Genomic DNA, 60,948 nt, shown 5'->3' on the forward strand with positions numbered 1-60,948 from the left:
ACAAGGGTCCCTGCGTCCCAAGCTTGACTTCAGCAATTCCCATCCGACTTTTCCTGATGTGGGATGCCGAGTTACAGGGTCACAATTCCCCCATATTCCCACTGGCCCTGGACTAGAGGACAGTAAGTACCAGAGGGATCACACTCCCAATCATCCCCTACCCTGAGGAGTAAGATGATGGGGAGGGAAGTAGGCTATACAGCGCCAGGGGAGAGGCCTCAGAAAGCAGTTCCCCTCCGACTCCACGTTGTACGGAGAACACCGGGGCCCAGGGACGGAAATGCCCTTTCCTAAGTCACCCAGTGCTTTCATGGCACACCAGAAAATCTGGTCTTGATCTCTTCCCACACCGCGAAGCCCCTCCTTCCTGTCCCGGCCCTAAGCAAGCCCTTCCTCTGCACTTGGGTAGAACCTGTTTATAGCACTGATTTTGCATAGAGCATATGCTACCCTGCCTGCTTATTTATCTTGTGTCATGTCCCATCCTGCCATTTAGACTCGGATCCTAAGTCTCTAAGGGAAAGCGTCATATCTCAAACCCTTTATGATGCCGGGACAGAAAGCCTTACCCACAGCCAGGCTCAATAAATGTTTGTGTTATCACTGTTGCTGCCAGTGCACATATAAGAGATGTTCTAGCCTCAGCCTAATTTGCTGTGTGACCTTGGGCAAGCCACTCTCTCCTCTGGGCTACTGTTTCCTCATCTCTCAAAAAGAGACCACATGCGTTAACTCTGAGGGTTTTATTATATGGTCCTTCAAAGAAACAAAATCCTACTGACTAAGGTGGGATGTTGGTACAGGACACCAGGGTCTGGATGGAAACATTTACTGTCAGGATGGGCCTTTGGGAGCAGTGACCTAACTGTGGGAACATAAAAGGCAAACCCTTCACCCAGAGCAGCTGGGGAAGAGACTGCAGCGGAGAGGAAAGCCTTCCATGTTGAGGGATGAGGTGCCACGACAGGTAGCCAGACTGGGGTGGGACCATCAGTTATCCAACTTCCCACATGGGTCGGGGGAAGAGAAGGTGCGGGGGGAGGCAGGGGTGAGAGCAGCCTGGAGCAGAGGAGTGGGGCCGAGATGTTAGGATCTGCGGCCCTAACAGGCTGCTGGCCAGTCCCATGTGGTCCCCAGACACCAGAGGTCCTTGGTGAGGAGCCAGACCACGGTCCTGGGCAGGAGGCCCCAGTGAGTCACCTGGGGGTCTGTGCACTTCCATGGCCACCTGCCTCCCCAATAACCGTGGAGAGTCCAGTTCTGAGGTCTGTATTTGGGGCTGGGTCGGGAGGTGAGGTGGGGGTAGCATGGAAGGCAGACACAAGCTGGTACCGGGGCTTCTTCCCAAGGCAGAGAGGGGAGTACATCTGTAGCCGCCTTTCCTGCCCACCCCACCCCCTGGATTCTGCTTCCCTGCTCACCCCCCTCACTGGTAGCCAGCCACTTCTCTGCCTCCTGAAGCTGCCAGCAGCATGAGGGAGCTTACTGCTCAGTCCGCTGGGAGACCTGTTGGCCGAGGGAGGCGTGGAGTCGGCCCAGTCGATGGTGGCAGCTGTGCTCGGCTCCCGCCAGCACAGCACACGCTGCTCCAGCTCAAACTGGGAGGCATGCGGTGGAGGGAAGCAGCAGGGTGTATTTCCATGCCCCAGAACCCCAAACATGCCCCCTGAGGAAACTTGAGAGAAACGTGGAGAAAAATCACCTCCTCTCAGCAGGACTTGGATAGGTAAATAGCCCAATGAGGACTAAGAGGGGCGCTTGGGACTGTGAAAATGGCCAGCTCTGTTCCATCGCCACTGTCGTCGGGCACATCGGAACAGCCTCTTGGCCAGCGGTGAGGGGAGAAGGCAGGCTGCAGGTGCCACGCCTGCCGGTCCGCTCCCGGCTCAGCCGACTCGGCCACCCCCCCACCCCTTAGCCGTGCTGGCCTCCAGGATTTATTAGTGTCTCCAAAGAAGCAAGGCTCTTTCTAGAAGAGCCCCAAACCGCTCTTGCTTTGGCCTACAAAATGCCCACCGCCAGCAGAACGCCCAAACTCCTTAGCATGGCATCCAAGGGCCTTCATGACCCGGCCCCCGCCTCACCCGCTGCTGATCTTTATGGCTCGGGCACACTGAGGAGCTGTCATTCCCAAACCTGGCCCGTGCCTCACCACGGCTCTGCAGCATGCACGGTGAACTGCCAGCGAATCCCAACGCCGCCTCCCCCGTGCGGCCTTTCTCACACCACCCCCAATGCCCAGAACCCGTGTGCTAGCACAGCACCTGGGTGTACTGCAGTTACCCCACCTGCCACACTGGGTTACAACTGTGCAGGTTGCGGCCACAGGCTAGAGGGTATCTGTTTCTCCTCCCACCCCAGCTGGGAGCCACGTGAGGGTCAGGGCTGCACCCTCCATCTCCAAACCCTAGCCAGTGTCCCAGAGCGAGGGAAGTCTGTCCAATACAAAGTGGGAAGAAACTATGTGTGTACATCGTTCTTACAGGATGGAAACCGTGGCTCTGAGGCTCCCCGAGGAGAACCTCTTTCAGAACCTCGACTGCGTCTCACAGAGCCTCACGCCTGGGCCCACTGGGGACCCAGAGAGAGAGCACAGGAGGCGTGACTTCATGACTTCCAGCCGGGCGTTGCTGAACAAGGGGTCTGGGGATGAGTCCAGGTAATGGTACGTACGGTTCCGGTGGGAATCTGTTTTAATGAAACTATTTATATATTTACACACACAAAAAAAAAAAGAAAAAAGAAGACAACAAAAATAGATATTACAGCTTAATAAAAATTACAACTGCAGTGTGGGCTACAGCGCCCCCCAGCACACCCACCCTGACGTGCCATTGCCTGGAGGTGGGACTGCAGCCTCAGCCCAAAGATGGCCCCGTCCTCCTTCTCAGGGCTTAGTTAGGTCCCGGCGTCCAACCGTGCATTTCCTTCTCCCTGGTCAGGAAGGTGGCTGGGTCCAGGTGGTGTGGGTGGGGAGCAGAGGGAGGCACAGGGCAGGACAGAAAGAGCAGAGGAGGGATTCCGAAGAAGGCAAGTCAGGGTGGGTGACCAGGAGTCAAACAGGAGCAAGAGGCCTCTACTTGGCATCCCTGAATCTGGCAGGGGAAGGGGAGCCTGGTGGGAGAAGGGACTTGTTTATCTCTCGCTGTCTTTTTTTGGCCAGTTCTGCTTCTTTATGTTAGTCCCAGTCTAAGCCAGGCCCAGAAAGGTTCCAGTGACAAACAAGTGGTATATGTCCAGTGGAATAAATGACCTAAGAAGTGAACTGCAGAGCTGTCGGAGAAGCTGGGGTCCGCTTCAGTAAGACACCGACCCCGGCTCCCGGGGAGCAATGAAAAGGACGCTGGCTTTGGCGTTGATGCCGTAGGTGACGATGAGAGAGAAGACGAGGACAGCGAAGCCCACCATCAGGGTGATGAGCTGCAGCAGGTGGGCAGGGAGGAGAAAGGCGCTCTCAGAACCCGAGGCGGTTTTGGACTGCTGCTCGGGGCTGGGGGCCGGGACCCTGGTCTTCCACAGCCAGCAGCAAGCACCGAGTACTGAACAGCCAGAGGTAACAGCTCCCCAACTGGAGATTTAGTCTCCCCGTCTGACAGAAGTAAAGTATCTCTATTCTTGCTTCTAATCTGTGTTACTTAGATTTTAAGCATCTTGAAATTAGGACCCATGACTCTGAGCCTCTCCTGGCAATCCCATAGCTGACTTACTCGTGACAGGGGTTCAATAAGTATGAGACCAACGATTCCCTGCTACACCAGGTGGCAATGCCTGGTGGAAGCAGAGCTGAGGAAGGGCTACCTAGGACGCAGCAGGTAAGGAGCATCTCCCCGGACCCCCACAGGAACCCAGATCCAGAACGAACACCATCTCCAACTACCAGGGAAGACAAGCTCCCTACTGGGGTATGCTGGCTGACAACGGACACACGGGAAGTAGTTTTTCGTACCAAATCTGGGGCAAATGGGAGATGGAAGGGGGGCGTAAGACAAGGGGCAACAGGAAGAGAAAAATAAATTAGAAATCAGATCTCAACCATGTCCCCTCTCCCCAGCTCACCTCAAGCTCTCTGCTGGCTATCAGAAATATGCGGGCACGGATGTCTTTCCAGCGGCTCTCAGTCCACGTAGAGTACTCAGTGGAGCTCCACTGCCTCAGTTCAAAGGCAGGGGACAAGGCCCTGGCCAGTCGAGCCGTGGAACGCACGCACCGGGGTAGCCGGTCCGTCTTGTTGGAATCCAGAGGGCCCTGAACCCACACGTACTCATACAGCTGCACAGGAAGACGGACCACAGCACGCGCTGAGAGGGCTCCTCACGCCCTCCCTCCGCCCTTCACCTGGCCCGCGTTCACCCAGGCTAGTGCCTCTTCAACCCTCAAGCAAAGGGCGGTATCCCAACAATCCCTTGGGTCCAGCTGGGCCTAGGAGATCCCCCGGCACCTCCACACCCACTACCACTCACATCCTTGTTTTCACTGGGGACTTTACTTGGATCCTGGCACTGCTCTCGGGTGAGGTCCAGCACCTTGCCAGTCAGGTTTGCCAAAGCATACTGGACAACGTAAGTGGTGTTGGTGGGGCTGGAGACAGCGATGTAGTGCTGGGGAGGCCCGTCACCTGGTTGGAGCCCACAGGGGGAGGGAGGATTTGGTGGGTACAAGGTAGGGTGCAGATGGGCAGAGACAGGAAGAGCCCAAGATGGGTAGGAGCCACACACAAGAACATCAGGAGAAAGGAAGGAAAAGGGAGGAAAAGCAGAGAGGAAAAAGGGGAGAAAGGACTGGTTCAACGCCTCCTGGGCCGTCCCTTGGCGAAGGGCCCCATCCCCCCAGGCACTCACCCAAGTAGGCCCGCAGGTCCTGCCTGAGGATGGACTGGAACCAGGAGTTGTTGGCTCTGACCAGGAAGCCGTAGAGCAGGCGCGTAACCTAGGGCGGGCAGCAAGAAGCAAGAGCCCTGTGATGGGGGGCTCAGGGGAAGGCTTGCCAGTGGAGATTCAGTCCTGGGGTAGGAACTGGCCTGGCCAAACCCCTGGGGCTGAGGAGACAGGCCGGCTTACAAGACCGCAGATAAGGTCCCCCACCCCGCCCCAGACCTCTCTGGGGCCCAGGGATCCTCGCTGGCACGTATGGGCAGGCTGAATTCCAAGGTCTGGGAGACTAGGCAAGGGACATAAGGACGGGCAGCCTGCTGTGTGCACAGGGACAGGGGAGCCAGGGCCCATTTGCTCTTACCGTTTGGGGATCGGCCTGAACGGTGTCACTGAAGTTGAGACCCCCTGCAAGCTGGTAAAGGGTGCGTCCCAGCACTGTGGCCACATCTGCCAGGGCCTGTGGTTGTAAGAACGGGGCTGAGCGGCCCCTCCCTCCTAACCTCCAACGCTGACATTCTAACCGTCTTCACTGTGTGCCCCAGGCCCCACCCAGCCCGGGGCAGGGCTACCTTGGCTGTGTCGGTCACAAAGTTCAGGTCCTCTTCGGGGCTCTGCCATTCAGGGTAGCTCACATTAATGTTCTCAGCAGTGTCGTAAATGCTCTGGTAATAGCTGCCGGGAGAGCCGCACTCAGCCAGGGCCCTGTCCCTTTCCTCCCTCAATGTCCCTTATGCAGATGCTTGGTCTTTTCATCATTTGGGGGAAGGGAGAGAGAAAATCAGGATCCACACTGAAGGTGTGGAGGATGGTGGGAGTGTTTGTTAGATACAAAGACTTTCCTGACAGACAAGGTCAAAAAGGCCAGTGGGATCAGGATGCAGGAAACTCTCCTTCCCAGGAGATCTTTAAACCTAAGAGCCCCTTCTAAGTCTTCTGGACTAGAGATACAGGAGGATGGCTAGGATGACTTTCAGAGAACTCCGCCAGGCGTTAACAGAGCAATTGTACGACTGTCCCAATGACCACTTACACTAAGCGAGGAAGAGTAGAGTGGGATTAACAGGCGTGTTCACAGATACACATACTGCACCGGTCAAACCACCCCGACGCTCCCTGGGGAGCTCTGAGGGGACAGATCTTAGAAGAGTGGCTAAGAGGAGAGTGTACCCAGCCTGCCTATCAATAATCTGCCCCATATAGAATCAAGTCATCTACATTTAATCAAGCCCAAATGTGTTCAAAGGAATCATCCCTGAGCTTGAAGTACCAAGGACAGATGTGGAGAAGAGAGCTAACTGTGTGTACAGAATGGCTACTGCCCCAAATGAATGAGAAGATGCTGCCTGGCTGGGGTCAGAGAGCCAGAGATGAAGCATTTTTACTCAGAAACTCATGTTTGCCTACTGCAGGAGGGTCAGGCAGGCCGGTGGTTTAGCAATCCAGCCTGAGTAAGAAATTCCTTCTTAGCACAGGGCTCAGTCTATGGGGCAATTCAGGGGTCCTGAGGACCTGGAGAGAGGTGACCAACAGGCTCTCACCCCTGATCTCTGTAGCTCCCTCCACTGCAGACTTTTACCCGCACACTCAATCTTGTGCACTTACACCACATGGCCCGAGCGTTTCACAGAGTATGAGGACTGTCTGTGGTACCCTCAGGTGGGCCCCAGACAGGGGCAGCTAGTTCTGTCAAGAACCTTCATCACCCTGGCCTCTTGTCTGAGATGATGCCCTCTGCTGGCAGCCCTGGGGAGCTCAGGCCCCGGGAGAGCTCAGAGAGGTGGAACCACCATGAGGACAATTGTGCTGAGAGGGCTCAGGGTGGGGACCGCTTTCTGAGATGAATGTCAAGTCAAATGAGGGGACCAGGTTAGCATGACTAGGCCACCGAGCAGAGAACAGACTGCCCTGAGGTTTTGGAGAGGGAGGTATGTGGAGAGTGGGGGGTGGTGATGTGCCTTGACACAGACATCTGGATGCATTTCCCTCAGTGGGTCCCAGACTGCAGGCTAGAGTCCCTTCGAGAAGGAAGAGGATACAGGGAAGGTGAGTCTTACAGGTTACGGAAGACAGTGGAGTGGTCAGCAAGAACAACGCCAGAGATGTTTCGAGCTCGAAGAAAGCGCTGTAGAGAAGATGGTGGCAGGGGCTGGGATTGATTGAGCCTCCGGAGGACTACAGCAGGGACACCGGTGCCGCTCTTCTCCAGCGTGGTCAGCAGCGCCTCCACCTGGGGGATGAGGGAGGTGAGCTCAGGGCAGGCTGGGGAGCGGGAAGTGCTCTCCACTTCAGGTCCTCAGCTTAGGGAGTCGTCCTAAGCCCTCTTAGACCCCAAATGCCTCCAGCCTGTTGGGACCAAGACTCTCTGGATTTCCTGCAGCTCTCACGATCCTTTGTAAAGTGGGAAATTAGGGCACAAAGAGGAAGAAACCTGTTTTTTTTAAAAATATTCATAGGTAAACCCCACTGTCTTCAGGACAGTCTCATCCTCAGTAGATGCTGTACTTACTTTTGTCGCACAGAACTGGGTGGGTAAGTAGTAGCAGAGGCCATGCTGGATGCCCCACAGGGTACTCACTCCACCCAGCAACCCCTACAGGAGTGCAAAGCACGGAAGGCACTGAAGCTGGAGTGGAGGAAGAGGCTCTCATGGAAAAAACAGACCAAAAGCTGGTACTTGAAGGGAGGGAGGGCCTTGAACAAGTAGTAGGAAAGCAGAGAGCAATTTGGGTAGGGGGTCTGACAGGGCCAGGCATCTGGCAGGAAGCCTGGCAACTGGCTCCATGGGCCGCAGGGAGAGAAGGGGGCCAGCCACGGCCCTGTCCTTAAGGGGCAGTGATCACCTGCCAGGAGGAGTGGTCAGAGAACTCCCTCCCTCAGCGGTAAGGGCTAAGCTTGGGATTCTCCTTAGGGAGCTGTAAGAGCCCACGTGTTCATCCTTTAGCCAGCACCTGACCTGAGGTCCTAGCCCACAGACCCCGGGGGCTCAGGGGTAGACCAGAGCGGGTCACAGGGCGGGTCACAGGGTGGACGGTAGGGGTGGGGGTGGTGCATATTCTCAGTTGTTGAAACAGGAAATGAGGAGGGGGGATGCTCAGATTTACCTGGCTCCGTACGGACTCATTTTTCTGAGACACGGGGTCCGTGTGCATCCAAAGCTCTAGTGAATTTCGTAAGGCCACCTGGGGGGGTGAAGAGGCAGTGCTTTTAAGCAGTCTCCTGTCCCGGCCCGGGCCCGAGAGAAAGGAGTGCGCTCAGAAGAGGGGTCAAGGGAAAAGGTGGTGAGGCGTACCTGTAGCGAGGACAACAGAACAGAGGAGGAAGCTTTGAGCAGGAAGGAAGGGGTGGGGGACACATGCTGCACACCTGGCCCAGCTCCACGAACGAGTCGATGTTCTCCAACGGCACAGGGAACTTCCCCTTCTCCATATCGTAGACCATTCTGGAACTGCCAATGTAGTCAAAAGTTTCCTGAGGGATGGAGGTGGGTGGGAAAAGGAACGGATTCCAAAGGTTTACGGCGGCCTCTGTTCCTGGAGGCCAGGCCGCCAAAGCTCTAGGCACGGAGGCTACTGTCTCACACCATCACAGCCGCCAGCCGGCTTACCGTTATGTGACCTCGCCCTCCCTCCTCCCCTGCCTCCCAGCTGTGACTACCCCTCACGTGCAGGTATAACAGGGCCTCTCGAGCCCAGGAATGGGAAGAGCGGCCTCAGTAAAAGCCTGAGGCGAACATCGGCTGCTCTGTGCCTCTTCTTGCCTCTCCCCCACCTCCGCTGACTCAGCCACGGCTGCTCCTCCCTTACTCCAGGGCTGCGCTGTGAGCTGGCATAAAGGGGTCCAGAAAATCAAAGTCAGAGGACGCCTCAAGTAGTGCACAGCAGTGGGACAGGGCTGGCAGGGCATCAACTGAAGTCAGGATGCAAAGGCTCCCAAAATGGGGGCCCCTGCAGGGGAGACACTCACAGACACATCCAGAAGCTCTCTGCTGAATCACAACTTAGATCGAGTGCTGTGATCACCCATGAACGACAGCACCCCCACCTTTACCACTCTGCCCTCCTTCCTGCCATTCCGCTCCGGCCAGAGAGCCCTCACCCCTTGGAAGAAGACGAACATGACATTACGGGGCAGGCTGGTCACGTCGGGGGCCTTCTGCAGGGCTTCAGCTGCTGCCAGCTGGGTGACGAAGGAGGCGACGGCACTTTCAGCCCCTGGGGCCACATTCCAGAAAAAGGACCGACTGTCCAGCTGGGTGCAGCGGAAAAGGCAGGGGAGGTGCACTTTCAAAATGGAAATGAGGACCAGGCCGCAGGCCTCCCCTCCTGTTCCAGCTAAGAAAACATTCGTGCCCTGGGGTAATGACGAGAGCCTGGGAGTCCCACAGGGCACATCCCTCTCCCTCTGAGGCTCCTGAAACCTGACAGGCCTGAGAGAGGCCTGCCCACCCCGTCAGCGGAGACACTCACCCGGGTGGCAGCGATCACCACCCTGTCCTCAGGCTCTAGTGTCCCAGATGTATTGACAGGCTTAAGCACGCTCCACACATTGTAGTCGGACAGAGGGTCACAGACGATTTCTGGGCAGCAGACAAAATAGGAGATGAACAGGAGGGAGGGAGGAGGTGCGGAGCCTTCCCGGACCGGAACCCATGGGCTCCGTCTCCTCTGCTCCGGGCTGGTTTCTCTATCACCGTCCACTTCAGGGTCCGCCCGCCATAATGGTCCAGACTGTTTCCACCTCTCCCAGCCCGCGCGCCCTTCCCGCGCTGTCCTTCCACACAGCGCTCTCCCCAACATTCCCTGCCCCCACCCCCTTATCCCCACCCCAGCACACCCAGCAGGCCTCGGAATCCGCACTACCTGGGTTGATGCTGAAGGTGCTCTGGATGGAGCTGCGCCGCATGCAGGTGACCGTGCTAATGACAGCATGCATGTGTGAGCAGAGCTGCATGGCACACAGCGGGAAGGCAGGCGCTGAGCCGTTCTCACTCAGGTTGTGGTCCCGATAGCACTAGAAGGGGGATGGACCCACTGAGGCAGCCAGCTGGAGTCCCGCCCACACCATCCGGAAAGAGGTGGGTCCAGCTCCAGCCTGAAGCCACGCCCACAAGCGTCCCTGAGCTACAGTTGTCCTGGTGCAACCACAGGATCTTACAGGTCAAAGAGAAAAGCTCAGCAACAGGTATGAAGGGCCGCAGACTCAATGACTTGGCTGGGGCAGATGAAATGAGCCTAAAGGCCTGGCCCAGTCTGGAGCTTCACCCCCGTACCTGATGCAGTTTGATGTCAAGAGCATTAAACTGGAGATCAAAAATCAAATTCAAGATAGTTTGGACATCAACTTGCCATGTAACCTCAGGAAAATCTCTTAACTGCTCTAGGGGTAAAAATGGAGAAGCTAGACTAGGATTAGAGAATATCAGAGCTGCAAATAACTTCAGAAATACTAAGCTGAATCTCTCAATTCCTAATCCAAATTTTTTCTTTTTAAACCATACTCAGGGTTCTTAGCCAGGGCTCTACACCTTGTTTCATGTTAAATTGTTTTCTTTCAGTTTAAATGGTTTCAATGCTGTGGAATCAGGCAGGAGAGGAAAATGTGCAAATAATAAATGTCTTGGCTCTTCATAGAGCAACTAACTTTCAGAGGATGCACTGGCAGACATGACTCCGTCCCGATAGGAGGCGAGCCTAAAAAATAACTCCTTTTCCAACTGGAATTGCCAGGAACGGGCTGTCATTACCTGCTTGATGACCTTGGTTTCGTTTTCATCTTCGAGAAGAAAGATGGGGAAACTAAAGTCTTCATAAGCCAAGCCATTGCCCAGGGAGTTCCACTGTATTGTGCTGCAGTTGGAGTAAACACCTGAGGGGGAGGATGGCGGACAGGCTGTTGGGACAGCAAGCCCTAGGGACCAGGTGAGGGAGGAAGGCTAGCATGTCACAGGGGTGGGACCAAGAGTTCCAAAGGAGGGGTGGCTCAAAAGACGCAAGCACCAACCCATCACCACCTACAGGAAAGCAGACATGGGCATCAGGAAGCCCTAGGCTGGCCGGTCAGGGACCTGAACACCTGACACAAAGGGGGGAAGAAGGGGAAGCAGGGGAGGGAAGGGAAGAGCAGCAAAGTCAAACACTATCTTCTGCTTGAGAGTCAGCTGGTCACGCTACACACAGACACACAGACAGACACAATCGCCTACCCCACCCCCCACCCAAGACATGGGACTGAAACAACAGTGAGCTTCCCTGATCCTTTGGGACTCTTACCAAACCCATCATTGGGACACTGCACACTGGGAGAGAAGCCCTTGGCAGGACTGGGCTTGGCCAAGGACACTGCAAGGCCAGCAATCCGGCTGGTTGTCCCCTTCAGCTTCTCCATCACATCCCTGGAATCAGAAGGAAAGGGCATGAAGGAGGAAAGCTATCAGGCAGCCCAATATCCTGCCCTCAGGGATGGAAACAAACAGGAAACTAGGGGAATCAAAAGTTGACTCCTTTTCCACCTTTTGGTCTCCAGCTTCTAAGTGCAGCCTCGGACCCAACCTGAACTCAGAGCTTAATGTGTCTATTGTGTCGCTGAGTGACCCTGTGCACCCTTCTTCCCTGAGGTCCTTACTCACAAGAGCTCTACTTAGAAGATCACCAAGATAATACCTTTTGAGGGCACATCTGTCCTTCTTGGGTCCTCCCCCACCCTACCCACTGCCCTGACTAGACCGGGGCGCCCAAGGCAAGTTTCCACTCACAAGTGTGAGGACTGTTCACAGCCTTTCCCCTTCTCCAACTTGCAGTCTCCCAGCAGGCACACACGGTTCTTACCTGGTAAAGAGCGTGCCCTCCAGCAGAACCACGTAAGGGGGGTTGGGGCCATCGGTCAACACCCACTGCAGGTCCTCCTCCTTCTCCACTACGTGGATAACGCCCGTGTCCCCACTAATGGAAGCTGCCAGGACAGAACGGGTCAAATCAAAGCTCCCACAGTTGAGAATTCTGACTTAGCCTCAGTGCAGATCATTTATGCCCCAAACATGTCATAAGACACCTGGGTTAGTGCAGCCACCTCTCGGCTTGAACTGAAGCGCTGATTTGCCCCACCTCCACCGGAGGGCTACCAGGAGGGAACGGACAGCCAAAGAGCCCAAGAAGTCCACGTACTGCAGGCCTTGTTCATCACCTGCCAGAAAGGCTCCGTGATCTTTATTCTCCTGCCTTTTTCCCTCAGCCTCATTTAGCCATATATACAGATTCTAAAACAGCAGACATCAAAGTCTGCAAACCTATATTTTCTCCAGGAATTAGCAGGCTCTAGATCTCTAGCTCAGAGTTCTAGCTCTGAATCTTCCCTTGTGAAAATGTACGTGTATGTTCCCTTGGCTTCAGTGCCATTCCTGGATCTCCATTCCTCTGCCCTATTTGGGAATGACTTTACTTGCTTTTGGACAGTTTTAGGTAAAGTTAATCAAGAACTTCAAGGTCTCCAGAACAGAGCTTCCCAACTGAGGGACCTTGAATGGATTAGAGATGTGCTAATTAATTCCCCTCACTCCTGGGGACCTAGGGTTTCAATAAAACACCCTGGGCTGATTACCCCCAGACAGGAGCAGACTTGTCTGTTACCCCAGGATAGATAACGAATATCATCTAACTCTGTATGTACCAGGATGCTATACAAATAACATTTACTTTCTTTTTTATGTTTGCAATTAAAGTATCACTGATAAACAATCTTATGAAGGTTTCACATGAACAACATTGTGGTTTCATCATTCACCCATATTATTAAGTCCCCACCCCCACCAGTGCAGTCACTGGCCATCAGCACAGTAAGATGCTACAGAGTCATTACTTGTCTTCTCCTTGCTGTACTACCTTCCCTGTGACCTACCTATACTGTGGGTGCTAATTATAATGCCCTAATCCCCTTCTCCCTCCCTCCCCACTCACCCTCCCCAACCCCTTCCCTTTGGTAACCGCTAGTCCCTTCTTGGATCTGTGCGTCTGCTGCTGTTTTGTTCCTTCAGTTCTGCTTTGCTGTTATACTCCACAATGAGTGAAATCAACAAATAACACTTTCTAAGTGTCTCAAACATGACAGAGAATGGGAAGCACGACACTGGAGGACGGGTGATGCATGGCCCAGAAGGCCTTGAATTCTGTGTCGCAATACTGGTTAAGTCCCTAGTGAGCCATGCAGAGACAGCACAGGGTCTCCTCATAAGTCTTCTTCCAGAGGAAACTGGATGTGTTATTCATAAATTGTTTTATTATAGCAGTAGTTCCCAACCTGGGTTGTGTGTATCAGAATCACTTTGGAATTTAAAAAAATATGAATACTTGGGTCTTGCCTCAGATCTACTAAATTAAAATCTCTAAAAGGTATGTGTACTTCCAAAACATGCCACTTACAATTCTTTATTATACACAGTACACAGCCAGGCACGAGAATTATGGCTCTAGATTCAGGCACTAAAGTACTTAAAACTTGCATGAGGCAAAACTGTAAGTACTTTCAGACTGCCAGCCAAGCAGAATTCTTCTCCCATGGGATCTAGTAAAATCTAGACATGGAAGCAGGTCCCCAACATTTAACTATGCCATATTTAGTAAATGCTTAGTAAGTTCATGCTGATAATGATAATGATAAATATAGAGAAATTGAAGGATCTGGAACAACTTTAGGAAACTTCACTACCAACGGCAGTTCTAAGCAAAACAAAGACAACAGTCCTTGCCCTAGCATTTAAAACGTGGTCAAGGAGGAGCTAGTCTGGCAAATAAAAATGTACTTAACTCCAGCTCCAAGGAAGACAGGAGGAAAACAAGCTGTGATACTGGACTAAAAACAAAAACAAAAACCTGGATTCGAATCTGGGTTCTAATTGGTGGCTGTGTGGTCTTAAATAACTTGCTTACTTTTTCTGTGCCTTCAGTGAGGAACTTTCCACCCTGTTCATCTCATACTTTGAGGTCAGATTAAAATAGGGAGGAAAGAAAAGGAAAGGAACCTGTTTATAACACTTTAAAAGGGTCCAACTGAAACAATCTAATCAGAAAAGCAAACCTAGGTCTTTTTCTCCTTAAATTTACCATGCTAGCAACCATAATTAAAGAGGGTGTAGCTTGCTCAGGATGGACAGATATGATGAAGTAAGACTTAGAAATAAGTAGGTTGAAAAGGAAACAAGATCTTAATGAGGAAGTGGCCAGAGTCCAGCCCCTCCCCTCTTATTTCTCTATCCTGGCACTTGGCTTTTATCTCTAGAGGCTAATGCTATGCTTCCCACAGGGCTGCTCTAAGAACATGCAGCAGAATGACTCATTGCCAAAGAGGGTATCTTAGAGCCCAGCTCCATGACAATGAGGTCCAAGGCTTGTGCACTTGAGTCTGATCTCAGCCCATGCTGGGTCTCTTCTACCCACATACCCAGTCTAAGAACTAAGACCAAAAAAAAAATTTTATTTGGAACTGTTTAGAACCAGATAATTGCCAGTATTTTCTGTAGTAGGGACATGGGACAATTATCAGACTATAGCCCAGGGAAGGGTGGGTAGGAAAGTAACTGCCACTTTGAGCAAGTCCATTTCCCAGTGTCTCAGTTTTCTCCTACCAAATTGGAAGGTTTCAGGCAATCACACAATACTCCTGAGACCCACCACTTGTCCGGCATCATCAACAAACATCTATTAAAAGTAGTTGACTTTCAGCTTTATGCAGGAATAGTCTAACCATTTTTTTCAGGCATAAATTGAAATTCAGAGGTGACCAATCTGATGATGAAGCAGCCGAGATTAGACTCTAAAGTTTCCTATTTACCTGAAAAACTACATTCTGGCAGAGCTACTACCCACAGAACAAAATCTGAAGATAGCAAGTTAAGCAAGTTAAGAGGGACTAGGTTTGAGCCATCAGATCAAACTTTTTTCCTTTTTGCAGTTTTATAACCACATTATCATGGTGCCCTGTTTTGGAACACATTTATAAAGCATAAAGACAAAGACAAATGCTTTTATAATTCCTCTAGCAACTACTTGGCTTTCTCAAGGCCTTCTCTTCAAATAGTTCACTGTCTAAAAGAAGGCCATTTTGGTGCCAAAGACCATTCAGAGTGTAGGTGGTGACTGACTCCAAACAGTGATGAGGCTTCTTTCTCCTTGGAAAACAGTATAATTTTCTATTCAAGCTACTGTGTGTAGTTAGGCGTCCTGGCTTAGAACTTGGACCAGCACAGCCCAAGCCTAGCTTCATCACTTATAGCAGGGTGATCTTGGAAAAGTTTCTCAACTTCTCTCATTTTCATCCTTTGTAAAATGTGGATAACAACGGAACCTACTTCATGAAGTTGAGATGGTTTAATGAGATGCACATATAACAAGTTCAATTATGTAGCCTAACAAATGTCAGCTCTTATTAATTATCTTGCCTGGTTTAACAAATGGGTCTCTCTATCACCTCCCACCCACACAGCTCAATCTGTGTGTCAAGACTTCCCAGTAGGGCTTGGATCTTTATATCTAGGACACAGATAAATGACAGAAATATATTCCATATGGTTGAAATGCCAACAGCCACAAACACAAAGCAAGATCAACTCACACTGGCAGCCGATCTGATGGGTAGCATTGAGCAGACGGACACAGGGAGCTGTTTTATTTAAGGGGATGTAGATCTTCCTCTCCACTGAGTTTCCGCTGCACAAAACTGATTAGAAGATAAAAAGTGTTAAAACAAATTGAAAGACATTTAGTACTAGCCTCTACCATATCATTAGCTCACTGTACAACTTGGGTATACAAAAGTTTCTAAAATGGGAATAATGTCCATTCTTCTCGCTTCTGGGAACAGATAAATGCACCCAGCTACATGCCAATGGGTTATTACAAAACAAATTCTGCAGAGAGCAACTGAAACTGAAGCTGAAAGACAGAAAACTTGATTTATCAAAAGAAAGGCATTTAACCTCAGATGTACCAGATTCTGGTTGAACCTACCAGATGTACCACATTTATGTTTTTCTACCCTCTACGTATATTACTAATCACTTAATAAAAGAGTGCCAGTATAAGAACATATACACAATAAAAAATCTTTCTGAGACATTTTTCCAGCAGTCTGAACAGAATTGGGAGGAACTTTATGCCACACACCTGTCAGTGAATCGAACATCAGTAGGTCATTTGTGTGTACCCATGGTGTGGGGGTGGGGATCTTTAAAGACAATCTGAGCTTGGGGGAAGGTATGGTCATGGTTTATATACAGGCATGTTTGCACTGCAGGGCTTGACCAACTAGAACATAAATGTGTGTAAGCAAACATTTATGCACATTATAAATATCTAAAGTTCCTTGAATCATTATTTCACGGTCTAAACAGTAAAAAGTACCCATACTCTGCCTTTGTCTCACTTTACTGATGAGACAAACTGAGGCAAAGCACAGGCATGCGGGTTTACGGTGGAATCGACACAGGAAGAAATTAGGAATCTACTTTCTTAAGCGCTGCACCGCACCCACAGAATGCGGCTGCTTTCATCTTAAAAAGTCTAAACGCGCTGGGAAGCAAGAAGAACTCTGACACCTGCCCTTTTTGAATGTGGGTGGGGTGGTTGGGGCCATGGGGCAAAAGGGAGGCATCCGGACAAAGTGGGAGAGTCAGGCTGCAAACCCAGGGCGGGGCCTGGAGGAGTAAATGGAGAGACACGACGTACCGCGGGGAAGGGACCCTGTGGTCCAGGGACCCTCAGCTCCAGGCAAAGGGGGAACTTGTGTCGTGGGAACGAAAGAGAAAGGATTCACAGGGTTGGGGAACAGAGGGGCAGATGGGACCAGACGGGAGACAGTGGCGCTCGCGCCTGGGCCGATTTGTAAGGTTTCCCTTACACACTGAAGCTCACGGGCGCGGGAGGCCTCACCTTCCAGTAGGACGCAGAAAGACAAAAGGCGAAGAAGGCCCCGACTTCCCAGGTCAACTACAGAGCCGCCCCCAGCCGTGGCCATCTTGCCTCTTGGGTGAGCGGAAGCCTGTGTTCCTCTCTTGTCCAGCAGTTGCCTCTCTAGGCCAGCATTGACTCCGTCTCTGTGGCCCGGAGCTCCTGGGACCGGAAGTTCTTGTCCGAGGAGCTTCCGGGTGCCGCGGCCTAGGGGCGCTGACGTGGAGGCCGCCGCGTACAGCAGGGAGTGGCGAGTCTCGGATTAGCACCTCGCAGCTGAGGCCTGAAGGATGCTTACCAAATTCGAGACCAAGAGCGCACGGGTCAAAGGTAGAGGAGAGGGATAGGGGGAGCACGGAGACTGAATGTCAGGGGCGGCGCTGTGACGGGGGAAGTGAGAGAGAGGGTAGACCTGCAGGCCGCTTGGGCTCACCGTTCGAACCCAGAGGAAGATGAGAGGGAGGGAGGTTAGGTCCGGCGAGCGGTTCTCCACGCCTCTCTTCTTTGGTGTGTTCTCGGGACTTGATTTACCTCTAGTGGTTCCCCCATCTCAGGAGGTCCCTTAGGCCCGCCCCCTCCTTTCCCCGAGCCCGCGCTCGTGACCTTTACCTGCCAAGGCCCTGGGACCTGTTGGCTTTCTGATGACCCTGTTGTAGGGAATGGCTGCGGACCAGCCCTGGCTACCTTTCTTAAGGAGGCGTGAGCTGCCCCATATCAACATCCAATGCCTCCGTGGGGCTTTTATTTCCTTCCTGGAAACAGGACATTGAAACCTGTAACCCCAGTAAAGGCTGAGCTTGTTAAGGCTGCCAGATGAAGTACAGGGCGTCTAGTTATATCTGAATTTCAGATAAACGATGAATAAATTTTTAGTATTGTTCGTTACCTGAAATTAGTTTAATCTGGTATCTTTTTTTTTTTCTTCTCCTAAATACAGTAACTCTAAAGCTTGAGTACCAGTAGATGGGGCAGAAGGCAAATGACTGAAATGCAGTAGCAGTTTCTTAGAATGTTGCAATGGTCAAGGCAGAGAAGTAAGGTCTCTTGAGACTTGGAAAACTACATACATATATCTTGAATATTTAGTAAGACGCAGTATTGCAAAGTGGTTGGAAACTTGGTGTTTGGAGTCAGACACACTGTGTGACCTTGGGTGACTTAATGACATTTCTAAATCTATCTGTAAAATGTGAATAATTAACATTCTTTTATAGAGAGAATTAAAATGAGAAAGTGTATGAAAAACACTTATTACAGTGTCTGGCATAGACTCAGTAGCTTAAAAACTGGAGGCCATTATTAATGTGAGACTAGATTCTGAGCAGTTTCTAAATCTCATTGGAATCTTGATCATGAACAGTACCATTAAGAATTCCTGGTACCAAATAGTATCTACCAAAATGTTAAATGAACATACCCTATTCGTAAACAGTCCCACTTCCAGGTTTTTACCTAAAGCATTAGTAATGCAAATATTCTAGACTGTGTAGAAGTATTTATCTTCATTAGGCCCCATTTTCTGATAAACAAGCATTAGGGAAGAAACAAATGCTCATCAGAATAATTTTTTTAAATGGTACATATATACTATGTACCTTGCAGTTGTTAAAAAGGGTGAGGTTATGTTCATGTACTTAGATGTAATATATAATCCATGATATATAGTTAAGTGAGGAAAGAAGTTTACACAACATTATAATGTCATTTCTATTTGCATAAAATGATTATGATCTGCGTTAAAAATCTAAAAATAGTCTTCAAAATGTTAGCAGTTGTTACTTCTGTGGATTTCCATTTCCAATCATGATGGAATAACAAGAGACCGGATTTACCTTTCCACCACAAACAGCTGCACAACTGAACAAAATGTGTGAAACAAAGGTTTTCAGACATTGGGTAACAGACAGTGCAGAAGAGCGATTTTTGAGAGAAAGGCAATAAATGAGATGAGTCCTCTTGATTGTTTTGATTTACTACCTGGAGAGAGTTTTCAGGCTACAGTACAGGGAGGTGGAAAGTTTACAGAAGAGACAGAATTTATAGTTCAGGGAATCCAAGATAGCTAGAATTTTCTGGGCAAAATACCAAAGAGGTTGCTACTCAGAACACACTGGAGTTCTGCAGGAGATCCCGTCAGGCCTCTGTCTGAGTACTAATATGCACTTGGCTTTGAGGAAACCACCCAAAGCCAGGAAAGAACCATCGGAGAGGAGAAGGCAGAAGAACATGGAGCTCACATAGTGCTGGGAATTGTTTGTATTGCTGCTAGCCACAATGGAAAGACCTCCTAAGTGCAGGACATTGTATAGAGACCTTAGAGGGTATTGCCTTAATAGTGGTACCAAATTAGATCTACGCTAGAGGCTTCTGTGAGCCAGCAATAACAAAACTTAAAAGCAAGCCTCAAAATAATCGACTAATTCCAAGTAACTTAACTGTGTCCTAAAACAAAGCCCAACAATATTTAAAGGAATATAACAAAATTCCAGTGCCTGATAACATAAACTTCACAATGTTTGGCATCCAGTGAATGAATATATGACTCTACAATTAATCTAGCTGTTCCTCTTATCAGAATTGACAGGACGTGATGTGGTGCTTAACTAATTGGATCATTCTTTTTTTTCCCAGGGCTCAGTTTTCACCCCAAAAGACCCTGGATCCTGACCAGTTTACACAATGGGGTCATACAGTTATGGGACTATCGGATGTGTACCCTCATTGATAAATTTGATGAACATGATGGTAAGATAACAATTTTCAGTAGGAACTTAAAAGAGATACAAGTATTTGTTGTCTTCTTGAGTAGTTTAAGTGTTCTTTAGGATAAAGAATGTAGAAGGGATAAAACTAGAAAATGCTGACCAGGAATCACTTTTGATATTAGGAAGCATACATCGTTCTTTTAACTTGTATTTCCTTCCTACTTCCCCAGGTCCAGTACGAGGCATTGACTTCCATAAGCAGCAGCCATTGTTTGTCTCTGGAGGAGATGACTATAAGATTAAGGTACAGAGGGTCCATCATGACAGGAAATAAAGAACAAAGGGTGTAGGGTTTGGGAATTATGGAAAGGACTAAAAAATAGGACATCCATTCATACAGAGCTTAGGCTTTTAACATTTTCCAAAGCATATATCTAACAAACATTTATTGAATGTATACTATGTACCAGACACTGTTTTATTTTTTTGAGAATTCAGAAACAAATAGTAAATTGTGCTTTCAAGGAGCTTTTGTCCTAATGGAGGAGATAAATATATACCCAAATAGTAGCATATACAGTTTGGTGAATAATGCAGATAAAGATAACCAAAGTGAAATAGGGGAGGACAATCCACATACAAAGACAAAAAGACATTAACTTAGCTGGATACATTTGAGAAAATATAAATTTGTATGGGTAAAATCTGGAGAAAAGGTAGAAGAAAAGGCAGAATAGAGGAACCAGCTCACGGAGCACCTGTCTGCGGTGCTCAGAAGTTTGAATGTTGTTCTGTAGGTGACAAGGAGCTATTAACAAGGTTTAAATAGAGGAGTGATACCATATTAACATACTTTAAAAAAAAATTACTTGGGTGACAATAGAGGAGAGACTGAGTGAACTGGGCAGACTGGAGGCAGGGGTACCAGTTAGGCGACTCTTGTGTACTTACACTCCAGCGTAAGTCGGTGTGAGAGATGAACAGCACCTGAGCTTAGATGGTAGCATTCAAAGTGGAGAGAAGGAGTTGGACGTGAGAGCTTAAGGAAACGAATCCGTCTGTTGGATGGATGTGGAAGGATGGTAAGTGGAAATAATGAGATGACTTTTATTTATTTCAGGCTTCTGGCTTTGGTCACTGGGTACAAGAGTTTCCCTTCACTCAGAAGGAAAAGCAAGAGGACTACAGTTTTCTGAGTCCTGGAGGAGGCTGGCGTCTTACTTGCTTTAGGCTTCTGTAACAAAATACCACAGACTGAGTAGCTTACAAACAAACGAACACTTATTTCTCATGGTTCTGGAGACTGGAAATCTAAGATCAGGGTGCCAGCTTGGTTGGGTTCTTGTGAAAGCCCTCTTCTGGACTGCAGGCTGCTGGCTTTTCACCATGTCCTCACGTGGAGGAAAGCGGGAGGGAACTATGTGTGGTCTCCCCATAACGGTACTAATCCCGTTAGTGGGGGCTCCACCTTCGTGACTTAAGCATTTCTCAAAGACCCCACCTCCTAAATACCATCACAGTAGACATTAGGATTTCAACATTTGCGTTTGGTCGAGGACAGGAGCACTGAGTCCATAGCGGCTGGGTGTGGATGCCGTCTTGGCTCTGCTGAGTTTGGGTACCTAAGGGACAGTGGAGTGGGGATTTGTCTGCCCCAGAGATGCATTTGGGAGTTGTCACCTTGAAGGAGAGAGCCAAAGCGGAAGTAGAAGATGTCACTCAGGGATTACGCTGAATGAGAAGACGAAGTGTCGTTTAAGAAATAGAGGAAGTAGAGTTAATTTAAGAAAGAATGTTTTGAGAGGTTGGAGATGAACCAAGAGGAAGAGCAGAAGCTTACTAGATGCCAAGGAAGGAGAAAGTGGTCAGAATAAGATAAATACCAAGTAGCCTTTGGATTGCTTAATTAGGACATTAAGCGATCTTAGCCTCTTAGTGTGAAGTGAGGAAGCAGAGACAGAATGTGGCAACTCTTTAAAGAAGCTTGACTATGCTAAAGGCAGAGCTGTAGCTAAAGACTTTGAACCTATTGAAAAAGTCAAAATTTTCTCTCTTTAGTTACACAGGTTGATTTCATTAAGTGTATATATCAACCAAACCAGTGAAATCTACTTCATGAAAAAAGTAAAATCTTTTTCAGAGGCTACCTCAGGAAGGTACCTTTCATACACAGCAAAGCTTAGGTGACAGACATGAAAAGTGGCAGCCACCTGCAGAGAAAAAAAGGCATTAGAAATATGAGAAGAACAGTTCTTTCTGTTTTCCAGTACCTAGGCACTGCATCCTGAGGGCAGCTGGTAGACACTCAAACCACCTGATAGACCGCAAAAGCTCCTGAGGATATCACTTCATTGTAACATCTCTATAAAGTATTTATTATCTGTATTGATGACCACTGAGTATCAAGAATGGCTAATTTGGGTTCCTTATAACCTGTTTAAGAAAAGGAAAGACTGAGTGACATACAAGAAAAAAGTTTTTTCCAAAGTCATTAATATTTTTAAAAAGGAATTATCTTCCATGTATTTGAAATGTCCAGATAGGCAAATCGGTAGAGACAGAAAGTAGAATAGTGGTTGCCAGGGTTGGAAGGAAATGGGGAGTGACTGCTAATGGGTATAGTTTTCTTTGGGGGTGATGAAAAGTTCAAGAATTGATTATGGTGATTGTTGCACAAGTGTGAATATACTAAAAACCATTGAATTCTATATTTTAAATGGGTGAATTATATGGGATTTGAATTATAGTTCAATGAGGCTGTTATTTTTAAATAAAGAAATTGTTATAGCTGGCTAGTGTGTATGCAGTGTTAATTGTGCTGTGTTCTTTATGTTTCTCTGATGAAAGTGGAATTATTTCGAAAAGTCATGTTTATGGACCATCATATTGTTTGCTATATTCCGATTAAATGTAGGTTTAGGTAGAGGTAAAGAAATAAGATAAAGACCGAAATTTTGATTGGATTTTGATTTACAAAGAATAAGACAGGAAACCACAAATGGCCATAGTCTAAAAACCCTGTAGGGCTTTTAGGGATTCACAGTTCTGGAGTTTGATGGAGGACTGTGAAGGATTCAACAGTTTGAAACTAGAAATATGACAGTTTAAAACATGAACTCTGTAAGGGGGAAGAAAGCTAGTTACAGAATAGTATTTATGGTATGATCTGATGTTTGTGTAAAACTCCAACTCTACTGTGTACATGTGTAATTATAGGTGATTAAACAGACGGAGGTGAAGGTATTGGAAAAATACTTTCACTTCTTGTGTTATTGACCTTTATTCATTTCTACACATACTTATTCAGCTCCAGCTAAATGTTAGATGCTATATTAGATGCTAGGGGTGCAGTTTTGAGCATGATGGACAAAGACCCTGCCTTTAGGAAGCCTACATTCTTGTTTGGACAGTCATACTTTGGGGTTGTTTGAATTTGCTACAGGAAATAGTATCACTTTCTGTAATCTATAAAAGAAAATTTAAATTTTTTTAGGAATAAAAAAAATAAAAACAAGCTGGCCTGGATAGATTATAAACAAATATTAAATGTTAAAGACCAAAAAGCACCTGACCTCTTCTTTTGGCACTTTTTTGGAGGTTTTCTGGATGAGGAAAATAAGGTACATTTATGGTCCTGATTTTAGGGTCTTCTTCATTTGTGTCCATTGATGCCCCGTACTTTTGTAGTTGGCTGAACTTCATAACTGAATATGATGTTTTTCTGCTTAGCTCAGCCTAACTGAAAAATGTAGTATTTTCCATAGTGACGAGTTACTGTCTGTATGATAGGCAAGTACAGACCACCAATGTGTGGGCATCATTTAACACCAAGTTAGCAGTCTAAGAGATGATGATGTCATATGTTATATTATGGTTTCCTTCGGAGTCATGGTATCTGTCTTATTTTTTTATCCCAAGCTAAGGTGCTAAGTAAAGCACGAAGGGGTCTGTGTTCAAGCTAAGAATGCAATTATGCAGTAGAAAGGAGAGTTTCAAGTTAAGCCCTGGATAAACATCATGTTTCAAGTTATTAAATGGTGATGGTTTCTCCCCAAGGAAAGGAAGAAAGTCTTTGTGTCATTGTATCTTTAGGTTTTCCCTAGTCTTGCCTTTTTCCCTCCCCACATGTTGTTTACTTGACTTATAGTTTTTCTTCCTTGGTCTTTTTGCCTCCAGCCTTAAACGAGACCCCCATCAATGTTCCTACCTATTTAGAAATGACAGAAGACAAATCTAAACTTGTTTATTGAGAAACCTGAGCCTTTTAGGGACTTAAGAGCCCTATGTCCTGCTCCTTAGTTGGATTTCTCTCTTTGCAGGTTTGGAATTACAAGCTTCGGCGCTGTCTCTTCACGTTGCTTGGGCACTTGGACTACATACGCACCACGTTTTTTCATCATGTGAGTAGCCATGGTGGCTCTAGGTTGTAGAGCATTCTTCAGTTTCCCTGTAAGAATTGTCTTCTTGTTCCTCAGGAACCCAACTTTGGTAACTGTTAGGTTATGGAGTGATTCTTTTAGGATCTGTGTGGTGTGACTTTTCTGCTTTGTTTCTTTCTGCAAAAAGCAGCATAACAGTTCCTGAATTTAATTGGATTCAGTGGGCTCTAGGAGGAAGGCATTGATTCTCTATAGGGAAAAGTGAAGGTTTGATTTTAGGTTTTAGGTTTGCTGAGCTAGCAAATAACAATTTGCAGGTTAATCCCATGTGAAGTATTACTGAGTAGGTGTGTGGGGGAAGGTCAAGGTAAAAGGCCATTTTAATGAGCTAACAAATATTTTAATGCAGTAACAATTATGCCTGTCTACCCTAGGATTTTAGGGTCAGGTAGAGGCTGTTCCCTTAACCAGTTTTACTACTTTCTTTGATCTGTCAGGTGTCATAGTAGATGGATACTGAGCTGGAAATTAAGATAGACTGCCAACCTCTTAATCCAGTCCCAACCTGGATGGATCTTTTTATAATTCTGTGCTATTAGAATTAACTTGTACTATTCCTTGAGTCTTAGTAAACTAAGTGTCTTGAATTAAGTTAGAAAGAATATAATGAAATAAATAAGAATTTCCTGGATAATGTACTTTATTTCCTTTTCTAAGATTAAAAAAGGTTTAGGATAGGGATAATTGTGGAAATTATTGCTGAAACATTTGAGAATGATAACCACTCACTAAGACAATCTATTCAGTAGGGAATATTTGTCACTGCCATAAAGGACTTGCTAAAGATTCTTGTCTCGAACAAGTAGCCATCTAGCTGGGGATTTACGAAAAACCTTATTTTCAATAAGTATGTGTGTGCCTGTACTTACTAAGTTCTGTGCTAAACACTGGAGATAGAATTGTGAATAAGAAATAATTCCTTTTCCCAACAAGCTTATAGATTTTTAAAGTGTTAAATTGTTCTTACATGTTGCTTTCTGCTTTGGTTACTGAGACCTGGGAATTTTTTGAGACTGGATGTTGTGACAGGGGGAAGTTAGACTATAAAACAGTGTTCCAGTCCAAGCATTGAAGAGAGAAGATCTTTTCACAGGATCTTAATTTATAAAATTATATGTAAATATGAATACACATATGCATATATGTAGGGGCAAATGTAAATATATAGTACACCACTTGCCTTTGAGAATCAGTAATGCTTTTGTCTGGCTTCCATTCTTAAATCTTGTAGGTTAAAGTACCAAAGTTGGGAAAAGCTGGTAGAATGATCAGGAGAAGAAGACAACTAGCCTGATTTATCACAATTAGCAATACCTTTGCACTGATACAGCTGAGATGTTAAGCAACAGAGTGCTCCCTCCAAAGAGAGAAGTTGGTGCAGGAGACTGAAAGAACACATTTGTTCAATGTTCAAACTCTTTTTCTGGAATATCTTCCAGGAATATCCGTGGATCCTGAGTGCATCAGATGATCAGACCATCCGAGTATGGAACTGGCAGTCTAGAACCTGTGTCTGGTAAAGCAGGAGACACGACACCCAAAAAGAGTGTTCATTCTTCCTGGGGTTTTTTTATAATCATCTCTGCACTTTCCTGATGGGCTATGTCTGCTGATTAATTATTGATTGTATTTGTAAGACGCTTTTACATACAAATGATAAATATAGAGGCAGTCTCATTAACAGTCTATGCATCTGGATTTTCTGATCATTTCTTATCAGGGAAAGGGGGTCATTTTGAGAACAAAACTGTTAGCTGGTTTTCAGTTCTGATTCCGTAAAACTTGAGTCAAGGTTTTGACCTCTGTCCTGCTTTGTGTTTGGATCTAGGGCTTTCCATGAACATGTAGGAACCATTTAAAATGATTCCCTTTAAGAGGGATACCCCACTAAAATCTAACAAGATAGCTTCCAGTATTAATTGCTAAGATTCCTTTTGATATTTTAATATATCTTTAAGGTGAGAAGAGAACTATGCAATCTCAGCTCTCCTGAAGTTACTAATATTTAAATACCAAAGCATTAGAGGAAAAAATAAAAGCTATTGTTAAAATAGCTGGCCTTGCTTATTATTATTTGTTCGGAATTGTTAGGATAACTTGCTTTTGCCTCCGAAATAAAAAGTACGATTGGATCCGCACCTGCTGAATATGGAGGATGCTATTCAGCACATAGGCGTCTCTTGATTCCTGCTCCCAATTTGATTTTGTCTTTCTTTTTCCTTCTTGCAGTGTGTTAACAGGGCACAACCATTATGTAATGTGTGCTCAGTTCCACCCCTCGGAAGACCTGGTTGTATCAGCCAGCCTGGACCAGACTGTGCGTGTTTGGGATATTTCTGGTGAGCTGCCCAAGTTCAGGGGACAACCTAGTCATGTCTGGTGCAAAACTGCAATCGCTTAAAATAGGGTAGTTGGCTTAGGACAGGAAAATTCAGAATATTCTATTATATATAATAGTATCATGTAATATATCAATCTCATGTAATAGCATCTTTGTCTCTGAAGATACTAAATCTGCTTTTAATGGTTCTTGATTTAGAGGTATTCCATAAGAAAAGTGGTTGGTCTAGAAAATTCTTTTAATTTGAATAAAATTCCACTTTTTAGGTAGGTCAGTTTTCTGTTAAAATCTGTGTATTGTGGGGGGTATTTGATTAAGAATCAAGTTTTCCACTAAAATTAAAAAATACATCTCTGACAAAAATGAATTTTGGGAACAGATTAATATAAGGAAACAGGACTCTTGGATCCTGTGGCTTCATTTATAAATAGGAAAATATCTCTTACATTCCTTCTAGTATAAGGTGCATGGGATGAGGAGTGGATTTTTATATCTAGAATACCTTTTAATGGGCAGACTTCTAGAAATTAAAATAATCAGAAACTGAAATAACTTAAAGATTTTGGATAGTTGGGATAATCCCACGTTTCCCAGTTTATATATCTTGATTTTAGGATAAAGATGTCAGTGTTTAGTGCTATGTACAGGAGATCTGAGAAGTTGCTAGCCAAATGATTGAAGTGCAGAGAAAGGACTGTTTCCGAGGTTATCATGCTAGATGAATGGAAGTGCTCCGTTGAGATTTGGAATATGGAAATGGCATGCTTAATGCCCATTGGTTCTCTGCCCAGTCAAATTTACTTATCACTTGCTGAAGCATCTCTTTTTATTCATTTGTTGCCTTAGGAGTTCTTGGAGATTGGTTTCTCTAAAAGGTCAGTGGCTATACTACAAAGCAGTATTTTCATTCTGTGAAAGGAAGGCTCCCTTGTAGCTCCTCGTGTGGTTCCTTGTGGAAGTAAAGGTGTCACCCTTCTGCATTATATGGCTGAGGTGATAACTTTTCCCAGCTCCCTGTGGCATGGTGGACTGGGGCAATAGGGTACTTGCTGTTCTTACAAGCCCTTAATGAACAGCAAGTCGGAAATTTGGGTTCCTGTGCACGATGTTTGGAACGTTGTAATAGTTAAGATTCACGTAGCATAAAAACAAGCCATGGGGAAGATGAGGACAGTTGGAGAGTAGAGCCTTTAGGTCACGCTGTCTTTGTAGGTTTCAAAGGTTCAGAATTAGAAGGGAGTGGTATAAACAAGTGTGTATTGGAGACAGGGCAGTTGTACTCTGCCATTGCAGTTTTCCGTCAGACTGGCTAAGCTTTTTAAAGTACACCCAGATGTGACCAGCCATGCCAGCAGAAGGAGTTAGGCACAGGTACTGTGAGCCTGTGCCCTCTTCTCACTGCTAGTTCCAGGGAGCTTTTTATTCCCTCTCCCAGTAACCTAGCTGTGGCTTTTCATGGTTTTTCACCATGCACACATTCAAAGCACCCTCTCTCATGATGTGGGAAGCTGATGTGGTTAGATCCTGGCTCATGCTGTTTGAGGTGATCAGGGGCCAGTTGTTTAGAATAGCCTTTCTGTGAAATAATTAAGTGCTATTCAGATACTTTGACTATTTTCTCCATTCTTTAAGAATGGTACACAGCTAATGCCACTCTAGATCATAAAGAAGTTAATTTGTTTACACACATAAACGGATGCATTGGCCATTAGGGTATAATTCTTTCCTAAAGCACCCAGTTGAGAAGGGCCTTACCCTGCTCAGGCCACCTGATGCTAGCACAGCAATTCACTGTGGCCAAACTAAAGTAATTTGCGGCAGTTAGGTGGATGGATTCTCATTGGTGATCATGAAATGCCCAAGGCAAGAATCCTCTTCTTCATTTTTATAGGCTGGAGAACATTTTTGCATCAGGATTAGGGGCTTTAAATCAGAGAAAAGAGGGAGAGTATCGCCCCAGCTGGGATGATACTTGCTCTTGAATGTGTGAAGTGCATGGATTACTATATAATAATATTGTGATTGCTATACTTAGCATATGTTATGTTGAAAATTTTGTGCTAACTTGCTGTACTAATGTTAATGCTCTCTACCATTTCTAAGTGTTTTTCTCTACTCACAACTCTCTTGACTTCCATTAACCTCTTAGCCAGAGTGGAAGGAGATGCTTTGATATTTAACCAAATGGAAGGAGCTTTTGTGGTTAGACTTTTACATTTATTCTTTCCTTTTTGAGAAAGTAGTGTCTTCTTTATTTTTGCCTAGGTTCAAATGAGTTTGAACACAGGAAAAGGAATTAGCTTTCAGGTATGTTAGGGACCAGAGCTAATATTTCCAACAGAGGAAAAGTTGGTTCTTAAGAGTCAGAAAATGAGTACCCTCACATTTAGAGGACTGCTGAAAATTCTCATTTCTCAGTGTCTGAAAGGGGACTCTCTGAGGTAGGTAGTAATAAGAAGACAGAGCTCTTTAAGGGAAAACCTGTCTTTTTTGATACCTCTCTCATGAGAATTGAGCCTCCTGGGGCTACCTTAACCTGAGTCTTTTGTGTTAGCCTGGCAAAAAATATTTGTATGGAAGGGGATATGTATTTACAACCTAGATATAGAAGATAGGTTGCTTTTTCATCTTGAGTTTCCAAGTAAACTGACAGTTAAATTATCTTAATGTGCTCACACCTTTGCATGTGAAGCCCATGTAATTCAGGCTTAATCTTTGAAATGAGTGCTAAAACAGTATTAATGTGCTGCCAAATCCTGTCCTCATCCCTCTCTTTTCACCACCTCTCCTGGTCCCCATTGGGAGGCGTGCGTCAAACTGGTCCATTCTGAGTGTCTGTCCTCCCTCTGGATTTGAGTAGCTGCTGTAGAAATTTTCCATCTGTCGTTCAGTCCTAGTGAGTGGCTCTTCAAAGGCTCAAATATTTCTTCTCTAAGTATCTTTTTACTGCCTGTCTCTATTCATCTGTCTGGTTTTGCCCTTCCTTTTCCTGGACCATTACAAGCAAGTGCAACAAAGGCTTCCATTCTGTCATACAGCTTTCCTTTTAATGTGTTTGCTGAAGCTTACTGGAGGTGAAGTTCCTCACAGCTGTCTGTCTTTATATTTTCCTTTGATTCCATTTCATAAACCAGATTCATTAGAAAAAGTTGACAGAGCCCATTAAAGGGATGAGTGAAATAAGTGTAAGGAGGCATCCCTGTGATAACATTATTTATGAAGCCCTGGGAGACTGCATTTTTTTTAAAAACATTGGCTTTTTTTCCCCTCTACCTATTGACTAAATGCTCATCTTGCACAGGAGACCAGATAAGTAAAACTGTTGTGTCCTTTTAAGTGCTTGCCTCTCCCATACCGATGTTTATGTGCCCCTGTAGTAGAAGAGATATATTATAATGTGGAAGCAGTGAAGATAACATAATCGTTAAATGTTTGTGTTTTCCTGCAGATGCCAAAATTTAGGCTTAGGTTTTATTTTCAACGATAGCTTTTATTCCCCACCCCACATAATTAATAGATACTTCTTTTTTATTTGACAGATGCTAGTAGTTCCATTTTCCTCTTTCCCTACTAAAATACTTAAACAAGATAGGATTTTAGTCCCAATTCCATTTTTTCATCTATAAACTGGTATAATTATACCTGTTCGCCTGTCTCAAAGAGTTGTTAACAGGATCGAATCACGTAACATATGGTAGGGTACTTTGAAAACCACAAAGATGAAAGGCAGTAGTATTGTTATCATAGTTTTGGTTCTGATTATTGCACAAATAGCTTTTAAAGATAGGTGTAGTGGAGCCATAAATTGGGTCCTATACAATTAATATTCTTCTTAGCTTGGTGTCTTTTCTATTGTTTTCAGATTATGGACTAATTCCTCCCAATGAAACCAGCCTCTAAAAGTTTAATGGCAAAATGCATGTATCCAAATCTATAACCAGCCTTTCAAGCAAGAGCTTAAAAGGACGTGACAGTTTTAATTATTTTGTCCCTGTCCAAGAGACAAGTAAAAGATACGAATACATTCTTTGTGTAGTTTCGTAGTTTTACAGTATCTTCCCCCAAATAGCTATTTTATATTTAATAGATTTAGTTTCCTTATCTCCTTTAAAATGTCCCCATGAGTTGCCTAAAAGCTTCCAGCTTGAGAAACACTGAGCTGTGACCTCCCCAAATGGCATTTCTTCTAAATTTTTTTGAGATGATGTAAGAAAAGTTGCTGCCAATTTCATAAAATTGAAAGTAGAAATTGAATGTTGACCATTTGAGGAACATTAAAGAATGAAAATAAGGCATCACCTCAAGTAGACAGCTCCTAAGGGGAGGTTCGTTGCAGGCAGCTGGGTCAGAAGTTTGGATTTTCCCCAGGGAAGAAATCCCAGTGGTGGGTCTAAATTTTAAGGGAGCAAAAGAGAAGATAGTGAATGAGCTTCTGTCTGGTTTTTCCCTTTTGAAAATTTTTAGAAGGAAATAGATGGGAGCTCCTCAGTATCTCTTTTCTTCAATCATTCTGAATTTCTTTTTCCCCTCTTTTTCTTTAAGGTCTTTCTATCACTATACCTTTCTGTGCTTCAGTTTCTGTGATCTTTTTGGTAACATTATTTTCATCTTTCATCCCACTCTTACCATTTTAAAGGTCTAAGGAAAAAAAACTTGTCCCCCGGTGCAGTGGAGTCGGACGTGAGAGGAATAACTGGGGTTGATCTGTTTGGAACTACGGATGCGGTGGTGAAGCATGTACTGGAGGTACCTGTTCTCCACAACCTGTGGCTGGATATGGGCTCTTCCCCAGGGAAACAGTGACAATATGCCATACATTTATTGACTCTTTCAGCAAAGATTTGTGCACTGCTTATTCAGTGCCAGGCACTGTTTTGAGGCACTGGAAATAGAAAAGTGGGTGAACCAACAAAAATGAAGCTTCTGTGCCACCTAAGGGAGGGTCATGTTCCCTTACATAAACCTACTGGGTAGAGAGGCAGACAGCTGGCATAGGCTCTGTCATCCTCCCTCAGCAGCGCCCATTCTCAAGCCTCTCGTAAGGGTTGGATTGAACCAAGGTCACTGAGAACCAACCATGTGTATGCAGCTTGTGTGCGTGGTGGGAAAATAGAAAAGCATAAGAGAAAAACACCATCATTTAAAAAAATACCTAATCCTCATAGCTATCCACTGAAGTAGATGTTATTAACCTCACTTTACAAATGGAAAAATGAGATTTATAGAAATTAAGAGGTTTAGCAAAATACGTGTATATCTAAGAGATGGAAAACTAGGATTTGAACTCAGATCTGACCCCAAAACCCAGGTGCTTTTCATCACAGCATATCTCTCAAAAATACTACTAATTCAAAACTACCTCATCTCTAGTTCTGTCTTAGTACAGAGTACAACTGTAAGTAGGATATAAGGTATCTTAAAAAGAGCAGTTCTTAAACTTTTTGGTCTGAGGACCACTTTTTACTCTTAAAACTTATTGAGAACCCCAAAGAATTTTCGCTTATTTGGGTTCTGTCAGTTTTTACCATATATGAAATTGAAATGAAGAACATTTTAAAATATGAAACATAGAAGCACACATTCCGTTAGGCGTCAAAGCAATGACTGTAGCTTTTCACGTGTCTTGTAGCCTCTGGAAAACTACACTCATGAGAGAATAAGAGTGAAAAGGGCAAATAATATCTTAATATGAAAATAGTTTTGATCATGCAGATTTCCTAAGAATATGCTGGGGCTCCTTCAGGAGTTTACTGACCACACTTTGAGAATTTCTTCATTAAGTTATAAAATTGCTCTTTATTCTTGAGATGTTAGTAAATTAGAGAAATAAGATCTAGGTAGACAAGTAAAAGAACAAGGCAGTATATCCCAAATGCAAATAAAGCTGAATTTGGGAATTCCCATGAGAATTTGAGTAATATTGGATAGATTGACATGTAACTCTCATATTCAAATCTTAGAGCAGCATAGTCCCTTGAGTCTTTTCACAGGAGGAGTAAAAGTCAGAAATGTCTTTTATGATTACCAGCATGGTCTATTGATTTGCTCTGAGTAATAATTATAAAGCAGTTTTCAAAGACCACGTCTTTTTCCCACAGGGTCATGATCGTGGAGTAAACTGGGCTGCCTTCCATCCCACTATGCCCCTTATTGTGTCTGGGGCAGATGACCGTCAAGTGAAGATCTGGCGCATGAATGGTGAGTGAACCAGTGACGGTATCATCACATCTAAGATGTTGACTCTGGCCAGCAAGGTCTTCTGGACCTTGTGACCCATTTTCCTATCTTTGGTAGTTATGCCAATCCTTGGAGCTTAAAAATTGCCCCATTCTTTTTTGGGTGTCCTGATTTTGAGGGGTATGAATACAATTAAAACTAAGCATTCATTCAATAAATATCTATTGAGTATCTACTTTGTACTACCCATTGTTCAACATCTGGAGATCCAGTGGTGACTAAAACCTGCCATATGGAGTTTTACATTTATTATATAATGACAGCTAATAACAATACAGGGTACGGAGATAAAGGATGATGGAGAAGAGGTACTGTCATTGAGAGGAAGTTGTGAAGCCCTAATTCTTTTTTCCCTTCAGAATCAAAGGCATGGGAGGTTGATACCTGCCGGGGCCATTATAACAATGTGTCTTGTGCTGTCTTCCACCCTCGCCAAGAGCTGATCCTCAGCAATTCCGAGGACAAGAGTATCCGAGTCTGGGATATGTCTAAGCGGTAAGGGGGTTAGGATATAGTATAACCTAACCCGAAGGAAAGCCCCTCTCTCTCTCTGGCTCTCTCTTTTTTTTAAAGTTAGAACACTTCTGTTTGTTTTCTTATTATCTGCAGTATGTAACAAGTCACATCACATACACAGTCGTCATCCTTGTGTATCATCTATTTCCAGTTTTCTTTCTTGCCTACAGCTAATTCTTTTCTCTTTTCTGCATCTGCTCCAAGCTAGAACACTTCAGGGAACCTAGTTATCAACCAGCATGTAGAAATTTTCCATCAAATAGAAATCTCCATGTATATTATTTTTCTTCTCTAAATTTAAGCATGTTCTTCTGTAGCTAGAGAAATAAGAAATATGAAATGAAAGTAGTATAGTAGGAAATTATGACAGAGAAGGAAACGAAATATCAAAATAATAGGGTCAGTTTGACGTTTCCTTTTTCTGTTTCTTGATAGAATTGATCATGACTAACTTTACTTAGAATGGGCAGTTTACTGTCCCTGATTTAACATTTTTATCAGTGTGCTGGCTTACCGCTCAGTACTCTTGCATGTAATGGGCTGAAGAGTCCTCAGACATTAGTAAGTGTGTATGCCTTTTGCTTCCCTAGGACTGGGGTTCAGACCTTCCGCAGGGACCATGATCGTTTCTGGGTCCTTGCTGCTCACCCCAACCTTAACCTCTTTGCAGCAGGTAAGGGCCATTTCTTCTCCTTGTTCCTTGGTTTAGTTCAAAATTTGTAAGACTTAAGAGTGACTCTCCATTAGCCTTGTCTCCAGTAAACGCATGTAGAGTGAAAAGGAGAGAGAGAGTCCTTCGAGCCACCTAATTGAAGCTTTTCTCGGCTTTCCCCTTACCCTCTTGCAATAGTATTCTTTCAATGTTCTTTCTCCACCAAGATCCGTTTAACAATAAAGCCCATTCTCTGTGACTAGTTCCTAGGAGACTTAGGAAGCTGATTCTGGGCGTGATGTTCTCAGGCTGAGGAGCTAGAAGCTGAGTTTTATTCATTCATTTAGCAAAGACTGAGTGTCAGGCCCTAATCTGGTTGCTGGTATAACTTTACATAAAACAATATCTCTGACTTTATGGAACTTTCATTTGTAGTAAAGGGAGATAGGGCATAAAAACAATAAGCATATAAAACAACATATGGTGAAATGCTTTAAAGAGAAGTTAAGCAAAAGTAGAGATAGGAACGAGTGTGGGGACTGCCACTTTACGTCGGGGGCTCAGGAAAGTGAAGGGAGACGACAAATGCAGGCTGTGATGTGAGAGATGCGCAGCTTCTTTGAGGAGCAGCAGAGAAGCTAGTAGGAGCTCAGCGAGTAAGGGGCCAAGTAATAGGCGGTAAGACCCAGCCAGATAATACATTGCCTGGTAGGCCATGGTTAGAAGTTGTGTTTATTCTGAACCGACGGAAAACCATTGAAAGGTATGCGGGGAGGGAAGTGACATGGTCTGGTTTTATCTGTGGAGAGCAGGCTAGGAGGACAAAGTGGAAGGTTTCTGTAAGTGGTGGATAGTGCTATTGGGAAAAGGCAAAACATGTTTTAAAAACAGAACCAGAGAGCCTTTTTTAACTAGCATCCATTTGTTCAACAAATATTTTTATATTCTTGTATGTTAGGGACTGGGGAAGGATGGGTAATTACTGCAATTTGTGGCTTCAGGGAGCTCATCATGTAGTGGAGGTGATAGACCTGAACTGTTATGGTGCAGGGTGGTAAGTGCCATAGAGGTTTGTGGGGAGTGTGAGAACACAGAGGAGGGCATGTCTGAAAGTGGCAGTGTGACAGTGTGAGGAAAGGATTCACAGAAATGTGTTGAATGAAGGTCCCAAGAATCATGAGAATTTAGGCAAAAAAAGGATGCATTTAGCTATGTTAACTTTAACTTTGTGGTTAGCACACATACACAATCTTTGTCCTTGTGTATCTCCTGTTTCCAGTTCGCTTTCTTGCCTACAGCTAATTCTTCCCTCTCTTCTCTCCCTGCCCAGGCCATGATGGTGGCATGATTGTATTTAAACTGGAACGGGAACGGCCAGCCTATGCTGTTCATGGCAATGTGCTGCATTATGTCAAGGACCGATTTTTACGTCAGTTGGATTTCAACAGCTCCAAAGATGTAGCTGTGATGCAGTTGCGGAGGTAAATCTGGCTTGCGTCTTCCCTCCAAACCTTGTCATTTGTCACCATGATACAATACCCACAAACCGGACTCTGTTCCTATAACATTTTGGTGGGCTCATCTCCTGTCACAGATCAAATCCCCATTGGCTGAAGCTGCTCAGCTTAGACCCCGGGAGCCTGGTGGGCAAGGAAGTGGCCGCAAGGACAATGGGGGGTTGCCCTGCTGAGAATGCCAGTGACCCCATGGAGAGGAAGTCAGACTCCTACAGTTTGCCAGGTCTTTTGCAAACCAGAGAGTTTCCTGGTAGAGAGTAGCCGAACTTGATGGCAGGCCTTTTTGCCTTTATTTGGCATTTCTGTAACTGTGCTTTCCAGCAAAATGCACGCAACTCTAAACCAGAATATATGTCTCTGGAAACTCTTAACTCTGAAGATATGATAACCTCTGGGTTGCCTGGCAGAAGGAACTGTCCCCTTGGAAAGCCAGCTGCATCAGCATGCTGAAACATTCATGGTGGCAAACTTTGGCATGAGGTTTTGATAACCACCCTCCAGCATCACCACAATAAAAAGACGGGTTTATGTGATCACTCCACGGGACAGGAGGAGTTGGCCAGAGACAAGTCACATCCCGTTCTCTGTGGGTCCACTGCTGTGTGCAGGAATTTGCACCTAAGTAAGAACCAATCCTTCTCACTACAGTGAACGCTAAGCCTACCTTTTGTTGAATAATTTGACTTAATTAAAATGAGGGTTTGCTTTTTTTAAACAGCTGGAAACTAAGGTAGGGAAGTCCCCAAGCCTTAAGGGAAGGACGAGAGTATCTATTCACTTTTATTCCTGATTACAAGAGTGAGGAATATGTGTAAAGACTGGATAAGTAGGAGGTTAGGAGTAATTCCTTTCTTCCTTATATCCTTATCCTCCTTCCCTATTTTCTCTTTTTTTTCTGTATATATCTCTAGTGGTTCCAAGTTTCCAGTGTTCAATATGTCATACAATCCAGCAGAAAATGCAGTCCTACTGTGTACGGTAAGTAACCCATGGAGTCCTCCCAGGACCTCTCCATATCCCATAGGTCTCCTTCTCATGCCCTTAGGAAATCTTTAAAGGTTTCTTAGAAGCCATTTAGTGGTTATTCTGAGAGAGCTAACAAGGTGAACAGAGGCTCACACCAGGCTTCAGTTGTTGTAACCATGTTAACTTACATCTTTCATAAGGCTAACAACTTCTAGACTTCATGGAGCATTACAGGGAATGATCACTAAAAGTAATTTGAGAGAAGGTATAGGACTAGATCTGTGCAAAGGAGAGGCTTATCTTGAGCCCTCCATTTGGGTGAAAAAATAGAGCTGATTCTGCGAGGGGTTCCTCTCTGGAGTTGCCTTCAGGATCATCAACTTCTTGCCACACAATTTGGAAAAAAAGGAAAAAAGCCATTCTAATTTTACTGTCCTGTTTGCCAGGTTAAAAAGAATGAAAGCCTGTCTTTCTCCAAGTGACTTTTAGTGTCTAATAGCCCTATAATTTTCCTCCTGGCAATTTTCACTAATATGTTTTTTTCCCTTCAAGTAGACTGTAAGTTGATAAGAATACCCAGGTGGAGCACCAAGGGTTGTAGTCTGTTAATTTGTGGAATGGAGGGCAATCCTTGCATTTCGTTCAGATAATATCTGCGTCTTTGGTGGAATCAAAAAATAAAGTGACATGAATGCTGAGTTCTTTGGCAGCGAGCCCTATAATTTTTAGCTGTAGAAACATTCAAATGCCCTCTGGGTGAAGAGTGAGAAAAGTATGCTTTCATACTGTTGTCTGTATAATGGTACTGTTTTCTCTGTCATAATAAACTGTTGTCTTGGGTTCCTTTAACAGCAATTCAATTTCTCCCTTTCCTCCACAGAGAGCCAGCAACTTAGAGAATAGTACCTATGACCTGTACTCCATCCCCAAGGATGCCGACTCCCAGAATCCTGATGGTACCCATTCTCAGTGTCTGCCCAACTGTGCTTCCAGCTCTCCTCACATCATCACTCCTCTTTAAGGTTTTCACATTCCATCCCCAGGCCATGGCCACATCACTCATGTCTGTTGGCAGGTGCTGCTGACAGTTGCATCAGAGGCGACCATGGTGTGAAATATTCATGTTGCTCCTCCATTTTATTACTCCAGCTAGATATATATATTTTATAATTTGGTTATTAGAAACTCTCCATTTTCTCTTTCAGCACAGCATGTTATCCTAGTTTATTGTCAGCTGATATGACTTTCACCCTGGTAGTTTCATTTATTTAAAAATGTGGTTCCAATCTTGCAGTGTCTCATCCTGGGACTAGGGATTTATGCTCTCCCGTCCACATGCAGATCCGATTGGCTTCCCTTTGCACGTCAAAAAGATGAGGCTGCTAACAACCCACACTCCACCAGGGACCCTGGGATCCAGCTGAGACCCTTGCCTACCCTTCCACCACCCTCATCCCTTGTTGCTGTCCTTACTGTTAGAATTTGCTGATGGAACATTCTCAGAATAGATGTCAGTCTAGCTTACGCTCCTTTCATCTCACCTCCATCACTGTTTTATAGGTCAGAGGCTTAGGACCCTGCTCTTTCTAATGTACTTTCACAACAGCATAAATCCCATCAACAGCTTCTGTAAATATTTTGCCAGCTCTCTCCCTGTTGTGGGTGCTACCATGTCATTATTGCAGCTAATAGGATTCATTCTCTTCTAAGTGTGGTCATGGCAGGAAGAGAGGAAACCTAGATGTCTTTGGTATCGATACATCAAAGTTTCTCCTAAAAATTAATTGGTTAAGCAACTTCTGACCAAATTTTGTGATTTGGTCCCTCTCTACCCACCCCCCTGCTTTTTCTCTCCTGTTTACAATTAATAGAGTTTACAGTATCTTAGTTTTGTCTTATTACCAGTTTTATTTTCTCTTCTCCATCTTTTGAGGGAGAGACTTAGTAAAGGAGTAAAGATACAGCCCAGTGAGAGGCAGCAGCAGAAGAAAAAGAGCAAAAGCTTAATGTGGTTCCCCAGCCTCTGGAAAATGGGTGTATTGGTTGTGATAAGAATTAGTTTTGTAAGTTGCCTGGCACCCCCAGGTACCAGAGAAGTACAAAACGAGGCTGGCCAGCCATTCTGTCCAGTTTTCTGCTGATACTGATGATAAGAGTGTTTCAGTGCGGCCTTCTGTGTGTCCCCCTGGAAGCCTCCCAGCGTGGAGGGCCCATTCAGAATTGTAATCAGCCGGTGAAATGTTTGGGAACTGAGAAACATTTTTTAACTTTCTTCAGGGTAATCAGAATGATTGATATTTATAGAGCAATACTTGGTGCTAAATACTGCCCTGTGTAGAGCTTGCCTGTCCAGGTTTAGCTGGGAATGCTCGGCCTCGCCCTGCTCTACTAGGAGGCCTGCATTTGCATGTTAAAAGCCGCCGAGCAGCTGCGACCTGGGCAGGGGGCTCTGTCTCTACCCAGCTTGTTGAGATAGCAGGTTCTGTGACACTGACAGGCTGCTTGCAGTGTGCCACAGCTTGGCCAGTGAGGCCTTGCTCGTTAGCTCGATGGAGTGTGCTGTCTCCCAAGATGGGCGGTCCTCCTGCCAGTACATGGTGTTGGCTGAAATGCCACTTGGCCTAGAGAAAAGAGTCTTGGCAGGGGTGGAGGCTGTAGTGTGGAGGGGACTAGTGGGGAAAAGTCACTGACAATAGCCTCAGGTTATGGCTGAATTAGTTAGGAAGCAGCTGAACTGGCAGAGCCAACATGGCAGCCAGCAAGATTGGCAGTTCCATGGCACCTGACTCTGTCACCTGCCAGTGGCTCACCACATGCTCCTGCCCTTCGGATTTGTTGTTCTCAGCTCCTGAAGGAAAACGATCCTCAGGCCTGACAGCTGTTTGGGTTGCTCGAAATCGGTTTGCTGTCCTAGATCGGATGCATTCGGTGAGTTAAGACTAAATGGGGAAAGTAATTTGGGGAGTGTGGTGGCAGTGGCCTGTGCATTGCAGGTTAAAGAGCATTTTTTCCTTACTTTCCCCTGGGAAGCTGTGATCTTTCTGTATCGGCTCTACCTCCATCCTTAGTTCTGTCCCAATCCTGTTGGGGAAAAAAGCCTTAAAATCGATTTGACTGGGTCACTGATCATTGTAGGTGGGCTCAAAAACCAAGTGAAGGTTGCTGTTGACAACATAGGTGCCAAAAATATCAGATTTGAAATAGGTGGTCTAGCTGAGTAGGTCCTCTTCTTTATCTACTCCCATTGATACTTAAAATGTAGTTGGCTCTACACAAGATAAGCAAAGCTCTTTCAAGAAAAGAGTTCACAAAAATGTAAGCCCAGAAGTACAGTTCTGTCTCTCTGGTGGTTGAGGAATTCAGACTTCGGTTGGGCTTCTCATGATATTCCAACTGAAAAAAAAGTACCAAGGGCCTTGGAGAGGTTCTTGATTGGAGTGGCCTGCCTGGAGTGGCGTTTGACCTGGAGAGAGCGGGAAAAACCCAACTTTGTTTATTGAAATTAAGGAACAATTGCTGAGAGGCATTATCAACTGTCATCATCTTACGTACATGCACTTCTCCTAGCCTTTCATTACTCGTTTCAGCTTCTGATCAAGAATCTGAAGAATGAGATCACCAAAAAGGTACAGGTGCCCAACTGTGATGAGATCTTTTACGCTGGCACAGGCAACCTCCTGCTTCGAGATGCAGAATCCATCACACTCTTTGACGTACAGCAGAAACGGTAACATGTCAGGTGCCCCTAAGCAGTCAGGCGTATAGTGGGGGACAGTGGATGTCATTAGTGGGAGCTTTCTCCCCCAAGTGAATTTGTCTTGTGGCTTGGCCACTTCTTGTGGTAAAACCCCAAGACTCTTTCTGACCACTTCTTTGCCCACTCTCCATCCTGTACAGACACACTAGCATTATAGTGAGGGGCTTAGTGATTTTCCTGTTTTTAGAACTCTTGGGTCTTAGAATGATAGGGTCACAGAAATGAATAACACATTTCCTCTACTTAAGGGAGCCTACAGTACAGGAGTGAGAACAGATATACACAAATCCCTAATAATACATGACAATGAAAGACGGAAAGTTGAGGAAGGGGGTATGTGTACAGTGTGAGCCAGAAATATTTAAGTCATGGAGCTACAAATGTTATTTTAAGAAATTGGTGTTTACATTAATTTGGAGATGAAAGGAGGTAGGTTATACCCTGGGACAAGGGAACCATGTTTGCCTTTCTCTCTCTCCCAGGACTCTGGCGTCTGTGAAGATTTCCAAGGTGAAATATGTTATCTGGTCAGCAGACATGTCTCATGTAGCACTACTGGCCAAACATGGTAAGCCTTCGATCCATCCACCCTGACTTAGTCCCTGCCCCCCAGCCCCGCCATCTGCCTCACTCGCCCTGTCCAGCAGAGTACTCATGCCCTTCGCCTCTTACAGCCATTGTGATCTGTAACCGCCAACTGGAGGCTCTGTGTAACATTCATGAGAACATTCGCGTCAAGAGTGGGGCCTGGGATGAGAGTGGGGTATTTATCTATACCACAAGCAACCACATCAAATATGCCGTGACCACTGGGTAAGTTAATTAGCTGATATACAGAGTGGGAGAAAGTGTCTTCTTGAAATCACTGTCCTGTCTCGAGATGGAACTGAAGTCCTCCTTGAACCTTCTTCGTGGAAACGCCCTGTCTGGCATGTATGTGCTAGGGGCATCAGAACATTCTTTTTCAACTCTTTTAAAATTATGAAATAGAACACAAATACAGAGAATTACATAGATGACATGTATATAGAATAGCAAATAATTATATAGTGGACATCTGTGTAACTGCTACCTGAGGCAAGAAATAGTTCTGACACCGCAGAAGCCATTTGCCACATGGACCTTATTGATCACAACACCCTGCATTCCCTGTCCAAAGATAACATTATTCTCACTTTTATGATAATTCCTTCTTTGCTTTTCTTTATGATTTTACATCCAGTGTGTGTCTTAAAATAATGTGATTTAAATTTGCCTGGTTTTGACCTTCATATTAATGAAGTCATACTAAATATATCATTTTGTACTTTGCTTATTTTGCTCAATATTTTGTAAGAATCATCCATGTAGTTCTAATTTTGTTATTTTCATTGTAAAATATTCTATTATGCTCTTTTAAACATTCTGTTACATGTGTTTTGATGCATATGCACATACATTTCTCCAGGGCATCTACCCAGAGCAGAATTGCTGGGCTGCGGAGTATGCAGATCTTCACATTTACTAGATAATGTGACACTGCTTTCCAGGGTGTCATGTCAGTTTGCACACCCACCAGCATTGTATACGGTTTCCTTGCTTGTCCTCCTGGCAACAACTTGCCTTTAGTCAGACTTTGTCTCTGGTAGACGTCTAATGATGTCTCACTGTAATTTTGCTTTGCTATTTGCTTATTCCTAATGAGATTGGACAGCTTCCATTTGGCCATCCATCTGGATTTCCTCTTCTGTGGATTCTATTCAAGTCTTTTGTCCATCTTTTTAAATGAATAAATTTTGTTAGTTTTAGGAGTTCTTTATGTATATGAACATCAATCCTTTGTCAGATCTGTGTGCTGCAAATACTAACATCCCCCATTCTTTAGCATGTCTTTTGACTCTCTTTATGATACCCTTTAATGAACAAAAGTTCTTAATTTTAATGAAATTGCATTTATGAATCATCTTATGGGTATTGGGTTTCGTGTCCTATTTAAGAAGTCTTTATTGACTCCAAGATAATAAAGACATTCTTTTATATTCTCTTGTAGAAACTTTATAGTTCTGCTTTTCCTATCTAAATGTATACAGCTGAGGTAGATTTTTGTGTATGGTGTGAGGTGTAGCACACTCAGTTTCACATTTTTCCAAAGGACACTCAGCTGTCCCAGAACCATGTATTGAGCATGGGGAATATAGTACTGCAGTGCCATCTTGTTTATGAAAATACAAGGATCTGTTTTCTGTTGTCCATCTCTGATCTAACTACACTATTATAGCTTTACAAGTCTTCACATCTGATAAAGCAGATCCTCAAATTTCCCACTTTTTTTAAATGTTATTAGCTATTTTCAATTACTTTTGCCTTAAAAAGGCAAATTTTCAAATTTTTACCTTGAAAAACAAAAATTTTGGAGTCAGCTTGTGGAATTCCATGCAAAATAAAATGAAGAAAAAACCCTACTGTGATTTCAGTTAGGATTGAACTGAATCTGTGTGTCATTTTGAGCACAATTCTCGTCTTTCCAGTATTGAATTTCCTGATCTGTGAACATGGTATACAGTATCTCTTCATTTATTTAGGCCTACTAAAACATCTTTCAAGAAAATTTCATGATTTTTCCATAGAGGTCTTTCATTTCTTTGGTTAAATTTTTTCTTAGGCACTTGATAGTTTTTAATGCTGTTTGTAAATGGAAAGCATCCATTTAAATTTTTAATTTTCTCTTTTTTTTATTGTTATTTAGAAATATAAGTAAGTTTTTACATTGATTTTATTTCAGAGATCTTGCTAAACTCTTACTAACTCTAGTAATTTATTTGTGTTTTCTTTTGGATTTTCCTTACAAATAATCATAGCATCTGTGGATAATGACAGTTTTGTTTCTTTTCCAGTATTTATACTTTCATAAAATTTTTCTTGTCTTACTGCACTGACCAGGATCTCTAGCACAATGTTTAACAGACATGCTGTAGCAAACATTCTTGTCCTGTTCCCAATCTTAGGGGCAGACTTTCAGTGTATTGGCATTATGTAAGCTTGCTGTGGATGTTTTATATAGTCTTCACTTGGTTTAACTTCTAAAAGAACAATAAAATTCTTGAAACAGGTATAGTAATTTTTAGTCTTTATCTTAATAAATGCATTTAGAGCTCATTAGTGTTCAATATTTCTCCTAATACAGTATTATGCACTTAACACTATAAATGATCCATCAAGTACTGTGTTAGCTGTACCCATAAGTTTTGCAAACTTTTTATTTTCATTCAGTTTAAAATATTTTTTGCTTTTTATCATTTCTTTGCATGTTAGAACAGTTCACATCTGCCTCTCTTCTACTTTCATTTATAACTTAGAAGGGAGGAGTTAACTGTCTTCATTGGCCTAGTAATTATATATCAGAACTTAAAATTTAACTTTTACATCTGATTCCTATACCCATGTCTGTTAACTCCCAGAGCAAGAGCTTATGAAGAAGGATCATACTATCTGCCCCATCTTTTCCTATTTCATACAAAAGAATAGAATAAGTAAATATGGATTGAGTTCTCACTTTTAATCACTTCCCATCTATATCATTGTCCACATGGCACTTGATCAAAGGGCACTGAGAAGATAAAGGTCTGTGTCCTAGGCTTGCTCCATTTCTTTACAGGCTGGATATTCCCCCTCACTTGCTGAAAGTTGTGTCTCCTATTCCAGGGACTATGGGATCATCCGAACTCTGGATTTACCCATCTATGTCACACGGGTGAAGGGCAACAATGTATATTGCCTAGACAGGGAGTGTCGTCCTCGGGTGCTCACTATTGATCCCACTGAGTTCAAGTTCAAGCTGGCCCTGATAAACAGAAAATATGATGAGGTACGAAATGAGAAAGCGTTCTGGGACTACTGAGAGACATCGCACTCCTTTCCCTCCAAGTGACCTTTATTTCCTGCCTACCCCATCCTAAATATCTAGGTGCTGCACATGGTGAGGAATGCCAAACTAGTAGGCCAGTCGATCATTGCTTATCTCCAAAAGAAGGGCTACCCTGAAGTGGCACTGCATTTCGTCAAAGATGAGAAAACTCGCTTTAGTCTGGCACTGGAGTGTGGAAACATTGAGGTGAGTGAGTCTGAAGCCCCAGATCACTGTAAAGAGGGTGAGAGGGCTGGGCAGCACTGGGGAGACATTATTGGGCTTGCTTCTTTGGCCAGTGTAATGGAATCTGGGATTTTTTACTTGTTAGAGCCTTCTTTTTGTTGATGTTTGCCCGTCCCATTTTTTTCCTGTCTCTGTGCTGCTTCCGCAGCATTTCTACCATTGTTCTCATTCTTAGTTAATCTGCATTCATTAACACCCAGAACAGGGGCAAGATAACTGAATCTGGAAAATCTCATTATTTCCTTGACATCTCACTCACTGAGTGGCTGCTTAGACAGGAGTAGCACCTCTTTTCCCTCTTAACTCACGTCTATTTCCTGCCTTCCCCACCCTAAATATCTAGGTACTGCACATGGTGAGGAATGCCACAAACTAGCAGGCCAGTACTAGTACTAATAAGAGTAATTATTAAATGTTGAGACCTAAAGTCTAAAGGCATTATTTTTAGGTGGGGAGAGGACACAGGAAAATTGACTTTCCAGTTCTGAACTTCTGTTATTTCCTTTGTGTTTCCTCAAGCCCCTGTAGGTCTTCAGACCTGGCAAGTAGAAAATAAGGCAGCTAAGCAAGAATTGGCCCTGTGGGATCAGCAGCTGCTAGGAGACTGTTTTGTTGTAAAAGTATATTTCTGAGGAGGAGGATAATGTGATGTGATTCTTCTGTCCATGGATCCAAAGGGATCCTATTTGTTGATAGGATTTTCAATAGAATTAGACTGAAAGCTAGGGATGATTCACAGTGTAGAGGGTTCCTTGGGAGGTTTATTTAGAGGTGAACACTTTGACTGTAGTCCCTTGTTTTGAGTTATAAGTACCCTCCAACCTGATAACTCTGACTCTGGGGATTCTTTAGATTGCTTTGGAAGCAGCCAAAGCCCTGGATGACAAGAACTGTTGGGAAAAGCTGGGAGAAGTAGCCTTGCTACAGGGGAACCACCAGATTGTGGAAATGTGTTATCAGCGCACCAAAAACTTTGACAAACTTTCCTTCCTGTACCTTATCACTGGCAACCTAGAGAAACTTCGCAAGATGATGAAGATCGGTGAGGCCCCAGAAACTAAGGATGGGAAGAGGGTTCTTGGGGGAAGGCAAAAGGCAAGTAGAGGAGAGAGACAGCTTAAGAGAGGAGACCTAACTGGGCGTATCTTGTTGACTTGGTGCAGCTGAGATCCGAAAGGACATGAGTGGCCATTATCAGAATGCCCTGTACCTGGGTGACGTGTCTGAGCGGGTGCGGATCCTGAAGAACTGTGGGCAGAGTGAGTATCTATACAGGACCCATTGGCTTCCTTGGGGCCTCAGGTAGTGTTTTCTCTTCATGGTGAGTTATTTATGTACAGTAGTGAGGTATTTCCCTGCACTGTGCATTTCAGAAGCAGCAACATGCTCCTACCATGCCCAGAAGACATTCCTTAAAGCCAAAGGGAGGTACCGCCAGAATATTCAGTCTGGCTCAGCCCTCTTAGGAAAATGGTTAATAGTCATGGAGGAAATAGGAGCTTCCAGAAGATCCTGGGGCAGACACCCTAGTAAAGGCAGTTGGTTGGATGCTGTCTGAATTTTATTCTTTTACGTCAAGTCTGGAGGTTTCACATATTTATTTATTTGTCCTTATATTCAAAAGATATTTTTTGAGAATGCACTCTATACCAAGCATTATACCAGCATTTGAGATACATTAGGGAATAAGAAAGGTGAAAGATGTGGTTTGGAAAAAGGTGCTAGCAGTGAATGGGGAAGCAGTCGTCAGATTCATCATATATCTCAAAGGTGGAATCAACATGATTTACTGAAGGGCTGATATGGGGTGTGAAAAGAGTCAGAGATGATTCCAGGGTTTCTCATCAGCACTGATAGTAGATCTTAAGGATAAGCAACTATATTAGTTATCTATTGCTGTGTAACAAATCACCCCAAGGCTTAGTTCATTTGTTTTATTGAAGTATAGTTGATATACAGTATCATTTGGTTTCAGGTGTACAACGTAGTGATTTGACATTACATACCGAACAAAATCCCTACCATAGTAAGTGTAGCTGCCAGGTGTCGCTATACAAACATATTACAATATTATTGACTGTATTCCCTATATTGTAGCTTTTATCCCCATGATTTATTTATAAAACTTGATAGTTTAAAGTAGCAAACACTGATTACCTCAGTTTGTGGCATGGCTTCCCTGAGTGCCTTTGGCTCAGTGTCGCTCACGAGGCTGCAGTCAGGGTGCTGGGTGGTACTGCAGACGTCTCAGAGCTCAAGCTGGTGGGGTGCACTTTTGTCCTCACTGCTGCTGTGGGCAGTCACCAGGTCCTTGCTGACTTTTGGCTGGGAGATGGCAGTTTTCTGCCATGTAGGTTTCTCCATGGGGCAGTTCACAACACGACAGCTCGTTTTCCTCAGAACAGGTGAGGGCATCCAAGATGGAAGCCACAGACTTTGTGTCTCACCTCAGAAGTGACATCCCTTCACTTCTGCCTGTTCTCTTAATTAGAAGTGAGTCCAGCCCATACTTGAGGGGAGGGGACTGTGGAAAGACTTGAAGACCAGGAAGCAGGGTTCACTGGGAGGGGGGACATCTTAGAGGCTGCCTACCGCAGTGGTATTCACCTGGAAATGTATGTATACCACAAAGTCTATTTTCTTTACAGAGTCACTGGCCTATCTCACAGCTGCTACCCACGGCTTAGATGAAGAAGCTGAGAGCCTGAAGGAGACATTTGACCCAGAAAAGGAGACAGTGAGTCTTTACATGAGTGTCTCTGATTACAGCATTAATTCTGATATCTTTTTAATCCACCAGTGTCACTCAGTTTGCAAGACACACCGAGTTAGGTCTCCTCTCTTAAGTTGGACAATTTTAATTCACCAGTGTCACTCTCCCATCTGGTTACTGGGAGAGGCAGAAAAACAAGTGAGATAAAAGGAGGCTCCCTGACCTTCCCTACATGATTCGTGAGAGCTGTTTGCTTTTGACCCTCTCCCACCTCTCAGATCCCAGACATTGACCCTAATGCCAAGCTGCTCCAGCCGCCTGCACCTGTCATGCCTCTGGATACCAACTGGCCCTTACTGACTGTGTCCAAAGGGTTCTTTGAAGGCTCCATTGCCAGCAAGGGTAAGTTCTTCTTACGTAATCCCATAGCATTTTTGCTGGTTTGTGAAGACCTGTTCTGGAGAGTAACATCAGCTAGTCTGTCCTTTTCCTCTGTCCTTCTTTCTGTGTGAAGCCTTGTGGAACACTGAGATGCCAGTCAGAGTTATGGTACAGTCTTTTAAAACCTAAAGGCATTATGAAATCATTAAATTTGGAAAATAGGGGCTAAGAAAGAGAGCTCTTAGTGCATGCCTGTGAGAACCATTATTAACATTTAGGTGTATTTCTTTCAGTTTCACAAATGGTAGTCACTCTCCATTGAGTATCTGTCATTCATGGCATATAGTCTTAAGGTACAAATTCGCTGCCTCACTTTCTGTCACATGGGTACATGCAGACAAGGGTGTGCAGCCACCCTCTACCACTCTTACCCTTAAGCCTCCTCCTGTTTTCTTGCATATGTGTACTGGCTCATTTTTCCCAAAAGCCTCAAACACACCCTTGGGTATTTTGTGCCGAGCCCTGCTCTTTCCTCCGTCTCTGTCCGGGCCTATGTCCTCAAGCCCTGTCCACACTGGTGGTGGTAACTTAGCAAAGATCTCAGCAAGAAATTCTAAGAGTTGGTAGCCAAAGGTTGGTAAGTACAAAAGGTTTAAGAGGCAGTGTTTGGTAGCCAAAAGGCCAGTTGTTCCCATCTCTCTTCTATTCCCTTTCTCTGTGGAATGAAACCTTCTGTAAGTTAGCATAATAAATACCACAAAACAAAATAATAAACAAAACAGTAAGTGGACAGAACTTTGGCAGCTGCTTCTGTAAGGATGCACCTTCCCTGCAGGGGAGGACACACCTCGGACCAGCCTGGCTATAACGGGCTCCTTTCTGTCCTTCCCTCTGCAGGGAAGGGAGGAGCACTGGCTGCTGACATCGACATCGACACTGTTGGTACTGAGGGCTGGGGAGAGGACGCAGAGCTGCAGCTGGACGAGGGTGAGAGTGCTGCTCCAGGATGCTCTGGGCGGATGGGCTCCCTGGGTCGGCCCCGGGCTGGGGAGCAGCTCTGCAGCCTTCCAGCACATGAGACCAGCAAGGATCCCCGCATTTCGCTTTCCTTCAGCTGAGAGTCTGTCACTGTACAAACCTATTTTGAGCCTGACTCTTCCTTACAGATGGGTTTGTGGAGGCTACAGAAGGTTTGGGGGATGATGCTCTTGGCAAGGGACAGGAGGAAGGAGGTGGCTGGGATGTGGAAGAAGATCTGGAGCTCCCTCCTGAGCTGGTACGTGGAATTCCTGCCCTTATGAAGTTCTCTCCAGTTCTCCCTCAGGAAGCTCTGGCCTTATTGCTAACCCCCCTTCCTGTTCCTGGGGTCCCCAGAAGAGAGAGTGTCTGGACCTTCCTACTCTGATGCTTATCTCCCATTTGAAAGAAAGAGTGTGGTAACCAGGGTTGTACCAAAGGCAGCTTATGAAAAGGCAGCATGCTTTTTTGTCAGAATTTGAGCTTTTGGTGTATCATTTTGTTACTGGTGAAGGTGCTCCTATTTTGAGGGTCTTCCACAACCACCACGCCATCCTCACCAGTAGAGGCTGGGAAGATGGGAAAGGGCTATGTTTAGGTTTATCTGGACAGAGTGCTTGAATAGCTTACAAAATGACTCACTTTCTGTTTTCCCCTAGGATGTACCCCCTGGGGCAGCTGGTGGGGCTGAGGATGGGTTCTTTGTGCCCCCCACCAAGGGAACCAGCCCAACTCAGGTAAGCAGGGAAACAGCCCTGTGGGGATGAATGTTTCTGAGCTGGCTATACTTGATGAATGTATAAAAAATATCGCTACTTTTCTACTACAGATAGGGTCGTTTGGGAAGAGAAAGGGCGGAATAGCACATGAGTTGGCTTTTCTGTTTCTTGTTAGATCTGGTGCAATAACTCTCAGCTTCCAGTTGATCACATCCTGGCAGGCTCTTTTGAGACAGCCATGCGGGTAAGTCTTAAAGTAATTGGCTCTTGTTGAGTGTGCCTTGCTAGGGTGCCAGGGAGATGGTTGGCTCCTCTTAACAAAATGGAAACGATCTTACCCCTAGGGCAGAGGTGTGTATTTATTATGGAAGCCCTTGACCTTGCTTAAGGAAACTCGCCTCCCAAGGCCTTGCTCTTTCCTGCTTTCCATTTGCCTCTGTACTGTCTTCTGGTGGGTCCTTCCCACCATCTCCCCCCGTTTATAGCCCGCTTTCTGGCTCAGGGAAGTCAGCACCCCTTCATAAAGAGGTGTATGTTTTGAACACCAAGCCATATGTTAACAATAGCAGACACAATAACAACCACAACTGCAGCAACCACTAACATTTATTCTATGTTGACTGGGTGCCAAGCACTGCCCTAAATGCTTTATAGGTATTACTAAGTGAGATAGGTTCTGTAATTAAGTATGATTATAGGAAACAAGTACAGAGAAGTTAAGTAACTTGCCTGAGGTCAGTTAGTTTTTAAGTGGCAGGGCTAAAATCCTTATGTTCCTTTCCTCCTGTATTCCAGCTCCTTCATGACCAGGTAGGGGTAACCCAGTTTGGCCCCTACAAGCAACTGTTCCTACAGACCTATGCCCGAGGCCGTACCACTTACCAGGCTCTGCCCTGCCTGCCCTCCATGTATGGCTACCCTAATCGCAATTGGTAAGGCCCCTTGCTCCTGGTTTCTATCTGTTCCAGCCTGGGGTACATAGGTCACTTGGCAGCCTCAGGGACAGTCACAGCTGTCCCAGAGCTGAGGTTCCTGGGAGGAAAAGGTCTTCGGCTCACCACTCTGTGGGGTTTGGTTTCTACCTGCTGCATGCTAGTCCCTGGTACTTTCACAGTAGGGTGGTTGTGATCATGTTGCCAGAAAAAAAAAATTGGGTCCCGATGGGCTCCTGATTATCCTGTCTACATTTCCCTTGCCAGGAAGGATGCAGGGCTGAAGAACGGTGTGCCTGCTGTGGGGCTGAAGCTTAATGACCTCATCCAGCGGTTGCAACTGTGCTACCAGCTCACCACCGTGGGCAAATTTGAGGAGGCTGTTGAAAAATTCCGCTCCATTTTACTCAGCGTGCCACTTCTGGTTGTGGACAATAAACAGGAGATCGCAGAGGTAGGAGGAGCCTAGCCACTTGTCCTAGTCTGGGCACCCTCACCTTCTTGCCCGTGTGACATGGCCTTCCTTTGCCCCATTCTTCAGGCCCAGCAGCTCATTACCATTTGCCGTGAGTACATTGTAGGTTTGTGCATGGAGATAGAAAGGAAGAAGCTGCCCAAAGAGACCCTGGAACAGCAGAAGCGCATCTGTGAGGTGAGCTCTCTGGGCCTCTGAGCAGTACGGAGGCCTCCTCCCTCCACGCTCCATTAGGCTGAATTGTTTTAATTCCAAACCCAGATCTCAGTCTGGGGAGTTGAAAATTTGAGTCCCTTTCTATGAGGAGAGGATGTATTTCTGTATCCTCCTCCTCATCTCAGCAGTCCTCCATGCCTAGAAGGCAGAAGACTTCTCTGCTTTATAGCCAGTGTTGTGTTTGGTGGGTTGGTTTTTAATGCGTAAGTAGCCACTTACAAATGACGTGTCCTGCTCTTCTGCCTGGCATGTGTTCCTCTTTCTCTCCACCAGATGGCAGCCTATTTCACCCACTCAAACCTGCAGCCTGTGCACATGATCCTGGTGCTGCGCACAGCCCTCAACCTCTTCTTCAAACTCAAGAACTTTAAGACAGCTGCCACCTTTGCTCGGCGCCTGTTGGAACTTGGGCCCAAGCCAGAGGTGGCCCAACAGGTAGATGGGGAGCTCCTTCGGGGAGCCTAAGGGACCCAGGTCTGCTCTTACGTGGAGGGAATAGAAGACCAAGGTCTTCCTCTCTGAAACAAAGCACTGAGTAACATTTAACAAGAAGACCCAACAGAATGCCATCCTCTGTGTATGTACTGGCATGGGTGCCTCCTTTTGTTCCTGGAAATTGAACTAATAACTTAGACATGGCACCAGTGTGAGAGTGACCTGCAACCTAAAATTTAACTTCACTGTTCCTAAAAATAAGCCATTCCTGTCATTAAGCGCCAGATGTCCCATGACCACCTCCACTAGCCTCCATGTATGTTGTCCGTTACTTGTGTGCTCTACAAGCATTCTCCTTGGGCAGTGGAAGCCAGTTTTAACCCTTTCGGGCCTGACCCTGATAGTTCCCAGACTTGGTGAGGAGTATGGGTCTAGATCTGTGGGGCCACTTGGGCAGTGAGCAAGGCAGAGGCTGACACAACAGGAGCAGGGTTTGTTCCTCGTGCGCAGGCATCCCGTACAGAGGATGTATTCCATCCTCATTCAGTGCAGTCGCATCGTACGCCAAAGGACCACCCAGACCACAGTGATGCCGCCATCTGAGTTGTGTGCAGCTTTCAGTCCTCTTAAAGTATTCCGTCCCTCCCTTAGACCCGCAAGATCTTGTCTGCCTGTGAGAAGAACCCCACAGACGCCTACCAGCTCAATTACGACATGCACAACCCTTTTGACATCTGTGCTGCATCATACCGGCCCATCTACCGAGGAAAACCAGTGGAGAAGTGTCCACTTAGTGGGGCCTGCTATTCCCCAGAGTTCAAGGGTCAAATCTGCAAGGTCACTACAGTAAGTACCGACCTTGAGAAATTCATCTAAGATACTGAGGGAAGGGGAAGGAAAAGTAGCATGCTGGTCCCTTTTTTTCTCCTGTATTTGCCCCTAGCTCCTGAGGCAGTCATACTGGAGAAAGCTAAAGCTTCTCCCTACATCTTTTTACCAGTCAGTAACATGGCAGTGAGGCACTACCATCTCCTGGCAGAGTGGAGGGAGCAAGCTTTCTAAGCTGCTCATCTCACAGTCCCTAAACCTTTTCCTCCATTTCCTCTTCCACAGGTGACAGAGATTGGCAAAGATGTGATTGGCTTAAGGATCAGTCCTCTGCAGTTTCGCTAAGGCCGTCTGTGTATGGAGGGCCAATCAACATTTCCCCTAGAGAATCAGTCTATAACCTAACTCCCTCATCCTTAACCATCCCTCAAATTATTGATAGTTAGCTCTCCTGCCCGAAAACCTATTGTCCTTTTCTATGGCAAATAAAATGTCTAAATTTGACTTTTTTTTGGTCTCTGAGGACTTCTCATCTTCTCAAGGTGATGACAGTTGTGGTCACAGTTGATCTTGCCTTCCCAGCTTAGATCTTTCAAGGAACAAATGAAAATGCAGTGATGACAGTTGTTCAGTAAATTCCTTCAATATTTACCCTTTTTCTCCCCACCACCTTTGTATCCCTTTTGCTGGAGAAGAGTGGGATGTAATAAATAAGACAGCATCTTTTACTCAGTCACTGCAAACTCTTAGCCATTCCCAGTTTTCCTTGGGCATTTAAACTCCCAGGCAGGTACCCAGAAACCTAAAGTCTGAGAAGAAACAATTTGGTTTTCCAAAAATGCATATCATTTTTTGTTGATTTGTTCTTTACAAGCATTGTTCTTGTGTTTCGTTTCTCACACTAAATAAAGTAAGCTCTGAGTTTCACGGCCCGCTTCTTGTTTCCTGTACGCACTGATGTGCCTGCTTACTCCGTGCAGCTGCCCCACCAAAGCAGATGATCTTTCCTTTGGTAATTATTTTAAATTACAAAAGTAATAAAAGCACATATTTTTCATATGATATATTAAACTGCTATGAGAATCATAGAAAGCAAGTAGCTCTCCTCTTTCATTGTTGACTGCAACCTTCCATCTTTTGCTAATTATAGCCAGTATTTTTTGAGCACCTGTCATGAACCTCTCACTTTGGTAGATGTTTTATGGATAATATACATATGTAAGATAAATTAGTAATACATTATATTTATTACGATGATTACATTGACAGCACAATTATTTTGCTTATCATGAGCTAAGACTAATTAGAGTGATGTACAATGCCTTTGATTAAATGTGTACTTCATCTTAAATTCACATTTTCAATTAACAGTACATTCCTATAGTTCAAAAATCAGTAACTGTGAAAATCTATTTTTGTGATATCTTCCTCCCTTCATTTTCCTCAGCCACCCAGTTCCTATCATCTTCGCCAAAGCAAGTAACCATGGTTAGCTTCCTTGTATCCTCCAGAGATTTTTTAATGTATTTTTATATCATAGAACAGATCAGAGTATGTTCTTCCCTGTCCCTGTGTTATCTAAAAATGGTAGCATACATACTATTTAATAAGTTTGCATCTTGTTAGTTTTTCACTTAACCTATTTTAGGCAGTTTTTCCATATCAGTATATTAGAGAGCTCCACTCTTTCTCCTTTTCCACATAGTGAGTCATTGTACAATTTACTGTAATATATGTAAGTTGCCTTCTTGTTGATGAATATTTGGGTTGTTTCCAATCTGGCTGTTTTAAAGAGTGCTGGAGTGAATAACTTTAACATATATTGTACAGGTAAGGAAAGCATGTCCGGAGGATAAGCTAGAAGTGAGATCCTATATCAGAGCCTTTATATTTTTTTAGCTTTGTCAGTTTCTTAAACATAGTATCCCCAAATTTGCCTGCCTTCTCAAAAATTTGTATACTACTTTTTTCAAGCTAGAAACATTTCCTGTAAACAGGCAAGTCTGTGATAAATTTTGGCAAAAAGTCTTTGTAAATTTAAAGATTAAATTATAAAATTAACTTTGTATACAAACAAACATTCTGTACTGAGGGATATGAAAAAAGTGGACAATCTGCCTCCTGAAGCTTATGTAATTGGTGAAACAAAGTGGGTATATGTGAAATAACTGGGAATGCCAGGAAAGAATTTGAAGTCGGTCAGTAAACAGTGGAGAGCCAGTAAATCCTTAAGCAAGAGAATGATATAAAAGAAAATGTTATGAAATACTGTTGGCAACAGTGTTAACTATACATTAGAAAGGCAAAAGGTGAGTAGTACTGAGATGAGGTGTTAAGAGTATCAGTAATAAAAATAGAAAAGCCAAAGCATGTTTAAAAGGTAATGCAAAGTCTGTTACTACACTGATGGACAGTGACTGCAATGGGGCATGGGGGGTGGGGAACTCATAATAAGGGTGAATACAGTAACCACATTGTTTTTCTTGTGAAACCTTCATAAGTGTATATCAATAATACCTTAATACAAAAAAAAAGAAAAATGCAAGGAAGAACCATGTTGTTTTCATCTCCATCTTCTCTCAATCACCATCTAGTATTTTCCTTAGTAACATGCTCATACTACCACGTTAATGTAAAGCCAGTAGAAATAGCTGTAATATGCGCTTGATACTGTAGTCCTATTAGAGATACACATGTAGGCAGTCTGGAGTTGAATGAGAGCTTGGAATAGATTGTTATTGGGTGTTGGGGAGAAAGAGCATAATCAAAGGATTAAGTTAGAGAATTTTAGAATGGAAAAGGACCAGGTAAAGGTCCTAGATTGCCGTCTTGATCAGTCCCAGGTCACAGAGTGGCTTTTTCTGCCTGAATTGATTCAGCTAACACTGAGTTCGAACTTAAATTCCTAGCCCTGTGTGTCCTTTAGTCTGACAGTTTTAATGGAAAATAGAAATGAGGGCTAACCACTAGATTCCACAGAGAAATGCGCCTCATTAGGGTCAGGGAGAGCAGCAATGAGTGCCCACTCAGTTTTAGGCCCTAGGCTGGGAGCTGAGAATTCAGCAGTGAAGACAAGTCGAAAATGCTTGTAGTCACGGTAGTTAAATTCTAGGGGGTCGGGTTGGGGGACACAGTAAGATAAATAAAATATATTAGTACGTCAGATAGTGTTAAAGTTTGACTATTTCTTCTCTTGTTAATGGGGAAAGTTGAAAGAGAGGAGAAATATTACCGAAATAACAGTAAGTTGCCCTCCGTTGAACTGCTCCTGGCAAGAGTTAAGCAGCAAAAAAAAAACCCCACAACCTTCCTGTCCCTTTAAAAATGGCGGCTCCGCACCGGCCTGCAGCGCCATTGGCTGCGCGAATCCGAGGGGCGGGACCGCGTCGCTGCCGGCCCCACCTCCTACGGCAAGCCGGAGGTAGAAGATGGCTGCTGCTGAGGACGGCCGTGGTGGCGCGGCCGACGCGGACCGGGAATTGGAAGAGCTTCTGGAAAGTAAGAGCCCATAATTAGAAAGGTCCAAAGCGGGCGGGAACCGTTCCGGGGTAAAGAAAACATGAGATATCTGGAGCGAAGCGGGGGAGGCTCTCCAAGGTTGGACGGGGGCGGAAGGTCTGACTGCGACCCCGAGGAAGATTCTTGGGTCACCCGCTCCTTCCGCCGCAGCAGGAGCTCGGAGCCCACCCTGGGCCCGTGAGCGGCCCAGGCCGCCGCTCTCCCTGCGGGAGGGGAAACAGTAACCCGTAGGACTGCGTTTCACGACGCATCTACAAACTCCCTTGACTTCTTTCCCGGCAGCAGCAGCATTCGGTCCTCGGTGGGCCGCGAACCGGACACTCACGGACCTTGCGTAACTCTTAAACCCGAAGCTCGTCCTTCTGTGCGCTGCCCTAACCTCCTTAACACAAGGGCACCCCACTCCCCTGTCGGGTTCTCGCCCAGAGTGGGGCCAGTGTCGTGCCCTTAAGCCTGGCGAGCAGAATGGCGGTGAGAACCCAGGTTTTTCAGGGCAGAGGTGAATATTTTTGTCTAGTCTCCACCCACACAGATGTGGGCAGGTGGAAAATGAAGAGAAACAGCGAGGAGTGGCAAGTGACTCTGTGTGAATTGGCACATCGTTATCAGCAGAGATGAGGGCAGAGGGAACTTTGCCCAGGGAGGGCTAAATGGGAGGATTAAAGAAGAGAGCCTACCTAATGCCTTCCCAGGGAGGCAGTGAGGAGGCTGTACCGGTACCCGGGCCCATGGGAGGCTGGGTGGACATCTTTCGGCTTCTCCTTTCTTGCCAAAGATTATTCCTTAGGACTCCAGAATAAGTTTAGGGGATTAAGGACATCTGTGTTTCTGCTCCGTTTGGATATTTCTTTGGTATTTGTAGGGAATCATTCGAATGCAGCAGGGAAGGTACTGTGTAGATGGAGGTGTCTCTGCAGAACTTCTTTTAATGTTCTCCTCCCAGCTCTGAGAGAGACACCTGTTCCCTCTTACAGAATTTCTTCCCCTTTGATCACAATAGATTAGGTAATGGGGAGGGAAGTGCAAAACTTATCAAGGGGTGGGCCGGGAGAGGAAGACTCAAAAAAAGGGGGAGAAATGTAGGGAAGTTGGCAGTTTGAAAGATCTTAGTATTTTGCCCAGAACTTCTCCCCCACCCCCAGCCTTGCATCCTCATCCATTCCCAACACACACACCATGTCTCTTGTCTCTGAAGGTGCTCTTGACGATTTCGATAAGGCCAAACCCTCCCCAGCACCCCTTCCTACCACCACGGCCCCTGATGCTTCGGGGCCCCAGAGGAGATCGCCAGCAGACACTGCCAAAGTATAAATTGCACCCACTAAGGGAGGGGGAGGGGGTGCGCATGCACTTCTGAGCAGAGGTGGGGCAGGCCCCTGAGGGCTGGGGCGTGGGTGGAGGGGAGGGTGCCTTGGCCTCCAACTGCTGAGTGCTCCTGAAGGCCCCAGTCCTTGAGAAACGGGGACTTGAAGTGGAGTGGAGGGATCCCAAGGAAGTTCCTTGAGAAAAGAGCAGGTTTGAATGGTTAGTCTGGGATCGCCACCAGATGCCTTTCCTGCTGTCCTCTGTAAGAGGAGGGGGTTACAAAGTCCGATGGTGGTGGTGGGAGGGAAGCACTGTGATTTCTAAGAGCTGCTGCCTGTGGCTTCTGTCAGAGGCCAGGTGCAGTGGGGTGCCAAGTAAGAGATGCATTGTGGCCACCTGTCCCCTGCAGGATGCCCTCTTCGCCTCCCAAGAGAAGTTTTTCCAGGAACTATTCGACAGCGAGCTGGCTTCCCAAGCCACTGCAGAGTTCGAGAAGGCAATGAAGGAGTTGGCTGAGGAAGAACCTCACCTGGTAGAGCAGTTCCAGAAGCTCTCGGAGGCCGCAGGGAGAGTGGGTGAGGAGGGAGCCCCAGACAATTGGAAATATTCCCAAGAAATGTCTTAAGTTGCTTGAGAACACTAAAATTCTTAGTAAAGTTGATAGCAATCATTATATATATATAATGTACATCATGTATATATATGTATCTCAGAGATATAAAATATATATAGAAAAGATTATTGAAAACTTAACCGTTTTAGAGGTTGCAGTGTTTATTGTATTATCCTGGGGAAGAAACTGACACACAGTCCATGTAGATTTGTGAAAATGACTTTGAAAGGTGACCCCAGAGTATTCAAAGATGTGGAGTCCTAGTGATTCAGTAGTAAAATGCTCCACATCCAAATTGATAACTAGGTCAGTCTAGGTCTTGAGCAAACAAGTAAAATCCTAAGTGACTTTTGTTCTTTTGCTCTTTCCTAGGCAGTGATGCGACCTCCCAACAAGAATTCACTTCGTGCCTAAAGGAGACACTAAGCGGACTAGCCAAAAATGCCACTGATCTGCAGGTGAGGGGCAAGAGGGAGGGAGCCCCGAGGGGCCTCCTCCCAGACATTCCACCCGCAGAACCTCCAAAGACAGACTGTTGGGTGTCGCCTACACAGCAAGGCTGTCCCTGCCTCGTTCTCTTGCTCCAGGCTAGTTTAAATAGTCCTCTCCTACCTGAAGGGGTGGTACGCACCCTGTGAAGGCGGTGTACTTGCTCACCTCTCTCCCGTCCTTTGTAGCACTCGGGCATGTCGGAGGAGGAGCTGACCAAGGCCATGGAAGGGCTGGGCATGGACGAGGGGGACGGGGAGGGGAACGTCCTCCCCATCATGCAGAGCATCATGCAGAACCTCCTGTCCAAGGATGTGCTCTACCCCTCACTGAAGGAGATCGCGGAGAAGGTTTGTGAGCCCCGGGTTCTGCTCTTCCTCCTCGCTCCGCCCTGGATCGGCTCCCGCGGGCTGCTTTAGGGACTGCGCGGAGTACCGGCAGCGCACAAGTCTGTCTGTTTTTTGCGTCTTCCTCTCCCGGCCCACCGCTTGATAAGTTTTGCACTTCCCTCCCCATTACCCCTCTTATTATCCAGAGTGAGGAGAGTGGTGTTTGTAAGACACCAAAGCTACCACAGTGAGGATATTTAAGGTAGAAGGGGAAATCCCACATCTCTAGTTTTCTGTAACGTGGTGTGAGACTGTCACTGCCTGTTCAGCCATTCCTTGCATTTCTAACTTTATTCATTTCCCCAGCAGAGTGTCACTGGGGGTTTACCAGCTTTCTGCTATGAACAGGTTGAGAGTACTTTGAATGATGGTCCTGGCCACCAAAGTGCTTACTTACAATTTTACTGAAGAGATAAAATGTAGGAGTGGGAGCTTTTCAGTGACATGGCGCAACCTGTGGTTGAGTGTGAAATGCATTGTGTACACGAGGACTCAGCAGACCAGGGTCTGGGTGGACCAAATCCAGATCTCAAGCTAAGAATGGTTTTTACATTCTTAAAGGTTGTAAAATCAAAGCAAAGGAAAAAGAAAGAATATATGACAGAGACCATATGTGGCCCTTAAAGCCTAAATTATTTACTGTCTGGCCCTTCACAGGAAGTTTGCCGTCCAGACGCTAGGCTAGCATAGTCAGGTGACCTGGTTGGATCGGTGGTATTCCTCATGCTGAACTCTCCTGTTCAGCTTTTCCTTCTCCTGTGTCCCCCCCGCTTCATGTTGTTCAGATTTTATTGCCCTTCCTTATCCACTGTTCACATTCCTTCTTTCCTTAGTATCCAGAATGGTTGCAGAGTCACCGGGATTCTCTGCCTCCAGAGCAGTTTGAAAAATATCAGGAACAACACGGTGTCATGGGCAAGATATGTGAGCAGTTTGAGGCAGAGACCCCCACAGACAGTGAGGCCACGCAGAAGGCTCGTTTTGAGATGGTGCTGGATCTCATGCAGCAGGTAGGTCTCCTTTTGTGTGCCCGCTGGCTGTTGGGTGGAGGAGGTGCCCGGGGAGGGTACCACGCTGCCAAACGCGGGCGGGAGAGGAAGCACTGGAGAGGCCGCCAAGCGCGGTCCTCAGGAGAAAGCAGGGGGACCAGCCCTCAGATTCTTCTTTTGGGCAGTTGTGTTCGGCCAGTTGTTTCCTGGGGTTCTCTCTGTATCAGGTCCTTCTCTCCTTATTTTCCAGCTACAGGATTTGGGCCACCCTCCAAAGGAGCTGGCTGGGGAGATGGTGAGTATTTCTCTCCCTAGACTTGAACTGCAGCCCGAGTTCCCGGAATTCTGTAGCTTTTCGTGATTCTCCCTGAGGTGATAATTGTGGCTACTGGGGATGGACCTTCAGAAGGTCCATCTTGAAATATGAGCAGTTTTCTGAGCCCCTTTCTTTCTTCTCCAGCCACCTGGCCTCAACTTTGACCTGGATGCCCTCAATCTCTCAGGCCCACCAGGTGCCAATGGTGAACAGTGTCTGATCATGTGAAGCACAACATGTTTTCTACCCTGATTGCCAGCCGTGGGGAACATCCCAGAGTCAATAGAACCACTGGGAGCTGAGGCGGGAGTGCCGTTTGCAGGAGCGGTCTGTCCACTGCCCTCTGTCAGCCCGCCCAAGATGGTGCCATACCAGATGAGGCGTGTTCTCTTCCTAGGAATCACGTAGGCCATTTCTGTGAGCCGGTCCGTTGTGGCTTCTGCTGCTAGCAAAGGCCCAGCTACCTACTAGGGGAAGGAAGGATCCCTTTGGGGGCACGTACCTTCTTCCCTCTACCCCGGATAATGGATGTTATTTATGGCTACACATCTTAGCACCCAGGGTCTTCGTGCCTTGTCCCTACTCCCTCTCTTGAACTTGGGGGGCAGGGACAGAGTCCTGGGGCTCTGTATTTCCAGTTCTTCTGGGCAGGGCCTTTCGGGAAGAATGGGGAGAGACTTAGCCTTGTCTGGGACTGTATCATCATGCCTTCTTACCTTGAGACAGACTGTTGTGAATTCTCTGAAGGTGAAAGGGGGCTTTTGCATCTAAACACAGTAGAGTTGAAAGAGAAGCCCTGGGATTCTCTTCTGTCCAGGTGCTGAGCCTTCAACTCCCCTTGCCAGCTGAGAACTCAGGTTGCTGCCCTGGGTCTTTCTACAGTGCGATGTGATCTTGGTGAACCCAGCCCTTGACCTTCTTTGCCCCCAGCCTCTCCTCTTATCTCCTCAATACCTGTTTATTCCGACCCTCCTCTGAGCCCAAGCTGTGAACAAAGGAGGGCCCATCCAGTTCCCCTCTCCAGACCACACACCACTCTCCGTGGCCCCTTTTCTCTCAGGCGGACATGTACAGTCAGTTTATGGTATAGGAAGTGAATGAGTCTTCCCTAACGTACATTCTGGCTTGATGGAGGCATCCGATTCCTTTGAATCCTGTCCCTTGATTCAGGGAGATGGCTTAGGAAAGGGGCTGGGGTGCAGCCTGGGCCCTTTTTCCTGACTAATAAATATTCTGAGTGAGGAGTGTGGCCTATTTTTCATCCAGGTCTTTTTCTGATTGTCCTCAGCTTTGTAAGCTGCGGTGTGAGGGAGGCTAGCAGACCAGTTCTGTGTAACATTGCAGCGCTGGGTTCCACCCCCACCCCCTTTCCCCAGCTCAGTCTGCATCTCAATTGGCAAAGGAGACTGAATGGCCATCTTTCTTTATTTCCTCTGAGTATTTAAATCTGAGAAGCCCTTCAACTGATATTATAACATTTCACATTACTGTTAATATTAGTAACATGTTGTTAACGTGTTCCAAAAAAAAATTTTTTTTTTTTAGCTGA

The 60,948-nt window shown here is 45.4% G+C and overlaps 3 protein-coding genes across 6 annotated transcripts; 2 read left to right on the top strand and 1 right to left on the bottom strand.

The window, feature by feature from the left end:
* Window positions 1-2,756: 2,756 nt before the first annotated feature.
* Window positions 2,757-16,963, bottom strand: NCSTN (nicastrin). The gene is made up of 17 exons (XM_017669846.3): window positions 16,787-16,963; window positions 15,471-15,575; window positions 11,696-11,819; window positions 11,141-11,262; window positions 10,615-10,736; window positions 9,731-9,881; window positions 9,338-9,447; window positions 8,967-9,119; window positions 8,235-8,339; window positions 7,973-8,050; window positions 6,926-7,098; window positions 5,441-5,543; window positions 5,233-5,328; window positions 4,839-4,926; window positions 4,461-4,615; window positions 4,057-4,269; window positions 2,757-3,420 (listed from the first exon to the last, which is right to left on the bottom strand). The coding sequence occupies exons 1-17, from the start codon at window positions 16,869-16,871 to the stop codon at window positions 3,298-3,300; spliced, it is 2,106 nt and encodes a 701-aa protein (XP_017525335.1). The 5' UTR covers window positions 16,872-16,963; the 3' UTR covers window positions 2,757-3,297.
* Window positions 16,964-16,970: 7 nt separating this feature from the next.
* COPA (COPI coat complex subunit alpha) lies at window positions 16,971-52,706 on the top strand. Of its 2 annotated transcripts, none has more exons than XM_017669826.3 (33): window positions 16,971-17,134; window positions 19,436-19,549; window positions 19,740-19,813; window positions 23,829-23,909; window positions 25,388-25,464; window positions 26,178-26,287; window positions 30,926-31,035; window positions 32,388-32,487; window positions 32,886-33,021; window positions 33,633-33,715; window positions 35,025-35,175; window positions 36,123-36,189; window positions 37,058-37,133; window positions 39,023-39,105; window positions 39,765-39,904; window positions 40,417-40,502; window positions 40,582-40,747; window positions 43,616-43,778; window positions 43,878-44,024; window positions 44,916-45,105; window positions 45,227-45,322; window positions 46,712-46,800; window positions 47,055-47,178; window positions 48,055-48,144; window positions 48,324-48,433; window positions 48,834-48,911; window positions 49,069-49,137; window positions 49,689-49,825; window positions 50,093-50,279; window positions 50,367-50,477; window positions 50,790-50,951; window positions 51,603-51,797; window positions 52,065-52,706. In XM_017669826.3, the coding sequence occupies exons 1-33, from the start codon at window positions 17,095-17,097 to the stop codon at window positions 52,122-52,124; spliced, it is 3,702 nt and encodes a 1,233-aa protein (XP_017525315.2). In that variant the 5' UTR covers window positions 16,971-17,094; the 3' UTR covers window positions 52,125-52,706. The 2 variants fall into 2 exon arrangements, with proteins under 2 accessions (XP_017525315.2, XP_017525322.2); XM_017669833.3 differs by having other exon boundaries at window positions 40,609-40,747.
* A 2,460-nt stretch (window positions 52,707-55,166) lies between these two features.
* On the top strand, window positions 55,167-60,643 carry PEX19 (peroxisomal biogenesis factor 19). 3 transcript variants are annotated; one of them, XM_037023863.2, is made up of 9 exons: window positions 55,190-55,277; window positions 55,581-55,797; window positions 56,494-56,603; window positions 57,013-57,178; window positions 57,589-57,674; window positions 57,894-58,055; window positions 58,928-59,104; window positions 59,334-59,378; window positions 59,544-60,643. In XM_037023863.2, the coding sequence occupies exons 2-9, from the start codon at window positions 55,764-55,766 to the stop codon at window positions 59,625-59,627; spliced, it is 864 nt and encodes a 287-aa protein (XP_036879758.1). In that variant the 5' UTR covers window positions 55,190-55,277; window positions 55,581-55,763; the 3' UTR covers window positions 59,628-60,643. The 3 variants fall into 3 exon arrangements, with proteins under 3 accessions (XP_017525346.3, XP_017525355.3, XP_036879758.1); XM_017669857.3 differs by lacking the exon at window positions 55,581-55,797 and having other exon boundaries at window positions 55,167-55,277; XM_017669866.3 differs by lacking the exon at window positions 55,581-55,797 and having other exon boundaries at window positions 55,167-55,277; window positions 59,587-60,643.
* The last annotated feature ends 305 nt before the right edge of the window (window positions 60,644-60,948 follow it).

Source organism: Manis javanica, chromosome 14, assembly GCF_040802235.1.
Source record: "Manis javanica isolate MJ-LG chromosome 14, MJ_LKY, whole genome shotgun sequence".
In the NCBI taxonomy this organism is placed as follows: Eukaryota; Metazoa; Chordata; class Mammalia; order Pholidota; family Manidae; genus Manis; species Manis javanica.

Bases quoted from the DNA above. Each gene is read 5' to 3' on its own strand.
- COPA (XM_017669826.3), top strand. From the start codon at position 17,095: ATGCTTACCAAATTCGAGACCAAGAGCGCACGGGTCAAAG. The intron at 33,716-35,024 runs GTAAGGGCCATT...CTCCCTGCCCAG, and splicing joins CCTTAACCTCTTTGCAGCAG to GCCATGATGGTGGCATGATT. The intron at 36,190-37,057 runs GTAAGTAACCCA...TTTCCTCCACAG, and splicing joins ATGCAGTCCTACTGTGTACG to AGAGCCAGCAACTTAGAGAA.
- NCSTN (XM_017669846.3), bottom strand. From the start codon at position 16,871: ATGGCCACGGCTGGGGGCGGCTCTGTAGTTGACCTGGGAAGTCGGGGC. The intron at 8,340-8,966 runs GTGAGGGCTCTC...TCCATCCCTCAG, and splicing joins TGTTCGTCTTCTTCCAAGGG to GAAACTTTTGACTACATTGG. The intron at 5,544-6,925 runs GTAAGACTCACC...CTCTCCCGGCAG, and splicing joins TCCACTGTCTTCCGTAACCT to CTATTACCAGAGCATTTACG.
- PEX19 (XM_017669857.3), top strand. From the start codon at position 55,208: ATGGCTGCTGCTGAGGACGGCCGTGGTGGCGCGGCCGACGCGGACCGG. The intron at 56,604-57,012 runs GTATAAATTGCA...TGTCCCCTGCAG, and splicing joins CGCCAGCAGACACTGCCAAA to GATGCCCTCTTCGCCTCCCA. The intron at 58,056-58,927 runs GTTTGTGAGCCC...TTCTTTCCTTAG, and splicing joins TGAAGGAGATCGCGGAGAAG to TATCCAGAATGGTTGCAGAG.